Source organism: Phocoena phocoena, chromosome 16 (assembly GCF_963924675.1).
Source record: "Phocoena phocoena chromosome 16, mPhoPho1.1, whole genome shotgun sequence".
Taxonomy (NCBI): Eukaryota; Metazoa; Chordata; class Mammalia; order Artiodactyla; family Phocoenidae; genus Phocoena; species Phocoena phocoena.
The window spans coordinates 36,060,982-36,133,070 of record NC_089234.1 but is presented as its reverse complement, the minus strand read 5'-3'; positions in this window follow the sequence as shown (position 1 = coordinate 36,133,070).

Genomic DNA, 72,089 nt, shown 5'->3' with positions numbered 1-72,089 from the left:
TATTTCAAATGCCCACCTTTTCAACCAATAACATTCAAATGCTTTAAAGATTTAAGTTATTCTATCAGGTGTATACTCATAATACTAATTCTCTTATAACCTAATTAAACCCATTGAATTTGAAGAGTCATACAGTTCTTGCCAATACACAATTCAAGCCATTGTTTCATAATAACTTGTTTAAAACTGCAGGGTCCAGGAGTGCAGTGGCCTCCTGAAACCATCACCTGGGAGGCATCCCAGTATTTCCTATCAGGGACATGCTTGTCCTTACAGGGGATTTATCAGGGTTGCCCAGTACAGACAGTTTGGGATGCTTTCAGTGGTCCTAGGATAGGATGCAGCAAATGCTAATAGAATCATGGTTTGTACAATATCTGGCATGAGGGAGAGTGAGGGGTGGGCATAGTGGCTTCTAGTGCTGTATTTCTTAAAAAAAAAAAAAAATTGTGGTAAAGTATACATAAGTGTACAACTTGGTGGCATTAAATACTTCACAAAATTATGTAACTATCACCAGTGTCCATTTCCAGAACTTTCTAATCATCCCATACAAACACTCTGTACCCATTAAACAATATCTCTATTCCCTCTTCTCCCAGGCCCTAGTACCCTCTATTCTACTTTCTGTTTCTCTGAACTTGCCTATTTTAAGTACCACATATAAGTGGAATCGTGCAATATTTGTCCTTTTGTGTCTGGCTTATTTCACTTAGTATGTTCTCAAGGTTCAGCCATGTCAGAGTATGTATCAGAATTTCATTTCTTTTTATGGCTAAATAATATTCCATTATATGATGTGCTACAGTTTGTTTATCCATTCATCTGTTGACGGACAGTTGGGTCGTTGCCTTTTTCTGTTGTGAATAATGTTGCTATAAACATTGGTGTACAAGTATCTTTTAAGTCCTTGCTTTCAATTCTTCTGGGTATATATCCAGAAGTGGAATTTCTGGATTATACAGTCATTCTATGTTTAACTTTTTGAGGGACTATAAAACTATTTTCCATGAAGTTTGTACCATTTTATATTACCGTCAGATGTGCATGAGGGCTCCAATTTTTCTATATCCTTGCCAACACTTGCTATTTTCTGAGGTTTTTTGTTTTTGATACTAGCCATGATAATTGCATGAAGTGGTATCCCATTGTGGTGGTGCTGTATATTCGATAGAGCAAAGGGAAGCAAGGAATAGGAAGAGTACTTTTGCTTGGAAATTTAGCCATTGACTATATCCTGGAAGAGGCAAGTTCTACATTGCAGTTATGAGGTCCATCTAGAGCAAGTTACTTGGAGAGTTCTCGAGTGGGAAGATCCTGAGCTCACGTCCTCTCACAGGCGCTCCAAACTTACAACTATTTACAGAGAAACTATTGATGAGAAATACTGGACGTTACCAGAAAAGACCTTCTACAACTGAAGCTATAAACAAGGAACCACAACAAGACAGGTTGGAGTGGCAGAGCCGCAGTCTAGTCAAGATCCATACCCCTAGGTGGGCAACCCACAAATGGGAGAATAACTACAATTGAAGAAGTGCTCCCCAAGGAGCGAGGGGTCTGAGCCCCATGCTGTGCTCCCCAGCCTGGGGTTCCTGCACCAGCAGGCAGAGCTCCCAGAACGTGTGGCTTTGATGGCCAATGAGGCTTACTTTCGGGAGGCCCAGAGAGCTGTGGGAAATAGAGACTCCACTCTTAAATGGCTCACAAACAAAATATCACATGCTCTGGGACCCAGGGCAGAAGCAGTGATTTGAAAGGAGCCTGGGTCAGACCCACCTGCCGATCTTGAGCATCTCCCAGAGAGGCAGGAGGCAACTGGGACTCACCCTGGGAACATAGACACTGGTGGCAGCCCTTTTTTGAGTGCTCTTCTAACAGGAGGACCCTGGTGCTAACAACCACCATTTTGGAATCCTCCCTCGAGCTTGTTAGCCTCAGGACCCAGACCCACCCCTGCCCACCAGTCTGTAGGCACCAGTACTGGGACACCTCAGTCCAAGCAACAATCAGTGTTTGCAGATGACATCATACTATACATAGAAAATCCTAAAGATGCTACCAAAAACTACTAGAGCTCATCAATAAGTACTAGAGCTCATCAATGAATTCAGTAAAGTTGCAGGATATAAAATTAATATACAGAAGTCCATTGTATCTCTTTACACTAATAATGAACTGCCAGGAAGAGAAATTTAGGAAACAATCCCATTTATAACCACATCGAAAAGAATAAAATACCTAGGAATAAATCTAATGAGGTAAAAGACCTGTACTTGGAAAACTATAAGACACTGATGAAAGAAATTGAAGTGACACAAACAGATGGAGAGATAGACTGTGTTCATGGATTGGAAGAATTAATGTTTTTAAAATGACCATACTACCCAAGGCAGTCTACAGATTCAATGCAGTATCTATCAAAATACCAATGGCATTTTTCACAGAACTAGAGCAAATAATTTTAAAATTTGTATGGAAACACGAAAGACTCTGAAGAGCCAAAACAGTCTTGAGAAAGAACAGAGCCAGAAAGAACAGAGCCAGAGGTATCATGTTCCCAGACTTCAGAATATACTAAAAAAAACGACAGTAATCAAAAGCCTACGGTACTGGCACAAAAATAGACACACAGGTCAGTGGAACAGAATGGAAGGCCCAGAAATAAGCCGATGAAATTGTGACAAAGGAGGCAAGAATATACAACGGAGAAAAGACAGTCTCTTCGATCAGTGAGGTTGGAAAAACTGGACAGCTACATGTAAAAGAATGAAATTAGAACAATTTCTTATACCATATATAAAAATAAATCTCAAAATGGAGTAAATACTTACATGTTAGACTGGAAAGCATAAAAATCCTAGAGTAAAATATAGGCAGAACCCTCTGACATAAGTCACAGCAGTAATTTTTTGGAACTGCCTCCTAAGGCAAGGAAACAAAAGCAAAAATAAACGAATGGGACCTAATTAAACATAAAAGCTTTTGCACAGCAAAGGAAACCATGGACAAAATGAAAAGACAACCTACTGAATGGGAGAAAATACTTGCAAATGACATGAAAATAGAAACAATCTGATTAAAAAATGGGTTGAAGACCTGAATAGACATTTTTCCAAAGAAGACATACAGATGGCCAATATGCACATGAAAAGGTGCTCAGCATCGCCAATTATCAGAGAAATGCAAATCAAAACCACAATGAGATACGCACCTCACACCTGCAGAATGACTATCATCAAAAAGACCACAAATAACAAATGTTGATGAGGATGTGAAGAAAAAGGAACCCTCGTACACTGGGAAAGAAATTTGGTGCAGCCATTACAGAAAACAGCATGGAGGTTCCTCAAAAAACTAAAAATAGAACTACCCTATGATCTAGCAATTCCACTCCTAGGTGTTTATCCAAAGAAAATAAAAACAAGAATTCAGAAAGATACATGCATCCCAATGTCATAGCAGCATTATTAACAATAGCCAAGATACGGAAGCAACCTAAGTACCCATCAACAGATAACTGGATAAAGAAGATGTGTATACATATGCAATGGAATACTGCATGGCCATAAAAAGTGAAATTTTGCCCTTTGCAACAACATGGATGGACCTGGAGGGTATTATGCTTGGTGAAATAAGTCTGACAGAGAAAGGCAAATACTGGATGTTATTTAATATGTGGGATCTAAAAAATAAAGCAAATGAATGAATATATCAAAACAGAAACAGACTCACCGAGAACAGACTAGCGGTTACCAGTGGAGAGAAAGATGTGGGGACGAGCAAGGTAGTGGTAGACGATTAAGAGGTACAAACTACTATGTATAAAATAAATAAGCTACAAGGATATACTGTACAGCACAGGGAATCGAGCCAATAGTTTAGAGTATTATCTATAAAAACTTTGAATCACTATGTTGAATACCTGAAACTATTATATTGTGAATCAACTATACTGCAATTAAAAAAAAAAAAACCAGGAAAAATAAAGTTACTTAATCGCTGACCCTCTTTTCTTCCCCAGTACCTGTGATCATGAAGCTTAAAGTAAATAAATCACCTAGGGAATACCGCCTGCCCCAGCCTAAGTTCAGAGCACATGCTGAATGGTGGGCCACGTTTCTTGCTGATTTATTTGCCTTTGATAGGTTATAGATATGGCACAATTTGATTACGACCAAAGTATAATAGACTACATTTTTTGAAAAGATAAACATTACAGCTCCTAACTAAAACCTGTTACTTAAAACACATTCTGTTCAAAATACTGGCCACTTTACTTTTTGAAACTATGAGTTTCTCAAGCTAATATTTTAGATGAAGGGCCTGTGGGATTTAGCCACTGCTGCTCTATGGGGATAATAGTCACTTCATACAGGATTCTATCAGGAATAATATAGAATTTTTTTTTTTTTTTGTGGTACGCGGGCCTCTCACTGTTGTGGCCTCTCCCGTTGCAGAGCACAGGCTCCCGACGCGCAGGCTCAGCGGCCATGGCTCACGGGCCCAGCCGCTCTGCGGCATGTGGGGTCTTCCCGGACCGGGACACGAACTCGTGTCCCCTGCATCGGCAGGCGGACTCTCAACCACTGCGCCACCAGGGAAACCCATTTGTCATTTTTATTGACCTTCAGTCAGCTTTCTGTTGTGAACAAAAAACTGATTAAATCAATTCAAAATAACTTTCTCTCTCTCTCCCCCACAGTGCTCACCTACTGATGCTTATAAAGAATCTGAAAATAATATCCCACAAGACTCCAAGTGAGTACGGGTGCCCCTTAATCAAATAGGCAAGCTTTTCCAGTGAGACAAAGCATGGCTATGTCCTGACTTCCCTTCGTTTTAATTAGTTTCTTATCATCTGATAACACACTGGGATGAACTTCCTTTTACGTAAGGCTGCTGTGTTTTCAATATTGTGATCTAGGAGAGATCTTAGTAGACAACCTAACATGCCATCTAATTATTACAGAAGAGAAAAACTACAGACTGTGTATCCTAAAAGGAAAACTGTTTTGCAGAGAATTACTTTTTAATTAATTCATCTTTAATAATTTTGCACAGCAAGTCACCTCAGTGCTCTTGGTACATGTTTCTCATATAAGAAATAGCAGGAAATAACATTCCTTAATATTAGGCATTCCGTGAATGACATTTTAAAATGGTGGAGCAGTCATTTGGCTGTGGAATATTCTGGCTTAAACAAGTTTGGCCATTCTATTTAGAGCCTTCTGGAATGTAGATTGCTTTTTAGTCTGTGAGGTTAAGGTAGAGGGATGCAGACATAAAGATGACTACAAACTCAACTTTCTTACCACATATTGCCTGAATCCCCTCGCAGAATGGAGGTGAGATGTATATCCTTGTTAGGCTTCTCAAATTTCACAAAAGAATGTCAACTGATCCTCTAACTCAGCTTCGAGTTAAAAGTGCCCAAGCCAGGTAATTGTCACGGATTACAAATCTGAATTCTCTTGGGCTCTATTCAAACACTTAGTCAAGAGAAAAATATTTGTAGAGAAGGGCTTGTAGGATACACAATCTATTAAGTCCTCCAAATGAGTGCTTCTCAATTTCTCTTAACAAGGGAGATAATAAAATTAGTATTTATTAAAGACAACGTTGCTCTTTGACACCTGGTACAGCACTTGCACTGACCAGTCGGGATGGATGGTGGCTGTAAAGGACTATACTGTACTGGTTGTGTCTTTGAAGATGGAGTTCGTTTGCATATTGTGAAGTCATGTGGAGCCCCTCACCCACCATTTCCACATGATACTAATTCTACTTCTAGTGTCTCTTGTCAAGTAGAGAATGAGAAAACAAGCCTCCATGAATTCTGTACCAAATTTAAGTGTGTTTTACAATCATAATAATACCTATACATATTTGAACATTGTTCATGTATCAGTGAGTGAGACAATTATTTATGGCATAAATATATGGGCACTACCTTTGCAAAAACTTTAAGTTTCGCCAGGAATTTGTTGTGCAGAAGTTAGAAGTCACAGAGTAACCTAAGTCAATTATGCTGTGTGATCACCAGATAAAAACCAAAAACATCTCTTGGAGGGTGCTGAGGGCCTGGTTTGCTATATCACACGATGGAGGGTGCTGAGGGCCTGGTTTGCTATATCACACAATGCCAGACCCCTTCAGTGAAATTCTTCACTTTATTTATGAAAAACTATTGCTTTTCTTCTTGGCAAATAGTTTGATTTTATCTTTGGGAAGCAGAATCATATGATGGACAGAACAATTTAACCGTTAGAAAATCTGGAGGCAAATGTGCCACTTTCCTATAACGGGCAAATAGTGCTTCCCGAAAGGTATTTTATATCAGCCTCATTTCATTACTATTGTATTCCTGTGCTTTCTCATCATCATCTATCTCTAATTTCTTATCTTGACATCTATGTCTTTGATAGATAACGTAAATCTTCTTCGGAATATAGCTGGATATCAATACACAAGTGGCTGCTGTCTATAGGTTGGCAAGTCGACATAAGCAAAAGGACAGAGGTATGTATTTGTTGATTCCTTGTGTAAGCTCTCTGGCCATTTGAATATGATGTCAAGATTTCTCTGCAAATCCTGTAAGCCCTTGCTTCCCTTACAAGGTGGATAGGTGCGGTATAGCTGGGGAAATCACTGGAGTGAGAGGAAATTCTGGGCTTTAATTGTTAGCTTTGGTGTTAACTAACAGTATTACCTTGATCAGGGCTTTGAGGCATTTGTTCTTTTACAAGTCAAGCGTTGATCAGTTCAGAAATCAGAGCTCAGTGCTTTCAGGGGTCCAAGGAGCTCTGTAAGACAAAGGCAGAGGTGGGTACTTTGGGGCACGGAGAGCCCCTGCCCCACCTGAGGCACACCAACCTTCTCAGTACTCTGTGCCAGCTGAGCAGTGGGGGTCAGATTTGCCCAGAGGCTGTCAAGTGTTTCTTTTTTTCTTTGTATAACCCCTGGTCCCAGTGATCCTGCGGGCTCCCGCTGTTCTGTCCTTCCGCGCTGATAATTCCATTGTTCAGCAGAGTCCACCTCTTTCAGGCTAGGCAAGTGTGAAGACGAAATGACAGCCAGAGTGTGAGCTGAAGTAGGGGATTGCAGGAGGGGAGACAGGAGAACCCTTTTAAGAATTCATTGACAGCTTCCGGCACCAGGGCAGAGCTGCAGCTGGTTGGGGAATGGTAGCAGCTCACAGACATACATGACAGGCTGCTGCGAGGGGCGGGCTGTCCTCGCCGAGCTGGACTTTGGACTGACCGTGAATCTAAGAAGCAGAAGCACAAATAGTGACAGGCGGTAATAAATAACTCTTTCCCAGCTTCCCTTTCTTCCCTCCCCTAGACCCTTAGGCATCCAGCCTACTTTCTCCTCCTTTCAACAGCGTTCTCATTATATTCTACCCATCACTCAAGTGAGTTCAATCGCCCGTTTCTCCTCGAAGCCCTCCTGTCTCTGCTGTTGGAATTCTCTGTGCTCTGTGTTTGGTTTGGATTTCACTGGGTGCAGACTGCATTCTACCAGGCACTGGTATTATTATACATAGTCTGTTTTCCCCTGCTGGAACGTAAGCTGCTTGGGAGGAGGGATCACCTTCTCCCTGCTTTTCTGTCTCCCTCTTGGTGCCTAGAACAGTGTTTTGTCAATCAGGTGTTCAGGAAATAAGGTAAAAAGCCTAGGCTCTGTGTCCAGAAACACAGACTCAGTCTGAGCTGCTAGACCCATTAGCTATGTGACTTTGGATGCATCAGCAACCTCTCCAAATTTCAGAGTTTATTATTAGTTGTTTGTTTTTAGGATTATATGATAAACTCGCACACAGTTCTCAGCATAATAAGACCTGTTGCCTGGATAAATGTTGCTTCGTGTTGCATTCGATGCTCACTGTAGCCAGTCCCTTTCTTCATTATCTGAAAAATGAGTTTATGCGTGTTGATGAAAAATGGGGCTCTGTGAATGAAGGCTTTAAGATGGACCAGAAATGTACTGACAAAAATTGGAAAACAAGGATTTTGCATCTTAGATTTCGAGGAATAGGGAGAAAAGGTGACTGCTATTGGAAGCAGAAATTGCAAACTAATTATGCAGAGGAGGCCTGAGGTAAACAGAGTAAATTTAATTAAGATGAGCAGTTGGTTGGGCTGTCCAGAATGACAAATGTTTTCTCAAAAAAAAAAAAAAAAAAAAAGAGGATAGAGTCAGAAGTAAAAATGAGGTAAAAAGTGAGAAAAATTCAAAGAGAAAATCTCCTTGTGGAATCTGTCCTAGGACTAGGGTGCATAGCTGAGGTGGAGGGACCAGGAATTCCTATGTATGGGATACCTGAGGGTTCAGCAACCCACCTAGAGGCCTAAACCTGTGCCTGGGACAGGAGACTCATACCAGATCTCTCTCACCAGAAAGGACCAGGCATCCTCAAAGCTCAGGGAAGAGGGGTCCTGTCTTCTCTGGGAGTAAAATAGCCTCAAACTGAAAAGTCCTGCTCACCTGTAAAAACATGCTAAGCACAAGTTGGTGACAGCTGTGGACCAGTAATCTCCCTCTTCCCCTAGAGCCAGGATTTCAAAATTCCTTATAATTTTGCAAGTTGATCTTCATTTCTAAAGCACCTGTGAAGTGAGGGAACTAAGGTTGCAATAACGGAAGGATTTGGGAGTGGATGAAGTTTCATATGAAGCCAACTAATCAGAGGTTGCTGGCTGAGCATGGAATTAAACTATCATATTTCATTACTTCTAAGATACATATATTATCACATTTATTATGTTACATATTAGACAATGGTGTCTTATTATCATGCTGGCCAGGCAGCAGTCGAGATGTGGCTTGTTAAAATCTGTATAACTTAACGTCAAAAGCGCCAGCTTCAAAACTTGCATAATGGGTGCATGTGTCTTTTTGAATTAGGGTTTTCTCAGGTATATGCCCGGTAGTGGGAATGCTGGGTAATATGGTAGTTCTAGTTTTAGTTTTTTAAGGAACCTCCATACTGTTCTCCATAGTGGCTGTATCAATTTACATTCCCACTCACAGTGCAAGAGGGTTCCCTTTTCAACATACCGGTATATTAATGGACATATGTGGAATCTAGAAAAATGGTACAGATGAACCTGTTTACAGGGCAGGAATAGAGACACAGATGTAGAGAATGGACATGTGGACACGGTGGAGAGAGGACGGTGGGATGAATTGGGAGATTGGGATTGACATAGGTGCCCTGACATGTGTAAAACAGATAGCTAGTGGGAACCTGCTGTATAGCACAGGGAGCTCAGCTTGGTGGTTTGTGGTGACCTGGATGGGGGGGGGGGGCAGTGAGTCAGGTCCAAGAGGGAGGGAATAGATGTATACATATAGCTGATTCACTTTGTTGTACAGTAGAAACTAACAACATTGGAAAGCAGCTATATCCCAATTAAAAAGAACAAAAAACTTGCAAAATGGGTCAGCACCTTGGGAGAAGATCTGGAGACAAATGCGAATAACTGTTTTAAGAAATATGAACTTGCCATGACATTGATGGCACAGGGGGTGGAAAAGAACATGAGTGGCTCTTACACAGAAAGTGCTTAGGAAGAATCAGGTTTACGTTGTGAAGAAATTTCAAAAAGAGTTTTTATTTCACTTATATTTTTCAATTTATGTGGGTAGAAGATAAAAATGCCTAAATCAGTTTCTATCAGCTAAGACTCAACAAGAGGCTATTTACACATGCGGTAGGGAAACACAGGGGTAGTGGAATAGTACTGTGACCTGGGAATGGTAACAGCAAAGCCTTTGCCACCACTGGGCAAAGGGCTGGGGTGCAAACTAGAGGCCAGAGTGAGAGAGTTGTGAGACAGGGCTTAGGAGGAGGGAGCACAAGTGACCCTGCAGGGAGAGAGTTGGGGGAATAAACATCCCCACCTCTCTCTCCCTCATTCTCTGATCTCTTGCAGGGGCTCCCCATTGGTCGTACCCAGTTGGAAGTCAGAGGTAAGAGGATCCATTTACGTAACCTACCAATTTTCAAGCTTTCTTGTCTCAGAACTCCATTACACTATTGAGAACTTCTGTTTATGTAGCTTATATCCATTGATACTTACCATATTAGAAATGACAGCTAAGAAACTAAAAAGATTAATTAAAAAATAATAAACCCCTTGTATGTTAATACAAGAAAAATTTCAATGAAAAACAGCTCCTTGTTTCAAAAACTAATGAGTAGGTGGCATTGTTTTACATTTTGGAGAAATGCTAATGTTTGGCTTCATGGAGGACACCTGGATTTTCATATTGATTTCTGCATTCAAAAGGTGGTGACATATTATTTTCGTTGAAGTGTATAAAGAAAGTATAGCCTCACACCTACATGCAGTTAGAAAAGGGGTCTTTTAAGTATCTTTTCCAAACGTCATGTATAGTCTTAATAATGCACCAAAGCTCAGCAAGTAGTTTCTTAAAGGTTAGTGCAATGTGGAATCTGAAATTATAACAATGAACTTTTTGTATTTGGTTACATTAAAATCCATTGGTCGATATCGCACTTTGAAAGTACCTTTTACCCATGCGTGATTTTGTAGTTTTATGCCTTGGTCCTTGGTCGTTTGGAAAATATTGGTTTAGTGAATTAGGCAGATCTACTACATACTGACACATTTGAATATACAGTATCCAAAAGAATAACATTTGTTAACATCACCACCAATCTCACCTGAAAAATCTTTAAACTTTGGGAAATTGTCAATCTCATCGTAGCAGATATATTTCAAAAATTCTAATATTTGCTTAAAAACTCAAACTTTATCATTGGCAGCAAATATGTCTTTCTCAAAATGATAGACTCACTTGTGTTATTTTCAAGAAAATACCTGCCAAAAGCCAATTCTGAATAACTACAGTTTATCTGTTAGTCTTATTTCCAAATGGTGTTCCATGAGAAAAGCAGATATTCAGCCTGCAGTTGAAACAGTCCTGTCGATGCTTTTCTTGGAAATAACCATCATGCTTTGGGGTACCACAGAAGTATGCTTTATGCATACTGCCATTTCAGTACACAGAATATTAAAAAGACATGGACACAAAAGATGTGAGACTGAATGCAATTAATACTGTTTTTTTGCTGTTTTGTCATGGGCATTCTTAAATGAAACTGGCATTTCTTAAAAGATTGGGTTAGTGAACACAATGACTACCAGCAGGTTGGTGCCACTGCCTTGATTCCTGCTAAGGCTCCAAAAGTTTTATCCACCTTTGATTTTTGCAAAAGGCAAGTACTGTCTTAGTATTCTTATAAAAATACTTCTGACCTGTATACCTCCTGAAAAAGTCTTGAGGAAACCCGGGGCTTTGGGGACTATACTTTGAGAACTGCTGAGGTAGCCTATCCAGATCAGTCCCCTGGGTCAGAAGGCAGCATGGAGAAAGGTGAGGAGTAGATTTTGGAGTGGTGGTGGGCAATAGGAAGGTATACAAAATAAAGCCTTCATCAGCACGCTGCTTTAGTATAAAATACAAAACAAATCTCCATTATAAGACTACTTAATCTTTGGTTCTTAAGAGCTTGCAGTTTAGGAGAAGGGATGAGTCAAGTGTTCAGGTAACAACAGAAACTCAACAGTGGATGGGATCAAGATGGCAGAGTAGGAGGATGTGGACCTTACCTCCCCCCAAAAAACACATCAAAAATCAATCCACAAGTGGAACAATTTTCACAGAAAATCAGCTGGAAACTGGCAGAAAATCTCTCATACAACCAAAGCTGCAAGAAAGACCACCACCCCCGGCATGTATCCAGGTAGGCAAAAAAGCAAAAAGGCTTCAGGATGGGACTGGCATCCCTAGGAGGGATCTGTGAAGGAGGGAGGGTCCCCACAGGCAGACCTTCCTTGTAGCCTGGGACAGACAGAGGGGTTGTAGGAGCCTGGACTCTGTTCACGAGGAGTGCCTGTGTACTAGCTTGCTAGCAATCAGGGTAGAGAGAGACCAGTGCCGACGGCTGCCACCTAGCTGCACTTCCTAGCCCAAACCATGAGCCCTGCGGGGCTGCTAATACGCACAGCACCTACGTGCTGATAATTGGGCGGACAAACCCTGGGGTCGGGGCTGAACCTCAGAGCCCATTGTCAAGGTGCCTAGAGCAGCGCACGGCTCCTGCGGTGGCAGACTTTGTTAGCACGCACATGGCTGGGGGAGGGCTGACATCTGAGCCCATCATCAGCACTCACAGACTTAGGGCAGAGGGGAGGTCCGAGGGTGAGCCCAACACCTGTGGACTTTGTCGGCATGTACACCGGGTCGTCAACAGCATCACAGATTTGCACAAGTCCAGTGGAAAGCCCCTGGGGAGGGGTATGCAGGGGTTCCTTTCCTGGTGGGAACACTCTGGTTCCACCTACTTCACACTGCAGCTTGGAGACGGATCTGGGGCAGACAAGTCCTGGGAAAGCCCTAACAGAGAGGCAGCCCAGGTCCCAGGCAACAGCGGAACTGCCTTGATTCCTGCAGGCACCAGGCTCTGGTGCCAGCCCAGAACTAGGTCTGGAATGAACACAGTAGAGAAAGGAATGCGACCTTGGGCTGCTTCTGGGCAGAACCGTGGATACCTGCACAGGTTCACTGTGACCACATGGGCATCACTTGCTTCAGCACTAACCTCCTTGGGGACAGAACACACACTTAAGCACAAGGGATCCTTATTGAACCTGACTCTCAGGGCTTCTACTTCAACAACTGGAGAGCAGACTCTGCCACTGTCAGGGCTGTGACAGCCATGGAACAAAGAGGAGGCCCCGCCCAATATCCATTGCAGGCTCTAGACACCACAACATCAATCACATCTCCTATCAAGGGGATAACAGCCAACATACTCTGAGGAAAGATGTGGCAGCATCCATACCAAAAACAGCCCTTGCATAAAAATATTGGACTAACACAGTCTATACAGGGCCACTCCCACATAATAACAACACTTTAAGACCACAGTAGATAACTTTCTCTGTTTCTATGAATTTAGGAAGAATAGTTAAAAAGCAGAGAAACTACTTCCAATTAAAAAAACAGTACCCCAAAAGAATAATGAAAATGACCTTGCCAGTCTACTAGACCCTGAGTTCAGAAAGTAAGTAATAAAATGCTAAAGGAATTAAGACTTATTGATAGAAATTCAGATCAGTGTAACAAGGAACTAGAAACTATCTTTCAAAATTAGACAACTCAATTACTGAGATAAAAACCAAACCAGAAGCAATGACTAGCAGACTAAATAACAGAGAAGAATGAATAAGTGATCTGGAAGATAGGATAATGGAAAGCACCCAATCAGAACAACAGAAAGACAAATGGAAAAAAAAGAAAGCAACATACAAGATTAATGAGATAATATAAAGCATGCCAACCTATGCATAATAGATCTTCCAGAAGGAGAGGAGAGAAAAGGATTAAAAATGGATTTGAAGAAATTAGGTCGGAGAATTTCCTGCACCCAAAGAAGAAAACAGGTATCCAGGTACAGCAAACACAGAGGGTCCCAAACAAGATGAACCCAAACAGACCCACACTGAGACATATCATATATATATATATTTTTTTTTTTGATGTGGACCATTTCCAAACTCTTTACTGAATTTCTTACAATATTGCTTCTGTTTGATTTTTTGGCTGCAAGGCATGTGGAATCTTAGCTCCCTGACCAGGGATCAAACCTGCACCCCCTGCAGTGGAAGGTGAAGTCTTAACCACTGGAAGTCCAGGGAAGTCCCGTGACATATTATATTTAAAAGGCAAAAGTTAAATATTCTAAAGGCAGTAGGAGAAAACAAAGAGTCAGTTACAAGGGAATTCTCATAAGGCTATCAGCTGATTTCTCTGCAGAAATTCTGCAGGGCAGAAGGGAGTTGCATGATATATTCAAAGTCCTGAAAAGGAAAAATCTGCAACCTAGGATACTCTACCCAGCAAGATTATCATTTAGAATAGAAGGAGAGAGAAAGAATTTCTCAGACAAGCATAAAACTAAAAGATTACAGCAGTACTAAACCTAACCTAAAAGAAATATTCTATTTCTTCTCTAAACAGAAAAGGTAAGAATCTATAGGAAAGGAAAAATCACAATAGGAAAGGCAAATAGATAAAAAAGATTGAGTATCAAATAAGTCAGTACAAAGATTAAAAGCCAATACATTTTTTTTTGTAAAAGTGATTGTAACCACAATTAACAGCAGAAGGTAAACATGAAGATGTAAAATAGGACATCAGAATCACAAAATGTGGGGGAAGGGAGTAAAGAAAATGTAGATCTTTTAGAATGTGTTTGAACTTATATGACCAGCAGTCTAAAGAAATAGATATAGTTATGGGTTAATATACATGAAAACCAGGGTAACCAAACACATACAGTAGATTCACAAAGAACAAAAAGAAAGGAATTCAAGCATAATACAAAAGAAAACTATCAAACCATGAAAGGAGAAACAAAAAGAACAAATGAAGAAAGAACTATAAAATCAACTGGACAACAAGGTTTGGCAATAAATACATGTGTAGCAATAATTACCTTCAATGTTAATGGACTAAGTGCTCTGATCAAAACATGAGTGGCAGATTGGATTAAAAAAACAAGAATATACAATATGCTGCCTACTTTAGGGTGAAAAGTACACACATATGTTGAAAGTGAGAGGATGGAAAAAGATATTTCATGCCAAAGAAAATGACAAAAAAGCAGGGGTAGCAATACTCATATCAGACAAAACAGACTTTAAAACAAAGCCCATAAAGAAAGAAAAAGAAGGACACTATGTAATGATAAAGGGATCAATACAAGAGGATGATATTATACCCAATATAGGAGCACCTAAATATATAAAACAAATACTAACAGACATAAAGGGAGAAATTGACAAGAATACAATAACAGTAGGGAATTTTAACACCCCACTGATATCAACAGACAGATCTTCCAGACATAAAGCAAGAGATCCTAAATGACATGATAGAACAGTGAGACTTAGTTGATATCTAAAGGACACTACATTCAAAAAAGCCAGAATACACATTCTTTTCAAGTGTGCATGAACATTCTCTAGAATTGCCCACATACTAGGACACAAAATAAGCCTCAACAAGTTTAAGAGGACAAATTATTTCAAGCATTTTTTCCTAACCACAATGGCATCAAACTAGAATCCACACACACACAAAACAAAATCACATGGAGACTAAACAACATGCTACTAAAAAATTAATGGGTCAAGGATGAAATCGAAAGAAGAAATCAGAAAATACCTCGAGACAAATGATAATGAAAACACAACTTTACAAAATCTATGGGATGCAGCAAAACCACTTCTAAAAGGGAAGTTCATAGCAATACAGGCCTTCCTCAAGAATGAAGAAAAATAAACAACCTAACCTACCACCTGAAAGAATTAGAAAAAGAACAAACAAAACCCCAAGTCAGCGGAAGGAAGGAAATAATAAAGGTCAGAGAGGAAATAAACTATAGATCAAAAAACAATAGAAAAGATAGATAAAACCAAGAGCTATTTTGAAAAGATAAAATCAACAAACTTCTAGCCAGACTCACCAAGAAGAAAAGAGAGAGGAACCAAATAAAGAAAATAAGAAATAAAAGAAGAGGAATAACGACCTATACTGCAGATACAAAAAAATCAGAAAATACTATAAACAGCTATATGTCAACAATTTGGACAGCTTAGAAGAAATGGACAAGTTTCTAGAAACATACAACCTGCCAAAATTGAGTCAAGAAGAAATAGATAATTGGAACAGACCAGTCACTAGATGTGAAATAGAATCTGTAATAAAAAAAAAAAAACTCCCTGCAAACAAAAGTCCAGGACTGGACAGCTTCACTGGGGAATTCTACCAAATATACAAAGAACTTATGCCAATCCTTCTCAAACTATTCCAAAAGATTGAAGAGGAGAGAACACTCCCAAGTTCATTCTATGAAGCCACCAACACCCCGATACCAAAACCAGAAGATACTACAAAAAAAAAAAAGAAAATTATAGGCCAATATCTTTGATGAATACAGATGCAAAAAACCTCAACAAAATATTAGCAAACTGAATCCAACAATACGTGAGAAGGATCATATACCATGATCAAATTGGATTCATTCCAGTGTTGTGAGGATGGTTCTACATACCCAGATCTATCAATGTGATACACCACATTAACAAAAGGCAAAAAACATATGATCATTCTCAGTAGACACAGAAAAAAAAACAATAAAATTCAACATCCATTTGTGATTAAAAACTCTCAACAATATGAGTATAGAGGGAATATATCTCAACGTAATAAAAGCTATTTATGCCAAACCCACAGCCAATATAATACTCAATGGTGAAAAGCTGAAAGCCTTCCCACTAAAATCTAGAACAAGACAAGGATGCCCAGTCTCACCACTTCTATTCAACATAGTGTTGGAAGTCCTAGTCACAGCAATCAGACAAGAAATAAAAGGTATCCAAATCAAAAGGGAAGAGGTAAAACTGTCACTGTTTGAAGATGTCATGATACTCCACATAGAGAACCCTAGAGACTTCACACAAAAACTATTAGAACTAATAAATTCAGCAAGGTCGCAGAATACAAGATTAATATACAGATATCTGTTGCATATCTTTATACTAACAAATATCAGAAAGTTAAAAAAAAATCCCATTTAAAACTGTCAAAAATAATAAAATACCTAGTAACAAGCTTAACGAAATCTTAACCAAGGAGGTGAAAGACCTATACACTGAAAACTCTAAAATATTGATAAAGGAAATTGACTATGATTCTAAGAAATGAAAATAAATCCCATGCTCTTGAATTTTTAAAATGACCATACTACTCAAAGCAATCTACAGATTTACTGTGATCCCTTATCAAAATACCCATGACATTTTTCACAGAATTAGGACAAATAATCCTAAAATTTATATGGAATCACAAAAGACCCAGAATTACCAGAGCAATCCTGAGGGAAAGAATAAAGCTGGAGGCATAACCCTCACAGACTGCAGACAATACCACAAAGCTACAGTAATCAAAACAGTGTGGTATTAGCACAAAAACAGACATATAAATCAATGAAACTTAAGAGCCCAGGAATAAAGCCATACACCTATGGTTAATTAATCTATGACAAAGGAGACAAGAATATACAATGGAGAAAAGACAGTCTCTTCAGCAAATGGTGTTGGGGAAGCTGGACAGCTGCATGTAAATCAATAAAATTAGAACACTCCCTCAAACCATATACAAAAATAAACTGAAAATGGTTTAAAGACCTAAATATAAGACATGGCACCATAAAACTCCTAGAAGAGAACACAGGCAAAACCACAGGCATAAATCATAGCAATATTTTCTTAGATCAGTCTCCCATGGCAAAAGAATTAAAAGCAAAACTAAACAAATGGCAACTAATCAAACTTAAAAGCTTTTGCATCAAAGGAACCCATCAATAAAACAAAAAGACAACCTATGAAATGGGAGAAAATATTTGCAAAGGAGGAGACCAAAAAGGGATTAATTTCCAAAATATACTAATAGCTCATACAGCTCAATACCAAAAAAAAAAACCCAACCCAATTTTAAAAATGGATAGAACTGGTGGGGGACAAAGAAGGATGGACTGGGAGTTTGGGGTTGGTAGAGGCAAACTGTTATATTTAGAATGGATAAACAAGGTCCTACTGTATAGCACAGGGAACTATATACAGTCTCCTGGGATAAACAATAATGAAAAATAACATTAAAAAGTCTCTGTGTAAAACTGAGTCACATTGCTGTACAGCAGAGATTGGCACAACATTGTAAATCAACTCTACTTTAATAAAAAAAAATGGGCAGAAGACCTAAATAGACATCTCTTGAAAGACATACAGATGGCCAACAGGCACATGAAAAGATGCTCAACATCAATAATTATTAGAGAGATGCAAATCCAAACCACAATGAGGTATCACCTCCCACCAGTCAGCATGGCCATCATCAAAACATCTACAAATAATAAACCCTGGAGAGAGTGTGGAGAAAAGGGAACCCTCCCACACTGCTGGTGGGAATGTAAATTGGTGCAGCCACTATGGAAAATGATCTAGCAATCCTACTTCTGGGCATATATTTTGAAAAGATGAAAACTCTAATTTGAAAAGATACATGCACCCCAATATTCATAGCAGCAGTACTCATAATTGCTAAGACATGGAAACAACCCAACTGCTCATCAACAGACAATTGGTTTAAGAAGATGTGGTATATATTTATACAATTGAATATTACTCAGCCATGAAAAAGAATGTAATACTGCCACTGGCAGCAACATGGATGGACCTAGAAAATTCTGTGCTTAGTGAAATGTCAGAGAAAGACAAACATCATGTATCATTTACATGTGGAATCTAAAAAATAATATAAACGAACCTATATACAAAACAGAAACAGACTCACAGACATAGAAACCAAATTTATGGTTACCAAAGGGGAAAGGGTGTGGGGGAGGGAGAAATTAGGAGTATGGGATTAACAGATACAGACTATTACACATGAAACAGATAAGCAACAAGGATTTACTGTATAGTACAGGGGACTATATTCAATATCTTATAATAACCTATAATGGAAAATAATCTGAAAAAAAATAACTGAATCACTTTGCTGTATAACTGAAACTAACACAATATTGTAAATCAACTATATTCGGTTAAAATAAAACTCAAAAAGTATAGCCTAGTGTAATTGTAGCTCTTTTTTTCTTTAGTGGTATATAAAATAAAATACATCTTTGAACTGATTCTTTAAGTCTTACATTCTATGATGTACGATAAGTAGAGAGAATCAAACGAATCACATGTTGGAGTGACCTGATGCATCTCTGTCCACGCTAAGGTGTAACGGCCACTGGGACCAGACTGGTCAGTCTTTGGGACAGGTTTCCTGCTCCCTACGTGGAACACCATGCACACTTATTTTAGAAACACTTGGTTTTCTAGCCTTCCATTGTTTATGAATCTCCTGAGAGATATATTTTATCTTCTAAACTTATGAATGTACAAACGAATGGGTGAATGAATAAATATGAATGGCCTAGAAATCACTGCGCCTCCTTCAAGGGACTTCGCCTCTCCACTCTGGTGGGATGATTTTGTACCTATCATCCCACCAGAGATGATAATTTCTCTGGTGTCCAATTTCCTTTCACCCTTGGATAGGAAGGATCATTTTACTGTCACCCTGTACTCCTTGCTCGCTATACGTATGGACTTAATAAAGAAATGAGGCAGACGGATACACTATACTGCCTTCAGTCGCTCTTCCACGAATGCCCAGCCTTGGCTCAAGAGGAAGGTAATGTTATCTGCAAACTGCAATCACTTGAGTTTACATTTGCAAGGGAAATGGTAACCTAGGAACAATCCTTTACTTCGAGGGGATTAGCGCTTCAGCTGATTTTGGACTCTCTTATTGGTTTCTATAAATTTTTAACAGCTTGAAATGGCATTAAACTCTGCAGAGAGCACAGTATAATGCCACTAATCCTGTTGATCTTACATTGCTTTACAGAGGCAAGAACAGCAATAAATCCTTTTATGTGTAAATCAGGCGAGATGTTAGCCATTTCTCTGCAAGGACATACTTTATTACTAGAGTTGGCTGATATAAGTTAGAACTCAAGTATTAAATTTGAAATGTCTTTTTTTCTTCCCTTTGCTAGTCCACTGATTCTCTTCCTTCTCCCATTTCCCCTTCCCCAAATAACTGAACCTTTCCTATATCTACCCGTCTGTCCATCCATCCATCCATCCATCCATCCATCCATCCATCCATCCATCCATGCATCAACTTGCAAAATCTCTGTGTCTGACCATCCTGCCATTTTAGGACATATTTCTGTAAAGCACTGTGACAGATGCTTTCTGAGGGAACACAGTAAGACCTGGTTTCTAAGATCTTGCTGTCTAGTGGGAGGGATAAGTCAAGTGCACAGGTAACAGAAACTTAAGGTTGGATTTGACAGGATATTGGTTAAGGGCAAGGGCTCAGCAGATAGGCTATGCTTGTCTCTATCATTTCCTACCTGTACATCCCCAGGCAAATCCTTTGATGTATCTGAACCTCAGGTTCCTCATCTGCAGTGTCAACCACATATGACTGTTGTGATGATTAAATAAAGCATAAGTATTTAGCACAATGCTATTTACTGCCCTAAATAATATTAAATATAATTTGTGCTCAGAGATATATAAGCAATAACCAAACGGACCCCTAAATTAACAGTACATTTACCTAACCACCAATAAAATGTATCGAATTTGGTTTTCATTGTATATATCTTTCAGAAATAAAGCTAGCCGAGAGGCCCTGAGCTGTCACCAGCATTATACATATAGTAAAGTTGTTTCTTACACAGATGATATGGCTCTGCCTAAGAAAAGATGCTCCCTGAATTATCTTTCTTATGGTAGACATATCTTGTGGGAAGCCACCTGTTTCAACTAATCCCTACTCTTACAAGCAATGATATCCAAATGTGTCTCAACTAATCCCTACTCTTACAAGCAATGATATCCAAATGTGTTACCTTCCCAGAGCTGGATTTATCCAGACCAAAGATTGTCATGTCCAACATAGGTCATCATATTTGCTGTGCTTGGTCCTGTACAAACCAATCCCACTGCCTTCAGCCAGTTTGGCTGACCCCTGTGCTTGGTTTCTGCCCATCTCACCTTATACTAGTTTGAATCCCATCAGTTTCTACTCTTGAAACACCTCCCCCGCCCCACCCCATGCCAACACAGCCATCACTGATTCATATAGGTTCTGGGGGAAGAAAGGACCACAGTCTCCAGAACTTCAGAGGACCAGAGGAGACCAATCTACTTCAAGACATTGGCAGTGTGGAGTTCCCACTGGAAGAGAGGAACAATGGGGAAAAAGGTAAAGGGCCTAGAATCAGAACCTCAGAGGGACTTCTGACCCCAGTTCTGATTTACTCTGTCATGCTGAACAAATTACTGAGACTCTGGGGGCCTCAGTTGACCCATCTACATAGTAAATGTATTGTGCTAAATAATCTCAGCTTATTGCATTCACCAGTTCATCCATTTAATATTTATAAAGTGCACAATTCTGCACTGTGCAGAAGACATTTCTATAAGGGCTACACACACACACACCATGGCTCAGAATGTTATATGAGCCGCAAAGAAAGATACAAAATGTGAGGGGTTGCAGCTGTTCTGTTGTGGGTCTTTAAGCTACTTCTCAGTTCTAACCATTAGGCAAGACCTATCCTTTATCTCTTCAAGTTCACTAAAATGCCACGGAGCATCATCTCTCTGAGGCTTTTGTCTCCTCTGGAAAATGAAGCAAACGAATTTAACAGCTATTTCCAAGAATTGTTTTTGAGAGGGGAGGTGAAGAGGGGAAGATGCATAGGGATATATAATTCAGTGGTCACATAACTTTATCACATTTGTCTCCGAACCTCATTGTGAATTGGCCCGTGAAGATATCCTTATATTATTCTGATATAGCAGGAAACTGAGGCTCATAGAAGCTGCAGCACTTACTGGAGGAAAAATCAGGGTGAGGAGAGGATGCTCAGTATAGTACTGTAAATGCACAGAGAAGTAACGGCTAGATTAATTCTCCAAACCCAAAACTCACTTTTGCCATCAATATTTTCTTCTCCTGATCGATAACACACCCAGGGGAGGGGATGATGTAGGGTGACACCAGTTTCTTGGTTAATAATCTTCATCCGAGTTGAGGTTTGTGTGTTTAGCATGAGCTCAGCCAGACGATGTTTCCTCCTGCCAGTAGGTGCCAGGGGAGGCAAATTTGTCTGAGAGTGGAAATAAAATCCGAAAGGAGGGAGCTTGGGTTGGGATCTCCTGTTTGGTCACCCGACATTTAGCAAGCACCCACACTGCAAAGCCCACTGCAAAGCAGTAAAGACTTGAAAAAGACAGGGTCTCTACATCTTTTGGAGTTCCTGGTTAGCAGATCCATTACAAAAACAAACAAAACACCTTTCCCCTTTTCAAACAGGAAACATTATGCAAATAGTTTCAACTAGAGTAAAAGAGACAAAAAACAAAATGCAACTTTGTTAAAGAAACTCCACATTTCTTACCCTCTCTCAATTTGGCACATTCCTTAGTCTTAACTCTATAGACAACTACTCTGACATAAAGGACACCAGGCTTTACTAATAATGAACCCTAGACGAACAAACAAAACGAAACAGAGACTTCCCTGGTGGCGCAGTGGTTAAGAATCTGCGTGCCAATGCAGGGGACACGGGTTCGAACCCTGGTCTGGGAAGATCCCACATGCCGCGGAGCAACTAAGCCCGTGCACCACAACTACTGAGCCCACGTGCTACAACTACTGAAGCTCATGCACCTAGAGCCCTGTGCTCCGCAACAAGAGAAGCCACCGCAATGAGAAGCCCGCACACCGCAACGAAGAGTAGCCCCTGCTCACCGCAACTAGGGAAAGCCCGCGCCCAGCAATGAAGACCCAATGCAGCCAAAAATAAATTAATTAATTAAATTTAAAACAAAACATACATCAGCAATAAACCCCCCAAACTTCAGCTCAAACCGAGGGCCCTCAGCCTTCTCTGAAAGAAAGAAATGCCCTTTTCTTTTACTATCAACAGATACTGCCTAAAGAACTCTAATATTTTCTCTAGAACAAGCTGTCTTCCATTCATTTGAATGACCGAAGGAAACCCACTGAAACTATGATTTAAAGCTTACATAAAGAAGACACCACTTGTGAAGGATATTCTGAATTTGTCCAATTACATACTGAATTAAGTAAAAGGCAAGGAATGGAGGTTGAAAATACCAAGAGACTCTTATTTATGGTCTAAAACTCAGCAAAATCAGTGTCTCCTTGGTTAAGGCCTTCCTGTCTTTTAAATTTATTCCTCCTCTTCTCTGGGTTCTCATAGTACCTTCTACCATAACATACACTTATCCTAGGCTCTTTTAACTAATTTTTTTTAATCTGTATATTTTGCTCACCAAACTGAGATCTTGGAGGTCATGACCATAAAATTAGTCATCTTGTTTCTACAGTGCCAAATACAGTAATCATTAATTATCTGTTGAAGAAATGAATTTATAACTAGACAGATAAGTGAGAAGGAAGGACTGGGATGTTATCTAAACTGCATCACCATTTTTAGAGGAAGGCTGAGGTGACCATGGAAAAACTGAGACATGACAAGAAGTTTGGTGACATAGCCTTTGTGACACATTAGCTGTAACACATTTCAGAGCCATATCTTAATTCATATATGACTGTCATGTATTAGCAAATAATTTAGCATCTCTGAGCTTGTTTACTCATGTAAAATGGGAAACATAATGCTTCAAAGAACTGTTACCAGCTTAAGTAGCTAATAAGCAGGTTTAAGTTACACATTTTAACATAACACACATATAAAGGATGGTGACTACTACTATTATCTCTGCAACAAACCATTTTCTCTTTGAAATGATATCTTTAGAGTCAGCAAAATAACTAGCAAATCAAAAGTAGTTTATTCTTTTTGTTGTATCACCTGACTTTGCTCCCAAGGAAGTAAAGGCAATTTTGCAGGTAAAAAATGGTTGATGCATTGAAGGAAAAAATGTACTTGCATTTGTGATTTATTTGTACGACTTCCTCTTATGAACAATTTAGAAATGAAAAGGATTTACTCTGGGGTGTTGATTTTTACGCTGGATTTTAAAAGCGTTTTTGTAAAGACACTGAATTGTGTTATCTATTTGATAGCTCTTAGATGCTTTTTTTCTGGAAGACATAAATTAAAATTTAATTTGGTGGAATATAATTAAAACTAGGACTTTAAGTTGAAATTGAGGTCTGTGAAAGTTTGAAAATAGAGAACCTTTTTGGCAAAGAGAAAATGCTTGAAATATGTTTATGGTTCATCAAGCTGCTTATAGAATGATTCAAGAACTGTCGCTGGAAAATCAGAGGACTGACAATCCTGTTAAATTGGCTGTGTTACCAGTGGTTGTACAGTCTCCTCCTTCCAGCTCAATCCTGGGTCATGGTACCTGCATCCGTAGCTGTTGGGTCAGAATGCATATGAGGATAAAATGTCTCATCAAACAGTAGAACCTATGCATTCTAGGGCCAGACACCAGATCCTACCATAATTAAAGGACCATAGAACAATAGTAGGAAGTGACACAATCTCCACATGCTGAATTCACCTCAATTCCTTAAAGTTATTTTTTTCTTGAGGACATGCAGCTTGCAAAGCCCATGCTTTAAAAATGTACTGTAATTTTATCACCCCCACCTCCTGTCTTAAGCTCTGTCCAGAAGGATTTGTTCTTATTTATGTCTGTGGAATGAGATTTTCTTTTCTAGTGCTTGGGAGCTTTCCATGGTGTCCTGTGGATGCTTCAAAATGAAGCCTTCTCTTTTTTAATCCTTTCCTTTTCTTAGACAGAATTGCCTTTTGTAATTTCTTCTTTCTTGTTAAAAAAAAAATCAAAAGAAAAGAATAAAAAGCAGCAGAAGGAATCTAGTTCGAGACTGCAGCCCAGGTGTTCTAGAAGACAATTCCTATAATTAGTTGTTAAAAGTGGCATTGCCATCATTTTCCCCACAGATTGAAACTGACTTTTCCTCTCAACATTTCATTCTGGGGCTAGGGAAATTAACCAATTAATTGATTTTAATGAAATAAGTGTTTAAAACATGTTCAAGTACTGGCCTCAAAGAGAAACAAAAGTGTTTTCAAGCATCTCTCTCCTGAACCAAAATTTTGCATAATCTACATGGTACAGTGTGTGAGTGCTGGTGTTCAAATGCTAAATCATTCAAGATCTGTTCTCAGTATACATTTTTCTCATTGAGAAATCTCACACATGATTTAGCATAAATTGTAGCCTATTGTAATGATCATCCATAAGTGAAATACTCTCATTTGTGTTAAACTGTTGTTAACTGATTGGGGCAATCTGAAAAAGATCATGTGATAGCCATGTATAACTACTCGGGAAAAAGAAAGAGGTTTCCAAGGAAATGAACCTTACTCTCAACTGCTGTGGTGAGCTTTGGAGTGTCCAAGATCCCTTCAGTCATTATTGGAATATTGTGGCACTATGAGTGACACAAGTTAGTACAAGAGAATAGCATCCATGAATACAAATAACCAGCCTACAGGTAGGAGCAGTCTCCTACTTTGCGGATACCAACTTTCTGTAGGAAAATTTGGAAATACTTTGAGAAAATATAAAAATGTGCCCATCCCTTGGCTCCTCAATTCCATTTCTAAAAATGTATCCTAATGGAATTTAGGATGTGTGTAAAGATTCATTTACAAAGATTTTCATTGTAAAATTATTTATGATAGAAATCAGAAGCAATCAAACTAACCAACAATAGGGTACTTATAGTACTGGTTAAATAAATCATGGTATAAGTTTCAACAGTGCTATACCACTCAGCTTGAAATGTATTGTGAAGTCAGTGGAAACAGGTTACAAAAGTATTATATATGGGTATAATTCCTTTTTTTTTTTTTTGCAACTAAAGCATATGAAAAAATTCTAGAAAGTATACTTTAAAAGCTTACTAATATGGTTATCTAATAAGTTGTGGGGTTATAGGGTTTTTTTTTTAATCCTTTTGCTTCCTAGTATTCTCTACTTTTTCTACAATGAATGTGTGTTGCTTGTATCAATATAATAAAGTTGCCCACTGACCCCCACTCCTCCACTTTGACATGGCTCAGAGCCTCCCAGTTCACCTCAAAATAGCCACAGTAACCATCCTGGGCAAAACCAGAATCTTTATTCTAGAACTTGGAATTGGAATCTCTTTAGAATCTAAAGATTTCGCCATTGTAACATCTTAACACTTTCTCATTTCACATTATCTTTTATATGTCTTAAATATGTACTTCCTAAAAATACGATATTATACATGTTAATGTTTTAAAGCAATATATTTATTCTTATAAATTTATTTGAATATCTCTTGTGATAACTGTTTGCATAATTGGGAACATCTAGGGCTTGGAATCACTCCTTCAGAAAGTAAATTTGTTTTAGGCTCTACTTCATAGATTTGAATCATTTTAGTAAGGATGCTAGGTAGTGATCTTTAGAATTCTTTTCAGTAGATGGTGAAACAAAGAACCGTATTATGGTCAGAAACAAAAAGGAAGGGTAAGTAAGGAGAAAGCCCCTCCATCTTCATTCCTATACAGTTATCCCTGGTAACTACAAAATGTCTTTCAGTTCCGTGAACGGGACCAGTGTACTCTCTCCCTATCTCCATTATGTCTGGAGTTCAATAGTCATGATCTAGGTCAAAGAAGAGAACACAGGCTAAACACTCTCCAACATAAATCATAGCAATATTTTCTTGGATCGGTCTCCCAAGGCAAAGGAAATAAAAGCAAAAATAAACAAATGGGACCTGACCAAACTTAAAAGCTTTTGCACTTCAAAGGAAACCATCAACAGAATGAAAAGACAAACTACAGAATGGGAGAAAATATTTGCAAACAATGTGACCGACAAGGGGTTAATTTCCAAAATACACTAACAACTCATACAACTCAATATCAATAAAACAAACAACCCAATCAAAAAATGGGCAGAAGACCTAAATAGACAGCTCTTGAAAGAAAATACACAGATGACCAACAGGCACATGAAAAGATGTTCACCATCACTAATTATTAGAGAAATGCAAATCAAAACCACAATGAGGTAATACCTCACACCATCAAAAAGTCTACAAACACATGTTGGAGAGGATGTGGAGAAAAGGATACACTTGTACACTGTTGGTGGGAATGCAAATTGGTGCAGCCACTATGGAAAACAGTATAACATTTCCTTAGAAATTTAAAAATAGAACTACCATATGATCCAGCAATTCCACTCCTGGGTATTATCTGGAAAAAATGAAAACACTAATTGAAAAAGATACATGTACCCCGATGTTCATAGCAGCACTATTTACAATAGCCAAGACAAAGAAGCAACCCAAGTGCCCATCAATAGATGATTAGATTAGGAAGATGTGGCACATATATACAATTGAATATTACTTAGCCATAAAAAGTAATGTAATACTGTCATTGGCAGCAACATGGCTGGACCTAGAGAATATTATGCTTAGTGAAATAAGTCAAACAGAGAAAGCCAAATACTATATATGGACTCAAAAATAATACAAATGAATCTGTATACAAAACAGAAACAGACTCACAGATACAGAAAACAAACTTGCAGTTACCAAAGGAGGGGCAAATTAGGAGTATGGGATTAACAGATACAAACTACTATATATAAAATAGATAAGGAACAAGGATTTACTGTATAGCACAGGGAATTATACCCATTATCTTATAATAATCTATAAAGGAATACAGTCTGCACAAATACTGAATCACTATGCTGTACGCCTGAAATGAACACAATCTTGAAAATCAGCTATATTTCAATTAAAAAATTAATCAGCCATGTATTTTTGGGCTCTAATGGAAAACAAACCATATCATTCATCCTTCAGGTGCACCATTTTTATAATTTTCTAAAGAGCGTTATTCTCAACCATTGCTATGCCTGATATCCCAAGGTGTATATCCAGGTTTTCTACTACCATTATATCCTAATGCTAATCAGCTTTAACTCCATCAGTGTGTACACCCTTGTTAGTAAGCTTGTATTGCCTTTTTGACTAGGTCCTTAGAGGGGAGTGAACCTAGAATTAAGGTTAATGGCGGGAGAAACAATTTCCATGAAAATTGGGTTAAGGGACCTTGCTTTTGTGTGAATCGAATTAATAATTCGTTTATTTGGCTTGCTTTTTTCAGACTGTGGGTACAGTTCATGCTAAATGAGCAAATTCTAGATCTGCATTTCACCCAGAATTAAGAAGATTTTGCATTCAACTAACTCTCTCACTATTTTACCATTTGGATAGAAAACTACTGAGCTTAGCAGACACCAAAGTAATAGTATCTCCAAAATTCCCATGTATTGCAGTAAATTTCCCATGACATCTCCTTGTAAACATATCCAACTCTCCCAAATACCCATCCTCCCAGATGGTTAGTTAGAGGTTTTTTCCTCCCCAATAATACATTACCTTGTAAAATCTTTATCATAGCACTTAGGCTATTATATGGTAACTGTTTGTTTTGTTTGTTTCATAGTAGATTTTGAGCACCTTGAAGGCCAGAACTGTGACTAATTCACCTTTCCATATCCAAATCCTACTTATGCCATAAAATAGGCAGTCGATGCATTAGATACATGTGGAATGAATGAGGAGATAACTAAGAATTTTTGTTTTTTGGATTTAAACTTTAACATCTCTATTGAAGTATAATTGCTTTACAATGTACTAGTTTCTGCTGTATAACAAAGTGAATCAGCTATATGTATACATATAACCACATATCACCTCCCTCTTGTGTCTCCCTCCCACCCTCCCTATCCCACCGCTCTGTGTGGTCACAAAGCACTGAGCCGATCACCCTGTGCTATGCAGCTGCTTCCCACTAGCTATCTGTTTTACATTTGGGATTGTATATATGTCCATGCCACTCTCTCACTTTGTCCCAGCTTACCCTTCCCCATCCCAGTGTCCTCAAGTCCATTCTCTATGTCTGTGTCTTTATGCCTGTCCTGCTCCTAAGTTCTTCAGAACCTTTTTTTTTTTTTTTTTTAGATTCCATATATATGTGTTAGCATACGGTATGTGTTTTTCTCTTCTGACTTACTTCACTCTGTATGACAGACTCTAGGTCCATCCACCTCACTACAAATAACTCAATTTCATTCCTTTTTATGGCTGAGTAATATTCCATTGTATATATGTGCCACATCTTCTTTATCCATTCATCTGTCGACGGACACTTAGGTTGTTCCGTGTCCTGGCTATTGTAAATATTGCTGCAATAAACATTGGGGTGCATGTGTCTTTTTGAATTATAGGTTTCTCAGGGTATATGCCCAGTAGTGGGATTGCTGGGTCGTATGGTAATTCTATTTTTAGTTTTTTAAGGAACCTCCGTACTGTTCCCCATTGTGGTTGTATCAGTTTACATTCCCACCAACAGTGCAAGAGGGTTCCCTTTTCTCCACATCCTGTCCAGTGTTTATTGTTTGTAGATTTTTTGATGATGGCCATTCTGACCTGTGTGAGGTGATACCTCATTGTAGTTTTGATTTGCATTTCTCTAATGATTAGTGATGTTGAGCATCCTTTCATGTGTTGGTTGGCATCTGTATATCTTCTTTGGAGAAATGTCTATTTAGATCTTCTGCCCATTTTTGGATTCGGTTGTTTGTTTTTTCGATATTGAGCTACATGAGCTGCTTACATATTTAGGAGATAAATCCTTCGTCTGTTGCTTCAGTTGCAAATATTTCTCCCATTCTGAGGGTTGTCTTTTCGTCTTGATTATGGTTTCCTTTGCTGTGCAAACTCTTTTCAGTTTCATTAGGTCCCATTTGTTTATTTTAGTTTTTATTTCCATTTCTCTAGGAGGTGGGTCAAAAAGGATCTTGCTGTGATTTAAGTCATACAGTATTCTGCCTGTGGTTTCCTCTAAGAGTTTTTTATAGTGTCTGGCTTTACATTTAGGTCTTTAATCCATTTTGATTTTATTTTTGTGTATGGTATTAGGGAGTGTTAATTTATTTATTTTAGTTTTGGCTGGATTGGGTCTTTGTTGCTGTGCAGGGATTTTCTCTAGTTGCAGCGAGTGGGGGTTATTCTTTGCTGTGGTGCATGGGTTTCTCATTGTGGTGGCTTCTCTTCTTGTGGAGCATGGGCTCTAGGTTCACGGGCTTCAGTAGTTGTGGCACATGGGATCAGTAGTTGTGGCACACAGACTCAGTTGCCCCATGGCATGTGGGATCTTCCTGAACCAGGGCTCAAACCCGTGTCCCTGCATTGAAAGGCGGATTCTTAACCACTGCACCACCAGGGAAGCCCTAGAGAGTGTTCTAATTTCATTCTTTTACATGTAGCTGTCCAGTTTTCCCAACACCACTTATGGAAGAGGCTGTCTTTTCTCCATTGTATATTTTTGCCTCCTTTATCAAAAATAAGGTGACCATATGAGCGTGGGTTTATCTCTGGGCTTTCTATCCTGTTCCACTGATCTATATTTCTGTTTTTGTGCCAGTACCATACTGTCTTGATTACTGTAGCTTCGTAATATAGTCTGAAGTAAGGGAGCCTGATTCCTCCAGCTCCGTTTTTCTTTCTCAAGATTGCTTTGGTTATTTGGAGTCTTTTGTGTTTCCATACATATTGTGAAATTCTTTGTTCTAGTTCTGTGAAAAATGCCATTGGTAGCTTGATAGGGATTGCACTGAATCTGTAGATCGCTTTGGGTAGTATAGTCATTTTCATAATATTGATTCTTCCAATCCAAGAACATGGGATATCTCTCCATCTGTTTGTATCATCTTTAATTTCTTCCATCAGTGTCTTATAGTTTTCTGCATACAGGTCTTTTGTCTCCTTAGATAGGTTTATTCCTAGGTATTTTATTCTTTTTGTTGCAATGGTAAATGGGAGTGTTTCCTTAATTTCTCTTTCAGATTTTCCATCATTAATGTATAGGAATGCAAGAGATTTCTGTGCCTTAATTTTGTATCCTGCTGCTTTACCAGATTCATTGATTAGCTCTAGTAGTTCTCTGGTAGCATCTTTAGGATTCTCTATGTATGGTATCATGTCACATGCAAACAGTGGCAGTTTTACTTCTTCTTTCCTGATTTGTATTTCTTTTATTTCTTTTTCTTCTCTGATTGCCATGGCTAAAACTTCCAAAACTATGTTGAAAACTAGTGGTGAGAGTGGTCAACCTTGTCTTGTTCCTGATCTTAGTGGAAATGGTTTCAGTTTTTCACCATTGAGAACGAAGTTGACTGTGGGTTTTTTATATATGGCCTTTATTATGTTGAGGTAAGTTCCCTCTGTGCCTAATTTTGGAGGGTTTTTATCATAAATGGGTGTTGAATTTGATCAAATGCTTTTTCTGCATCTATTGAGATGATCATATGGTTTTTATCCTTCAATTTGTTAATATGCTTTATCACATTGATTGATTTGCATATATTGAAGAATCCTTGCATCCCTGGGATAAATCCCACTTGATCATGGTGTGTGATCCTTTTAGTGTGCTGTTGGATTCTGTTTGCCAGTATTTTGTTGACGATTTTTGCATCTATATTCATCAGTGATATTGGCCTGTAGTTTTCTTTTTTTGTGACATCTTCTCCTGGTTTTGGTATCAGGGTGATGGTAGCCTCAAAGAATGAGTTTGGGAGTGTTCCTCCCTCTGCTACATTTTGAAAGAATTTGATAAGAATAGGTGTTAGCTCTTCTCTAAATGTTTGATAGAATTCACCTGTGAAGCCATCTGGTCCTGGGCTTTTGTTTGTTGGAAGATTTTTAATCACAGTTTCAATTTCAGTGCTTGTGATTGGTCTGTTTATATTTTCTATTTCTTCCTGGTTCAGTCTCAGAAAGTTGTGCTTTTCTAAGAATTTGTCCATTTCTTGCAGGTTGTACATTTTATAGGAATATACTTGCCTGTGGTAATCTCTCATGATCCTTTGTATTTCTTCAGTGTCAGTTGTTACTTCTCATCTTTCATTTCTAATTCTGTTGATTTGAGTCTTCTCTCTTTTTTTCTTGATGAGTCTAGCTAATGGTTTATCAATTTTGTTTATCTTCTCAAAGAACCAGCTTTCAGTTTTACTGATCTTCACTATTGTTTCCTTCTTTTTCATTTATTTCTGATCTGATTTATAGGATTTCTTTCCTTCTGCTAACATTGGGATTTTTTTTGGTTCTTCTTTCTCTCATTGCTTTAGGTGTAAGCTTAGGTTGTTTATTTGAGATTTTTCTTGTTTGTTGAGGTAGGATTGTATTGCTATAAACTTCCCTCTTAGAGCTGCTTTTACTGCATCTCATAGGTTTTGGTTCGTCATGTTTTCATTGTCATTTGTTTCTAGGTATTTTTTGATTTCCTCTTTGATTTCTTCAGTGATCTCTCTTGGTTATCTTGTAGTGTATGGTTTACCCTCCACGTGTTTGTATTTTTTACAGTTTTTTTCCTGAAATTGATATCTAGTCTCATAGTGCTGTGGTCAGAAAAGATACTTGATAGGATTTCAATTTTCTTAATTTTACCAAGGCTTGACTTGTGACCCAAGATATGATCTATCCTGCAGAATGTTCCAGGAGCACTTGAGAAGAAAGTGTGTTCTGTTGTTTTTGGAATGAATTTCCTATAAATATCAATTAAGTCCATCTTGTCTGATGTGTCATTTAAAGGTTGTATTTCCTTATTTATTTTCATTTTGCATGATCTGTCCATCGGTGAAAGTGGTGTGTTAAAGTCCCCTAGTATGAATGTGTTACTGTCGATTTCCCCTTTTATGGCTCTTAGCATTTACCTTATGTATCGAGGTGCTCCTATGTTGGGTGCATAAATATTTACAATTGTTATATCTTCTTCTTGGATTGATCCCTTGATCATTATGCAGTGTCCTTCTTTGTCTCTTGTAATAGTCTTTATTTGAAAGTCTATTTTGTCTGATATGAGAATTGCTACTACAGCTTTCTTATGATTTCCATTTGCATGGAATATCTTTTTCCATCCCCTCTCTTTCAGTCTATATGTGTCCCTAGGTCTGAAGTGGGTCTCTTGTAGAGAGCATATATATGGGTCTTGTTTTCATATCCATTCAGCCAGTCTATGTCTTTTGGTAGGAGCATTTAATCCATTTACATTTAAGGTAATTATTGATATGTATGTTCCTATTCCCATTTTCTTAATTGTTTTGGGTTTGTTATTGTAGGTCTTTTCCTTCTTTTGTGTTTCCTGCCTAGAGAAGTTCCTTCAGCATTTGTTGTCAAGCTGTTTTCGTGGTGCTGAACTCTCTTAGCTTTTGCTTGTCCGTAAAGGTTTTGATTTCTCCGTCGAATCTGAATGAGACCCTTGCTGGGTTGAGTAATCTTGGTTGTAGGATTTTTCCTTTCATCACTTTAAATATGTCCTGCCACTCCCTTTGGGCTTCCAGAGTTTCTGCTGAAAGATCAGCTGTTAACCTTATGGGGATTCCCTTGTATGTTATTTGTTGCTTTTCCTTTGCTGCTTTTTAAATTTTTTCTTTGGATTTAACTTTTGATAATTTGATTAATGTGTTCTGGCATGTTTCTCCTTGGATTTATGCTGTATGGGACTCTCTGTGCTTCCTGGACTTGATTATATCCTTTCCCATATTAGGGAAGTTTTCAACTATAATCTCTTCAAATATTTTCTCAGTCCCTTTTTCTCTTCTTCTTCAGGGACCCGTAAAATTTGAATGTTGGTGTGTTTAATGTTGTCCCAGAGGTCTCTGAGACTGTCCTCAATTCTTTTCCTTCTTTTTTCTTTATTCTGCTCTGCAGTAGTTATTTTCACTATTTCATATTCCAGGTCACTTATCCGTCTTCTGCCTCTGTTATTCTGCTATTCTGATCCCTTCTAGAGAATTTTTTATTTCATTTATTGTGTTGTTCATCATTGTTTATTTGCTCTTTACTTCTTCTAGGTCCTTGTTAAACGTTTCTTGTATTTTTTCCGTTCTATTTCCAAGATTTTGGATCATCTTTACTATTATTACTCTGAATCCTATTTCAGGTAGACTGCCTATTTCCTCTTCATTTGTTTGGTCTGGTGGGTTTTTACCTTCTTCATCTGCTGTGTATTTCTCTGTCTTCTCAACTTACTGTGTTTGGGGTCTCCTTTTCACAGGCTGCAGGTTTGGAGTTCCCATTTTTTTTGTTGTCTCCCTCCAGTGGGTAAGGTTGGTTCAGTGGCTTGTGTAAACTTACTGGTGGAGGGGACTGGTGCCTGTGTTCTGGTGGATGAAGCTGGATCGTGGAGATCCCAGAGGGAGTCACTGCATGCCATGCAGGGCCACAGAGGAAGCTCCAGTTTTTGGTCGGGTGGCAAAGACAGGACAAGAGAAAACTCTAGGCATTTAAAGGGGTTTCTGAACTTGAGTTTATTTGGGAATAGCAGGGGAACTGCAATTCTAGAAGGCACAGTGTTGCAAGTTACAGGCCAGTCTGTGGAGAGTTCAGGATGCGCTGTATTTCAATAACTGTAAAAATTTGACATTCTCCTTGTGAAGAAAGCATAGGAAAGAATGTTCATTTACCGTTAAACTAACCTTATGTCTGGACTTGTACTGATAAAAATCAAGAAAGGAAAGCAATGTTTTATAGTGCCCATTTGATGATGTATAAGGCCTGAGGAAACGTAGGAGTTTTTCTCTCTTGCACAAGTCAGTTTGAAAAAGTGGTTACTTTACAGCTCTTTAACTGCTGGGGCATATATATGCATATTCAGTTACTGCTCAATCTCCTCAGACAACTTTTTTTCCAATAAAATTACAGCTAACTTCTGCAAAAAGCTGATATCATTCTGTCACTCAGAAATCTTACACTGTATCACAGTTGCTGCACCAAATATCAGGCACACACCCAAGCTTGTATGGAGCAACGAACAGTCAGTACAGTGGCAGGTTTCATTTCAAAACTGCAGTGGAATTAAAGAAGATTTTACTTTCTCAGGCACTAGGAATGTTTGAGTGTATCATTACTAAGAAAAAGTACATTCTTTCTGTGTATTTTTCCTCTTCTGCTCATATCTGTTTATTTCTATAACGTATGAAATTCTAGTCATCACATGTAATTTAGGGGGAAAATGTCTCATAATGACAGAATCAAGGAACTGCCGAAGTAGCCTGAAATTCATATAGTAAAACACATTGGGTTAACATCTTGTCTTTAGCTGTAGGACTTGGAGGGTGTAAGTTAGACTCTCCATTCTTAGAGGTCAGTTCAACAGCAAAATATGTTAGGTGTAAATTAAGTGTCAGACAATATGCTGGGTTCCTAGTGGGTGTTGGGAACAGAAAGAGGAATAGGTTGAAATGGCTTTTCTTGAGAGGCTCACAGTCTGGTAGGGCAGTAAGACAATAGGATACATTGTAAGGACAACCAGAGAGGGCTTTGAGGTCCTAGTGCAGGGACATATCTTCTTTTGCAGTTACATTCATTTTCTGATTTTTATCACTTGTGACTCTAGGGTCCTGGCTATTGATAGTCTTTTAGTTCTAGTAAACCAGGATCATCATTCCCTAGTCCCTGTAACCTACACAGTCTCTCTTGGGATCCATAGCTATGTCCCTGGTCTTTGATCTCTGTCCTCCTCTTGGTCTGGGACAGTTCTCAATACCTACTGCCAGAATACAGCTGATATTCCTGGGTTTTCAAACTGCTCATTTGTCTCACTTGGTTACACACTCCTGGATTTTTCACTCCAGGTTTTTCCTCTATCTATCTCTTCCTGGGTCCAAACCACAGCAACCTCGTCACAGAATTCTGTTGGCAAGTTGCTGAATGCAGCTGCCAGACAGGGACTTCTATTGTTTCAAAAGGCCAGTGGATTTACTGTTGTGTCATGGAACCCTAGGGGACACCTAGCCCTTTCTAGTTGCCACTTTAAGAGACAATTAGGTCAGATTAGGTCCAGTAGAATGGAAATTTAATTAAGCAAATTATTTCATATTTATTCAGTGAGCATTTACTGAGCACGTTTTGGGTGTCTGGCACTGTGCTAGGAACTGGAAATTCAGAAATGCTCTCATGTAATTGATAGCCAAACAGGGGACACTGACATCAAACCAGATAGTTACACTGTCATGGAAGCTAAATAGAGACTTTGAGGGGGCAGAGGACAGACCTGGAGAACTGAAGAAACCTCCACAGAAACGGTAACATTTCAGCTGGTCTTAAGAGACCAGGACTTCATCAAGGAGTACAGAACAATCTGTTCCGAGGCATCGGAGTGGGAGAGAACGCAGTGTGATTGGGGAACGATTTTAGTGCAGCTGTGGGAAGAAGAAAGAGGATTCAAGGGATTGACAAGTTCTGCCTGAGATCTAAGTGGATTGTTCTCCTGCCTGTGCATTTCCCGTTATGTTCTTCCTCTCCTTATGTGGAGGAGAATCTCCATTTCCTCTCTTCCTGCTAGAGACCAGATATTTAATAGCTCACTGTTCTCAAAATATTGATTTCAACATGTTTTGGGGGAAAATGTTACATTTTGACCGTGACCAGGGATGCTAAACTTCATTAGGTGGTATCCAGCTGATCTGAAAGAATGAATACAATTCTTTAAAAGTGAAATTTACCCAGCAATTTACGTTTAAGGAGTAGTTAAAACACTTGCTGTATCCGGTTCAAAGTTTTACCATCATACAAAATGGGGCCCTGCAACTTATAAACAACTGCTCTCAGGGTATATGCCCAGTAGTGGGATTGCTGGGTCATATGGTAGTTCTATGTTTAGTTTTTTAAGGAAACTCCATACTGTTTTCCATAGTGGCTGTATCAATTGACATTCCCACCAACAGTGCAAGGGGGTTCCCTTTTCTCCACACCCTCTCCAGCATTTATTGTTTGTAGATTTTTTGATGATGGCCATTCTGACCTGTGTGAGGTGATACCTCATTGTGGTTTTGATTTGCATTTCTCTGATGATTAGTGATGTTGAGCATCCTTTCATGTGTTTGTTGGCCATTTGTATATCTTCTTTGGAGAAATGTCTATTTAGGTCTCCTGCCCATTTTTGGACTGGGTTGTTTTTTTTTTTTTTTTTTATATTGAGCTGCATGAGCTACTTAAATATTTTGGAGATTAATCCTTTGTCAGTTGCTTCATTTGCAAATATTCTCTCCCATTCTGAGGGTTGTCTTTTCATCTTGTTTATGGTTTCCTTTGCTGTGCAAAAGCTTTTCAGTTTCATTAGGTCCCATTTGTTTATTTTTGTTTTTATTTCCATTTCTCTAGGAGGTGGGTCCAAAAGGATCTTGCTGAGATTTAAGTCATAGAGTGTTCTGCCTATGTTTTCCTCTAAGAGTTTTATAGTGTTTGGCCTTACATTTAGGTCTTTAACCCATTCTGAGTTTATTTTTGTATATGGTGTTAGGGAATGTTCTAATTTCAAAAAGAGTCATGTACCACAATGTTCATTGCAGCTCTATTTACAACAGCCAGGACATGGAAGCAACCTAAGTGTCCATTGACAGATGAATGGATAAAGAAGATGTGGCACATATATACAATGGAATATTACTCAGCCATAAAAAGAAATGAAATTGAGTTATTTGTAGTGAGGTGGATGGATCTAGAGTCTGTCATACAGTGAAGTAAGTCAGAGAAAAACAAACACCATATGCTAACATATGTATATGGAATCAAAAAAAAAAGTTTGTGAAGAACCTAGGGGCTGGACAGGAATAAAGACGCAGATGTAGAAAATGGACTTAAGGACACGGGGAGGGGGAAGGGTAAGCTGGGATGAAGTGAGGGAGTGGCATGGACATATATACACTACCAAATGTAAAATAGATAGCTAGTGGGAAGCAGCCACATAGCACAGGGAGATCAGCTCAGTGCTTTGTGACCACCTAGAGGGGTGGGATAGGGAGGGTGGAAGGGAGACTCAAGAGAGGGGAGATATGGGATTATAAGTGTACATATAGCTGATTCACTTTGTTATACATCAGAAACTGACACAACAATGTAAAGCAATTATACTCCAATGAAGATGTTTTAAAAAATGATAAACAACTGCTCTAGTAAAGTACTTTACACCCATAAAATGATCTAGACAGCTTGCAGTCATCAAGGAGAGCCTTTGTGTTCTTAAACTGAAATACTAATATGAGTAAGAAGATGATTCATACTATAAGCATTCACACTTTGGGAATTTTAATTTTTCAAGACTGAAGATGAACAATTTGGAGAGAGATAGACCAAACTAGTGATTCTCAAGCTGGATGTACATCAGAGTCACACATGGAACTCGTTAAAAATAAATGGGGAAGGATCTGGAAGTCAAAAATTAAAAAAATTCCACGGGTGGCTGTTGTGCACAGTCAGGTTTGTGAATTCCAGGGTCTGATGACCTTTTGTGATACATACAGTCATAAGACTGTTAGGCAGTTTTCTCGGTGAATAACTAAATGATGTAAAAATAATCCACCTGAATCCAAAAACACAATACAGATGAATGTATATGTAAAACAGACACAGACTCACAGACATAGAAAATAAATTTGTGGTTACCAAATGGGAGGTGGGGGGGAGGGATAAATTACGAATATGGGATTAAAGTATATAAACTACTATATCTAAAATAGATAAGCAACAAGGATTTACTCATAGTACAGAGAATTATATCCATTACCTTGCAATAACCTATAATGGAACATAATCTGCAAAAATACCGAATCACTATGCTCTATACCTGAAACTAACACAATCCTGTAAACCAACTATATTTCAATGAAAAAAACCCCACCTCTTCTAGATTGAATTGTATATATAAAGAATTTGTTGGAGTAGAATGCCCAAGTGTTTTTTTGAATTGTGTAAGATTGTGTTAAAATCCGTATTTGACCTCAAACCATTCTGTGGGTCCAGTATAGCAATAGATACACAATATATACACTATATATAGTTCAATATAACCAAGAGGAATCTAGAGTTTACCTGTTCTTTGTGTTCTTCTCATTCCTATTAACAATACTTCTCTCACTTTTGGTCATTGATTCATAAGTGTCTTCACCCCCAGGCAAACACAGGTGGGAATGTGCTGTTACTTCTCTTGGTGAAAGCAGGTAACCACTTCTTCTCTTTTTCCTCTTTCTCCTTGTCCCTCTTTCCTCCAAGTTACTTCCCTGTTTCTTGTCAAGATGAATGTAAAGTTGGAGAACTGTACAGAAAAAAGGTTTAGGGAAAATGAAAAAAGTGTTGTGAGAGAGAAAATAAAATAAAAAAGAAATGAAAGCCTTAAAGACAGTCTGTTACTCTGCTATAGGAATAGACACTAATGCAGGCCTTGCAGACTGAGATAAATTAGATGGAAAGAGTCATGGTCACTAACAATTGGCAAAGATTTTAAACTATTCTTTTGGACTTTTAAGACTCCTTTCTGAAGACGCGTGAAGTGCAAGAGGATTCTTCCAGGTGTCTAAAGGGATGGAAACTGTCCTGCTTCCTCTTCCACGGCTTGGAAAGCAGCCTTTAATACAAAGCTTCCTAAAGTGGGATGTGGGAGGAACAGGGAAACAGAAAATCAGCTTTGACACAAGAAAAGAACTTGAAAATGGGAAAATCGAAAAGACAAGCACTTTTGCTTATAATTGCTTAGATGTCACCTGTGGTTCTGTGTGGACGAAATTTTCACTAAAGGCATAATGTAAGGAGGTCACGGTTTTGAAGACTCTTTGGTGAAAGGGTAAAGGTTTAGGCAGCTGTATATGGAGTTCATTCCATAATTTTTTGAGGTTCACTTTTAATTTTAATAATGGAAGCAAATATAAGTTACCATCTAAATTTAGACTTGCTAATGGATTTGAGGCATGGACATCATAAACTCACAGGATTTTGCAACTCTGACCCATCTGAAGGCCATTGTGGGAGGAAGGGAGATTTAATGAGCCACAGGAAATAAGATTTAAGTTTTAATTTCAGATGCAATACACACTAGTCTTAGCGACTTGCACAAGTGGTGGTTTCTAAAGCAATCTCACAACTGTGAAATGGGGAGGAGATAATGAGCAGTCATTTTAATGACCCAACATAGTAAATGCCTACTTGTCATTCACAGTACGTATCCATCTCAAGTCAGCAGGCGTGTCCTGCTCATGGTAGCCACATAGGGACACAGGGTGATGGAGGCTCTATCTTGATACATGTTTTTATAATCACCAAAGCAAGGAAAGATGATGCGGTAAATCATCTTTCTTAAAGCTTCTGCCAGAAAGTGACACACGTTAGTTCTGCTCATAATTGAAAAGCAAGTCATGGGACCACATCTAACCTCAAAGCAGGAAGAGAAGGGCGATCCTCACACCCGGTTATAGAATAGGAATATATGCAAACAATTCCATTGCCGACTACACATAGCGAAGGCCATTTAATACAACCTAAATGAATGCATGTGAAGAGCATAAGTACAGGGCTGAGAATAACTTATCCTGTCATATTAAATGGTTACTTTAAGTAGTCACTGACCCTAAACTCTAGAGCCTTAGCTCTTGACAGGATCCCATGTATTAGAGCAGCGGTCCCCAACCTTTTTGGCACCAGGGACTGGTTTCATGGAAGACGATTTTTCCATGGACTGGCGGGGTGTGGGGGGATACGGTTTCAGGATGATTCAAGCGCAATACGTTTATTCTGCACTTTATTTCTATTATTATTACATTGTAAGATATAATGAAGTAATCATACTATTCACCATAATGCAGAGTCAGTGGGAGCCCTGAACTTGTTTTCCTACAACTAGGTGGTCCCATCTGGGGGTGATGGGAGACAGTGACACCGAAGCCTGTTGCTTATGTCCAGTCTGCTCCGTAAGATACGGCTTAATTGTCACTTGCCACTCACAGGTAGGGTTTTGATATGTCTGCAAACAATTGATTTATCGTGGTCTCTGTGCAGTCAAACCTCTCTGCTAAGGATAATCTGTATTTGCAGCCGCTCCCCAGCGCTAGCATCACCTCCAAACATCAAGCGTTAGATTCTCATAAGGAGTGCTCAACCTAGACCCCTTGCATGCACAGTTCACATTAGGGTTTGCGCTCCGATGGGAATCTAATGCCGCCGCTGATCTGGCAGGAGGTGGAGCTCAGGCGGTGACGCGAGTGATGGGGAGCGGCTGTAAATACAGAAGAAGCTACTCTCACTCACCTGCCGCTCACCTCCTCCTGTGCGGCCTGGTTCCTAACAGGCCACAGACCAGTACCAGAGGTTGGGGACCCCTGTATTAGAGTGTTGTTTCTCCTTCTGATGACATACTTCCACACTTTTTTATCTTGCAGTCAGAGGGTACCATCCTTTGGCTTCCAGAGTTTAATGATTCTTTTCCTTTTTCCCAGGATAAAGACAACCCATTTTCACCTCAGCCTTACTGACACTGGCATTACCCATTTCTCTTAAGATAAATCTTCTGCCACTGCTGCACCATACGTGACATGGTCTTCATGACCCAGGTAAATACAGTATTCAACAGACTAGTTCCTAGTGGGCTGTTCAATCTGAATGTGGGAACTTTCTCCCCCCTCACTCTCTTTTTTCTTCTACTGCATCTCACTCCTTCCTTGATTGAGGTATTGGGTAAAAATGAAAAATGGTTGACGATCTGTTGGCATAATACTGGAAGTTCTGTTATGAGAAGTGGTCAGATCAAGGTATTGGGTCTCCTAGCTACAGCAAACCCTGGAGTGGTAGAAGGCACATCATTCTTTGCCCCTGTGAGGTAGTCATATTGATTTGCATGAATTTGTCCCCTCTTGAAACACTGGGGAAAAGTTTCTCTGCTTCCTTGTTTCTCCAATTGCAATGCTATAGGATTTGCTTTTCCTTAGCCTCAGGCTTGGGGTATAGTTTTTGGCTCAAATGCATAACTTCCCTGATGCCTTGGAGTTCCCAAGGGGTCAAAAAACCTGCTCGCTCTCTCTCTCTCTCTCTCTCTCTCTCTCTCTCTCACACACACACACACACACACACACACACACACACAAAACCACACAAATTCCCAGGGATATTTCTTTGATGGCCAACCCTCTCAGAGAACTTCAACCTTCAAATGCTTGCCCTAGGCCTCTCCACTTCTGGGAGAAGTGCATTAGCTCTGCATTAGCTCCTGCCTAATGCAAAGGTAAACTAAGTTCTGTTCTGGCCTTTAACTTTATAGCAGGTGTGTCATAAAGGCTATTCCAGGGTGCCCATTTTAGTTGTCGTTTTGCTTTGGAGATAATGCAGAATGGGACTTGGAAAGAATAAGACATCAGTGACACACACTCAAGTACCAGTTCCCAAAATATCTACTCACAGAAGCATTTGCTTACCCCATCTGAAAGGATAATTCTTGATGGGAGGATACATTTCTGTATATTCCTAGGCTTATTTATGGCTTCTACAATATTGTTTCCTTGGGCTACTTCCTGCCCAAATTCTCTCCCTTTGGTGATAATATAATTATTTTAAGTGACATTTCTGAGCCTTTATGGCGTGCCAGATTCTGCATTAAGCACTTTGTGTATATTATTTCATTCACTTCTCTTCACAGGCCCACGTGCAGGTGCTGTTGTTTCGGTCTCACAGATTCCAATTCCAAGATTACCAAGGAATTAGAAGAAGAGTCTGATTTTTTTTTTTTTTTTGAAGAGTCTGATTTTGAATCTAGGTGTTTATCACGCAGTTCATATGCTCCATGTATATAGATAGATGATTCTTCTTCTAACTGTGGCTCATAATTCTTTACATTTCCTTACATAATAATAGTATTGAATGATACTTAAGTGATCTCTATGTGCTCAGCCCCCCTTTAAGAGAAAAAAAATAGAAAAAGAAAACAACAAACAAAAGGAAAAAACAACAAACAAATGAAAATCCAATAACCCGATGTCAAATAGCAATTTTATACTATAGTTTTATCTGCCAGACACTCCACTGAGGTTGTGACTGTTATATAGAGAAATGAATCAATTGCCCCTTTTGCTAGTCTCAGTTTCCAGGCTGAGCACGTCTCTATGTTGAATGTAGTTCAGACGGACCCTTAACCCTTAGCTGAAGTCATTGACTTCATCTAGGGCTCATCAGAGGAAACCCCAACAGGAAAAAACACAGGGAAGAAAGCTGCTCTTAAAGAGTGGTGTGTATCAGTTTCCAGTATGGCACCCTACTTAGGGATTTTTAAGGATAATTTCGATCAGGCTCATTCTTACCTTCTGCTGGCATCAGAGCACACCGTGACACTTTCAACATGACATATGCAATATCAGAGAAGGGACCTTAAAAGCCATTTGGAACAACCCCCTCAAAGTATAAAGACAAGGAAACTCAGGCAGAAGAAGTTAAATGGCACATCTAACAAGACTAGAGTGAGTTACCCCAACCCCACCCTGTGGGTAGTAGGCAGTGCTCAGGACTAGGATTCAATGCCTGAGTTACAGACCCAGCTCTGTCGTTACCATCTGTGTGCCTATGAGATTTATTTCTGTCCGTTCACAGATGAATAAAATAATATCTCGGGCTTCCCTGGTGGCGCAGTGGTTGAGAGTCTGCCTGCTGATGCAGGGGACACGGGTTCATGCCCCGGTCCGGGAAGATCCTACATGCTGCGGAGCGGCTGGGCCCGTGAGCCATGGCCGCTGAGCCTGCGCGTCCGGAGCCTGTGCTCCGCGACGGGAGAGGCCACTACGGTGAGAGGCCCGCGTACCGCAAAAAAATAAAATAAAATAAGATAAAAAATAATATCTCCTCTTTTTTCTTTTCATTGCTGGTAAGTGAAATAATCCATGTAAACCTGACTTCTAAAATACTAGTATAAATAGAAGGAATTATATTGTTATAATTTTATCTATAATAGGCTGCCTCTTTTTTACCTTTGCCCTGTCTCTTCTGCTTCCTCTGTCTCTAAATTCATAACTGTCTACTGTTTGATGCTTCTCTATCTGTAGTAAACCAGTAGTTTTGTAATTCTGACCCCCGTGCAGATGTTTCCCGCATGCTTATAGGGCATAAGCTTGGGTTAAGAGTCCAAAAAGAATCAGACTGTGTGGGTAGGAGATATGTGAGCCTCTCTGTTAGAAGGAAGAAAGAATTCTCAAGTTTGATGCCTCACAGCTTTCTTCTTCATCTTTCCAGGAAACTAACAATTTTTATGACACCGGAGTACAAACAGCCTTGTGAGGAAGGTCCAGAAAAAGGGCTTGATTAGCTATTTATGTGTCCATTAGTATATACAGCGTTCCGTGTGGGAGTGACAGTTGCTTTTTTCTCAACTCAGAGGTTTTTGTGCTCACTCAATGTGATGGTCATGAAACCTAGATGTGATGAGTGAGATTAGTAGTATCACATGTAGGTTAAAAGTATCTTTGGGTAAAAACATCCTGGGTGGAGTGAAAGCTCTGAGAATGTCCAGTTTTGTGACTTTCAGCAAATTATTTAATCTTTCTGAGTCAGGATTTCCTCATGTTAAAAATGGATACACGGATGTGTCAATCTCCATTCATCAGTTGTAACAAAGGTACCACTGTGGTAGGAGATGTTGATAATGAGGGTGTCTGTGCATGTGTGGGGGTAGGGGATTTATGGGGAGTCTCTACCTTTCTCTCAATTTTGCTGTGAACCAAGAGCTGTGTAAAAATAAGTCTTCAAATAGTAGAAGATATAGATATACTGTTTTTACTAACCTTATTAGTGTTGCTGTGAGAAGGATCTAATTATGGATGTATGATACTATACATAGAAAATCCTACAGATGCCACCAGAAAACTACAAGAGCTAATCAATGAATTTAGTAAAGTCACAGTATACAAAATTAATACACAGAAATCTCTTGCATTCCTATACACTAACAATGAAAGATCAGAAAGGGAAATTAAGGAAACACTCCCATTTATCACTGCAACAAAAAGAATAAAATACCTAGGAATAAACCTACCTAAGGAGGCAACAGACCTGTATGCAGAAAATTATAAGATACTGATGAAAGAAGTCAAAGATGACACAAACAAATGGAGAGATATACCATGTTCTCGGATTGGAAGAATCAACTGTGAAAATGACTATACTACAGAAAGCAATCTACAGATTCAATGCAATCCCTGTCAAACTACCAATGGCATTTTTCAAAGAACTAGAACAAAGAATTTCACAAATTGTATGGAAACACAAAAGACCTCAAATAGCAAAAGCAATCTTGAGGGCAAAAAATAAAAACAACAAACGGAGCTGGAGGAATCAGGCTCCCTGACTTCAGACTGTACTACAGGGCTGCAGTAATCAAGTATGGTACTCGCACAAAAACAGAAATATAGATCAATGGAACAGGACAGAAAGCCCAGAGATAAACCCACGCACCTATGGTCGCCTAATCTATGACAAAGGAGGCAAGAATATACAATGGAGCAAAGACAGCCTCTTCAATAAGTGGTGCTGGGAAAAATGGACAGATACATGTAAAAGAATGAAATTAGAACACTACCTAAAACCATACACAAAAATAAACTCCAAATGGATTAAAGACCTAAATGTAAGGCCAGATACTGTAAAACTCTTAGAGGAAAACAGGCAGGACACTCTTTGATATAAATCGCAGCAAGATCTTTTTTGACCCACCTCCTAGGGTAATGAGAATAAAATAAACGAATGGGACCTAATTAAATTAAAAGCTTTTTCACAGCAGAGGAAACCATAAAAAAGATGAAAAGACAACCCTCAGAATGGGAGAAAATATTTGCCAATGAAGCAACTGACAAAGGATTAATCTCCAAAATATACAAACAGCTCATACAGCTCAATATCAAAAAAACAAACAACCCAATCAAAAAATAGGTGGAGGATCTAAATAGACATTTCTCCAAAAACATACAGATGACCAACAAACACATGAAAAGAAATTATTAAGAGAAATGCAAATCAAAACTACAATTAGATATCACCTCACGCTGGTCAGAATGGCCATCATCACAAAATCTACAAACATTAAATGCTGGAGAGGGTGTGGAGAAAAGGGAACCCTCCTGCACCGTTGGTGGGAATGTAAATTGATACAGCCACTATGCAGAACAGTATGGAGGGTCCTTAAAAAACTAAAAATAAAACTACCATATGACCCAGCAATCCCACTCCTGGGCATATACCCAGAGAAAACCATAATTCAAAAAGACACATGCACCCCAATGTTCACTGCAGCACTATTTACAGTAGCCAGGACATGGAAACAACCTAAATGTCCATCAGCAGAGGAATGGATAAAGAAGATGTGGTACATATATACAATGGTATATTACTCAGCCATAAAAAGGAATGAAATTGGGTAATTTGTAGAGACATAGATGGAGCTAGAGACTGTCATACAGAGTGAAGTAAGTCCGAAAGAGAAAAACATATATTGTATATTAACGCATATATGTGGAATCTGAAAAAAAATTGATATAGACGACCTTATTTACAAAGCAGAAATAGAGACACAGACGTAAAGAACAAATGTATGGATCCCAAGGGGGAAGGGAGGTGGGGAGGGATGAATTGGGAGATTGGGATTGACGTATATACACTATTGATACTATGTATAAAATAGTATCAATGTATAAAATATAACTATGTATAAAATATAACTAGTGAGAACCAACTGTATAGCACAGGGAACTCTACTCGATGCTCTGTGGTGACCTAAATGGGAAGGAAATCCAAAAGAGAGAGAATATATGTATACGTATAGTTGATTCAGTTTGTTGTACAGTAGAAACTAACACAACATAGTAAAGCAACTCTACTCCAGTAAAGATTTAAAAAAAAAAAAAATCATGGTGTTTTTAAAACATAATTGCAAATTCACAATTCCCATCCAGACTTGGCGTGTATGTCCCTTCTCCTCAAACTTGGACAAAACTTTGTGATGACCTGGATGAAGAGAATGCAGTAAAAGGACACGGCATAGCTTTTGAGTTTAGTTTGGAAAAGACCATGCAACTTCTGCCTGTCTTCTCCTGGGATTCCGGCAATCTTCACCTGCCAAGTAAGAAGTCTAACTAATGCAAGTTCACTATTTGGACAGATCCCAAAGAGAGAGGGAGAAAGAAAAAGACAGAAAGATAGAGAGAGAAAGAGGTGTCTGAGCTCCAGTTGGTCCAGTGCCCAATTTCTGAGCCTTCTAGCCCAGGTTCCATGTGAATGAAGAAGCTTTCAAGACGATCCCAGCCCTAACCATTGTCTACCTGCGTCTGTCTGAGACCCCCAGCGTGAACCACCAAACTGAGTCCAGTCAACCCTCAGAACCTTGAGAAATAGTAATAATAATAAATAAATTATTGGTGTCTAAGGCATTATTTTTGTTATACCAGAACAGAGCTTAACACCTAAGGTATTCTAAGTTTCTCTCTCTGTGCTCAACTCATTTAAACCTCCTAGCTCTATTATTCTTCCTATTTTACATATTGGATAATTGATGTACAGAGAAGTTAAATGCATCAGGTGGTTTTTTTTGTGTAACAAATAACCCCCGATCTAGTAGCATAAAATAATAATTCTGCTGATCTGGGTGTGGCTGAGATGATCTTAGCTGGCCTCGTTCATGCATCTGTAAGTAGCTGTTGGCTCACTGAGGGGTGGGGAGTCTGCAGTGGCCTCACTCACTCACACTTCTGGCCATCGATGAGTTGTTATCTGGGGATACTGGGGTGACTGGGCCATGTCATCTTTCATCACCTAGCAGGCCAGTCTGGGCTTGTTCACATGGTGGTGGCAGCGTTCCAGGAGAACGAGTGAAGCATTGAAGGGCTCCTGAGGTCTAACCTTGGGACTAGTACCATGTCATTTCTGCCATGTTTTGTTCATTAGAGCCAGTCACAAGGCCAGCCCAGAGCCACGAGGTGAGGAAAATAGAATCTGCCTCTTGATGCAAAATCATGTTACAAAGGGTGAGGATACAAGATGGAGATTCCTTGGGCCGTTTTGCAACAACTGGCCATATTATGTAGCTCGCCCATTCCTATACAGGTTATAAGTGACAGAGCCAGGATCTGAACCCAGGCAGCAGGGCTCCAAAAAGCATATTTTACTGCACTGCCTCTGAGTAGATTATAGCTATTATTCTTGGTGAAAACCACCTTAGAAGACAGGCTGGCTCTTATATCAAATCAGGATCCCAAGGCTTTCAGAGTATGTTAGAGCAGATCGTTTGAATCTTTGCTTAACTACTTGTCAGCTCTTTGTTCTTGGGTAGTTTACTCAAACTCCTCAAATCTCAGTGTCCTCCTATGAAAAATGATAATTGTTGTAAGAATTAAACAATAAGGTACAGTCAGTTCTACTGTAACACGACGTATGCATTCCCTAAGATACTGTACTATGCAAAATTACAAAATAAAACCCACAAGCTTAAGGGCTTCCCTGGTGGCGCAGTGGTTGAGAGTCCACCTGCCGATGCAGGGGACACGGGTTCGTGCCCCGGTCCGGGAAGATCCCACATGCCGCGGAGCGGTCGGGCCCGTGAGCCATGGCCGCTGAGCCTGTGCTCCGCAACGGGAGAACCACAAGCTTACAGGCAAGATGAGGTTCACTAAAACAAAGGTGAAACACAACAAAAAAAGAGAAGAGGACACTTTAATGAAAATGGTAGTGCAATTTTACATGATAAGTGGTTAAGAAATATATAGCTACTACAATAAATATGTCCCTTTATGGGGAAAAAGACCTGGAGTTTTCTGTGGAACTGAGTGTCCAAAGCGTTGCAGCTTGTGGGTTATCGTGGAGCGGTGGATGCAGGGTTATCTGAAATTGGAAGGAAAGTTGTGACACTGGATATGGCTGAGTTGACTCATAACATGTGGGGAACTGAGGCAGCTGGTAGGTGTTATATGTATGTATATGTATGTGCTTTGTGTGTTCATAACAGTTGGATTCAGCAGAATAAAGTTTTTGTTTTGGCCTAGAGGTTCCTGCAGTCAAAATAGTGTATAAGCAAACGAATTCTCATTATGTTCCAATCGTTCCCTTATATATCAATTGTTTCGGAACAAGTTTGTGTTTTCAAAACAAGCATTTAAGCAGAACTGACTGCGGAGTGAGCATACATCCGCCACTTATTACCACTCAATAAATATTAGCTCATGACTATTAATAATGAGGACTCATTGAACGTAGAAAAAAGACAGACGCTATTCAATGGCATTAATGCATGTGAAGACAGAATATGTAGGTGTCCAAGAAGGAATCTAGAAAAAGGAAGGCCAGTGAGCAAGAATTGTTCATCTGTTTCCAGCACTGGCCAGAGAATCCAAGTGTCCTGCCTTCCTGGCAGGTCGATCTCAATTTGGAGATGGATGTGTCAGACTTAATGACACCAGTTCTTAAGGCCATCCAACTTCTCCTGCCCCAAGTCCATGCTCACCTAGCAAACTTCCGATTATGATTTACCTCCTCATGCCCTTAGCAGGCTTCATTCTCCTGCAGACATAAACATTTGGACCCACTTGGCAGTTACATTTCTTAGTATAAATTGCTAAATTGGCACTCTGTACATCAGTCTCTTGTAAATTCCCAGGGATTAATCAACTACAAGCACACTGACACATTCCACTTTCTGGAGCTGCAAAGCTGACGAACAGATGCTGGAATGCTGTGACCCTGAGACATGACTGCGCCCTGCCAGGCCCAACAGCTGCCTCTCCAGGTGACACATTTACCCCTTCTCCAACCGCAAGTGTACTGGCATGTAACTGCATCAGATCTGGACACACATGCATGTGAGCAGATAGAAGGCAGGATGCATCTAAGGTTCCATTTCTTGTGGAATTCGGACCAGTTTCTTTTTTCATTAGCAATTCATTTCAATAGCTGGAATCTGAGCCTCAGTCAGAGAATCTTTAGTTACAACACTTGGATTTTGGATAGCTGACTTTGAATGAATTTGCACCTGCAAAAACGGATTTTTCTTCAGGGGGTAAATTACCTTAGAAAGAAAAAGAGTATGACATTCAGCTGTCTATTCTATTCCCTATTCATTTTGAACCAAACCTGAACTAACAAAAAGCATGCATGATTAGCGTCATCAAAGACAGAACTTGGAGAGAAATAGACTCTTTACTTATTTTTCTTCATTGCAATACTGTCAGACATCTAACTCCATGATTGGGTCTGAAATGCACCACTTTTGAAGATGCCAGGTTTGCAATCTTTTCTATTACCAGTTGAGAGAATTTGTCGGCTTTACCTATGGATGAGCACATACCAGTGCAAACAAACCAAAAATCTGCAAAAAGATGTTTTCAGCTATTTGTTGTAGTTTAAAGGCAAAAATAATTGGCCAGTTAGGTAAATTGGAACCATTACCATTCTCTGAAATTTTTCAAAACTTGTAAAGTTCAATAGATCAATACCTGTCATTTTATAAGAATACCTTAATATTCAACTCAATTGTAGTTTGTATATTTCAAGGATGAAACACCAATTTTCTATGGCTGCGTGCATTTTCATTGTCCTTAAGTATTCACTCGATAAGTTAATGATTTGTTCAACAAACATTTATTAAATGCATTAAATCAATTCCCGGCAGCATATGTGCTGAAGGTGTCACAATTGTATGATCCCTGGCCTCTAAGAGCTTGATGTTGGCTTGATGCAAAACACAAATAAATGAATGCTTCTGCAAATCACTCATTCGTGTATTCAACACATCTTTATTGAGCAGGTAGATGTCAGGAATTATTCTAAACATTGGGAATGCAACAGTGAACCCAAGGTACAAGGTTCCTGCTTTGGTAAGCTTGCATTGTAGGAAACAGTCAATGAATAAGTAAACAAACAAGATAATTGCAGATGGCCATGAGAGCTATGAATAAAGTAAAGTGGGTGAATTGATACAGATGATGCACTAGGGAGCCCAGTACTTTTCTGGGATCGTGAGAACAGCTTCTCTAGTGTAGGTGACATCTATGCTGAGATCTGAATATGAGGAAGTGGCCAGCTGTGAGCATCTGAAAGAGGAGATTTCCAGGCAGGGGAGCAAAAATTTCAAAAGAAACAAGTTTGGCATGTTGGAGACACCATAAGCAAGCCAGCGTGGCTAGAGCAGGACATGGGGTCATAGATGTCCATAGGCAGGGACCTCGAGACCACGGTAAAGCATTGAAATTTTATCCTCAGTGTGATAGGAGCTGCTGTGGTGGGGAGTTGCTGAACATTGAAATAGCCTGACTCATGTTTTTAAAAGATTATTCCGGCAGTTTGTGCAGGGGCTAGACAGATTTGGGTCAAGAAGTTGGCTTTTGCTCTAACCCATGGGGAGATGTGTGACGGCAAACACAATGTCAGCAGTGACTCGAGTTACAACGTGACTGGTGTTATGACACTGTATATAAAAAGAGCCATGAAGGCACAGATGCAAGTGGGTTTAATTCTGCTTTGGAAGGTTGGGACTTCATCAGGAAGGGCTTGTAGACTGCTACATGTGAGACTAAAGCAGAGATTGGCAGATTTCTGTGGAGGATCAAAGGGAAACATTTTAAGCTCTGAGAGATACATAGTTTACCTGTTGCAACTATTCGATTTTCTTGTTAAAGCTCAAAAGCAGCTATAGATAATGTGTAAATAAATGGGTATGGCTGTGTTCCAGTAAAACTTTATTGACAAAAACAGGCAGCTGGGCTTCCCTGGTGGCGCAGTGGTTGAGAGTCCGCCTGCCGATGCAGGGGACACAGGTTCGTGCCCCGGTCCGGGAGGATCCCACATGCCGCGGAGCGGCTGGGCCCGTGAGCCATGGCCGCTGAGCCTGCGCGTCCGGAGCCTGTGCTCCGCAGCGGGAGAGGCCACGGCAGTGAGAGGCCCGCGTACCGTAAAAAAAAATAAAACAAAAACAACAACAACAAAGAAACAGGCAGCCAGTGGATTTGGCCTGTGGGCTGTGGTTTGGCCACCTCTGGTCTAAAGGTTATTGTTTCTAGCACTGCTGAGTTTCTTCTTTTCCTCCCTTATGTCTTATGCCATTTCTCTTCACTCTCACTCTTCTGATTTCATTTATATTAACTTTGAGAACCCAGTTATTTTACATTTATTGAACTAATTTACAGCAGCATCAACCATGATGTCCCTCACCCCCCAAAATTTTGCTCAACGGATTGGTCTGATGGCCTGTGATAGGTCTGAAACCTGCCCTAGAGTCACAGCAACTTCTTTTTTTAAATATATCTTTTTAAAAAAAAATTTTATTGGAGTGTAGTTGATTTACAATGTTGTTTTAGTTTCAGGTGTACAGCAAAGTGATTCAGTTACACATGTATATATATTCATTCTTTTTTTTTAACATCTTCATTGGAGTATAATTGCTTTACAATGTTGTGTTAGTTTCTGATGTATAACAAAGTGAATCAGCTATATGTACACTTATAATCCCATATACCCCCTCTCTTGAGTATCCCTCCCAGCCTCCCTATCCTACCCCTCTAGGTGGTCACAAAGCACTGAGCTGATCTCCCTGTGCTATGTGGCTGCTTCCCACTAGCCATCTATTTTACGTTTGGTAGTGTCTATATGTCAATGCCACTCTCTCACTTCATCCCAGCTTACCCTTCCCCCTCCCCGTGCCCTCAAGTCCATTCACTACGTCTGCGTCTTTATTCCTGTCCTGCCCCTAGGTTTGTCAGAACAATTTTTTTTTTTTAGATCCCATATATATGTGTTAGCATACAATATTTGTTTTTCTCTTTCGGACTTACTTCACTCTGTATGACAGACTCTAGGTCCATCCACCTCTCACACCAACTTCTTAGTGGAAAACCTACAGCAGTCTTCATTTCGTAATCACTGCTCTATCTCTCAAGTTCATTTTCTGGCACTAAAATTGATTGGTTACAAAGATATTGGAGTCATATTTTATTAGTCACTGTCTTCAGCTACTATATGCAATAAAATAGAAAGTTCTATTGACTCTTCCTTCTAAAGTTTTCCATCCATCTGTTACCGTTGACATAAGTCATGATCCAACCAGAAAACAAAATACTCTAAGTATTTAAGATTTAACAGAGTGACTGGGTATCACCAGTGGTGAATCTAAAGAGATATATAGGGAGCAGTAAGATAACTCAGATATAAGCAATAAGAAGCTGCTAACAACCCTAGGCGGGGGTGGGGTGGGGGCAGAGAAAGGAGCTGGGGTTACTGTAGCCCAAGGACTAGAGTCACCAGGCAGAAAGTAGAATTCCTGCTTTTTGGCAGGAGCTGGAGCCATGGAAGAGACACTGCTATCGCTGAGACAATGCCTGACATAGCGAAAGGAGAAGGGAAAATCTGTTCCTTCCTTCCTCCCTCCCTCCCTTCCTTCCTTTCCACAATCACCTGCCTGTCCTTCCACAGGCCACACTTAGCCAGAAGCCAGCTGACACAAGAGCCTGCAAAACGAAGTGAGACACGGCAGAGCAGAGAAAGGGCAAGGAGCAGATCCGAGAGAAATAGAGATCAAAGTCAGGAAGGGGCTTGATATCCTTTCCTAGATGGAAAGTTGAATGGGAAACACACACACACACACACACACACACACAGCCAAAGGCTACCATCAGGTGGGCAGAGAGAAGAGCAAGGCCTGGAATCAGCAGGTACTCTGTGCTCTGATACAGGGTGAAATGTGCTTATCGCAGGCAGTTAGAACAACAAAAATGTGCAGTAGTTGGTCTTACAAATCTAAATATTTTCAAATGTACTTAGAGGGACAGTTAGCAGAGAAGCCTCCTGTTTCCCCCAGAGGGACTCACTACCAAGTTTGTTTGTCGGAAGGAGGACTGCCTCCCAGTCAGCTTCCCCAGGCCCTTACTGCCCATCTGTGATGTGAGTTGTTTCAAGGAAAAGAGTTCGGAGTTTGTCCAACCAGGCACTAGGGACAGACTGCCTCAGAGCCAGAGGTGATCCGAAACTTCTTTGTCATTCACAGCTGATTGCACAGCCTCAGCTGAGCTCACCCTGGCTGGCCTGGGATATCCTCCTTGGGTGATGGAGCTTCTCCACAAATCAGCAGCTTCAGCTTTCACAATTTGTAATTTTGTGCAAACATAAACCTGACACATCTTGGATAGATAACAGGGTGATGTAACGTGCAACCCAGGCAATTTCATTCCATAACATCTACTAACAAACAGCTCTTCCTCAACCCATAGGGATGTCCCTTGTAGTTATGCCAGAAAGAAATCCTTGCTGGCTTCTTTCACTGCCTAATGTCCTTCAATACCAGGATCTAGCCCTCCAACCCTTGGGGTAATGGCATAAAAGAGCTAAATCAGTAAGATTTCAATGGCTCTACTGAAGGAAATCCCTCTGAAAGAGGTACTCTTTAAGAAGCCACTATGGAGAACAGTATGGAGGTTCCTTAAAAAACTACAAATAGAACTACCATACGACCCAGCAATCCCACTACTGGGCATATACCCTGAGAAAACCATAATTCAAAAAGAGTCATGTGGGCTTCCCTGGTGGCGCAGTGGTTGGGAGTCCGCCTGCCGATGCAGGGGACGCGGGTTCGTGCCCCGATCCGGGAAGATCCCACATGCCGCGGAGCGGCTGGGCCCGTGAGCCATAGCTGCTGAGCCTGTGCTCCGCAACGGGAGAGGCCACAACAGTGAGAGGCCCGCGTACCGCAAAAAAAAAAAAAAAAAAAAAAAAGAGTCATGTACCACGATGTTCACTGCAGCTCTATTTACAATAGCCAGAACATGGAAGCAACCTAAGTGTCCATCATCGGATGAATGGATAAAGAAGATGTGGCACATATATACAATGGAATATTACTCAGCCATAGAAAGGAACGAAACTGAGTTATTTGTAGTGAGGTGGATGGACCTAGAGTCTGTCATACAGAGTGAAGTAAGTCAGAAAGAGAAAGACAAATACCGTATGCTAACATACATATATATGGAATCTAAGAAAAAGAAAAAAGGTCATGAAGAACCTAGGGGTAAGATGGGAATAGAGAAACAGACCTACTAGAGAATGGACCTGAGGATATGGGGAGGGGGAAGGGTAAGCTGGGACAAAGAGAGAGAGCGGCATGGACATGTATACACTACCAAACGTAAAATAGATAGCTAGTGGGAAGCAGCCGCATAGCACAGGGAAATCAGCTCGGTGCTTTGTGACCACCTAGAGGGGTGGGATAGGGAGGGTGGGAGGGAGGGAGATGCAAGAGGGAAGAGATATGGGAACATATGTATATGTATAACTGATTCACTTTGTTATAAAGCAGAAACTAACACACCATTGTAAAGCAATTATACTCCAATAAAGATGTTAAAAAAGAAAAAAAAAAAGAAAAAAAGAAGCAAAGTCATGTTTCTCCTTCCCAGACCCAGAGAAAATAGCTTAGTGATCTGGAAGAGGTCATCAATGACTCGAGGTGACCTGGAACATGACAGAAGCAGTTGCAGTAGTTTGGTTTATATGCTGAGATATCACTGCCTCCTTCAACCTGATGATGTGGAGACTTCAAAAGGGAAAGTGGTCGTATCTAGGACCCACAATTTCTGAGACCTAGGAAACGTTTGAATTATGTGTCTTGGAGGAATCTCAGAACTATTTGGGGAAGGTCAACCCTCCTCTCTGGCTAAGAGTATTTCTAACTAAAGAGCAAATGGGGAGTGTTCAGAGCAGGAGTTTTACGGAATTAATGTAAATGCATTTCATTTGTACTCTCAGTTGGCTGGCGATGCCCAGAACATCCGGGTTTCATGAATAGGTTCCTAATAGTGAGAAAGGTCTCAAGACTGCATTATCTCTAGTGAAAGTGAGTTCTTGAGTGACTCAAGCCTGGACACTTCTAGTAAGCAGGGATTATTGAGGGGATTTGGGTTTCCTTTTCCAGGTGACCATATGGCTCTTGAAGTCCCTTCTAATCCTCACAGTCAAAGGTAAGAGAATTTCTGTATACCATTCATAATGAGCAGCCCCGAAGAATACTCTTATCTGTCCCTTGGACTCTTCTGTGTTGTCATGAGCCTGCATATGTCTTTATCACTTTAGTCAGAAGTTCTTATTTTCATAGTCAAGAATGTGGGAGAACATGAGGACAGAGTGGCAACAGAAAAGAATCACGAGAGGCCGCTCTGGAAAAACAGATCTTCTGTAGGCTTATAGGTCTTATAGGAATTTAGTTCACAGTTGCTTTGAAGATCCTGGATGGCTGCTGAAAATCTGTGCAGTAGGATGTGAGGCACTTCAAGTGCCAAATTATGCACTCCATCCTTCCCACTTGCCCGTATGGCCACATCAGAGTTATACAACTGACGAGAGATTTTTATAGGTTTTCTCAGCAGGATAGCACATTGATCATTTGGGGGCCTACTGAGGAAAACTGTCAAGCAGTCAATGGACGCTTCCACCTTGGCAAGCTGGCCCCGTTACTAACCTGGTTTAAATAACTTGACAGCACAGACTGTCAACAGTTCAGGCTCTGATGGATCACTTTAGACAGGGGAGAAACTAAATTACCCTTCCAGTGGGTCGATACGGTTGAAATGTGTATAGAGAAGCAGTTTTCTCCTTAGAAAAAGTCCACTATAACGCTTGAATCATAATGTAGTAGAGCCTTACAGCAGGAAGATTAATGATAATCTACTAGAGTAAAATTAAGAATTGGGGCAATTTTATGGATGTGATAACCCGGAAGTCTCCCGCTTTGCTCTGTCAGTACGGGCATAGAATGGGACTGACGTCCTACCTGGTGCTACCAGGGGGAAATGACATTTTGCAAAAACAAACGCACCAACCAAACCAACAACCAGTTCAAGATTATTGTGCTATTTGTGAGCTTCATTTTATGTAACCTCGTCCTTGTACGTTAATGGGTCAAGACAGAAGTCCATTGCTAGAGCTGTTATTTTCTATAGTTTATTTAAATTGCTTTGTCAGGAGAACTTCAGCCTCTTTAATTTTCTGTGTGTGCAAAAGCTTTTGTTTATAATATTAAATTTTCTACTGGACATTTTATGGTGTAGATAACCTTTATCAACTTCTGTTTTATTTTTGTAAAAATATTGCTGTACGCTTCTTGTGTAAATATTAAAATCCTCAAGCCATTCCTGCATGAAATTCATTCTTCTTTTGCAAAGAAATTGGAGAAGCCAGCTGATTGCAGTTAACATATTAAATATAAAAGTTATTAATGCCTCCATATACTTAACCCACTTTTGCCTTTTGCTTTTACCTAAAAAAAAAATCTTTTTATCCCATTATTTAGAATCAGTGCAGAGACTCAAAACTGCCTTGGGGCTCATCAAGCCTGAGTAACAAAATAAATCAGAGAAATGAAAAAAGGAGCAGAAAATACAGGACAAAATATTATAGTCTCCTCAAAATAGTGGCAGAATTGAGGTATGAGGTGTGGGTCTTTATTTTTCAGATATCACTTTAATTCTCTATTTCACACTGAATGTTTTGACTTGGTCGCTGTTAAGTGCTTTTAATCAGTTGTGGTAAAATATTTTTGGCTTTCAACTTGAGTTAAAAAATATATTATGCATATACATATGACTATGAAAGTTACCTCTATATACAGAGATGGAACATGATGTTAACGTTTTTTGGATTAAGTAAATAGAGGAGTCTGCGTTATGTCTGAAATCTTTATACAGCAAATATATTCCGAGCATACGCTATGTGATAAGTCTTCTGCTAGGTGTAAGTTATGCAGATATCATGGGGTCAACATTTTTTTATACAATGTACTCAGGTGTCTAAAAAAGAGTTGATATATATATTAATCAGAAAGAGTTCCTTCCAAAGGGGCTGGGAGTTGTTGGAAGAACCATCTTGACAATTCAATGCATCTCAGTCTCTGCTAGGATTAAATAGTTTCCTCTTGTTTAGTTCAGTCTCTTTGGGGTTCAAGGTTCATCTCCCTACCAGGCTGTGTTTCCCTTTCAAGTGTTCATCTCATACTGTCTCCCTCACTGCCTCCCCAAGATGGAATCTGTAAGGATGGCAAATCACTCACGTCCTTTGGAGGACAGAGGCAGCTGTTGGGTGTATGGGTCCTTGCGTCATCCTGTAGTTCTTTTCTTTTTTTTTAAATTTTATTGAAGTATAGTTGATTTACAATGTTGTGCTTAATTTCTGCTGTATAGCAAGGTGACTCAGTTATACATATATACATTCTTTTTCATATTCTTTTCCATTATGGTTTATCACAGGATACTGTATATAGTTCCCTGTGCTATACAGTAGGACTTTGTTATTTATCCATTCTCTATATAATAGTTTGTTTGCATCTGTTAATCCCAAACTCCCAGTCCTTCCCTGCCCGACCCCCTTTTCCCCTTGGCAACCCTAAGTCTGTTCTCTATATCTGTGAGTCTGTTTCTGTTTCATAGATAAGTTCATTTGTGTAGTATTTTAGATTCTGTATATAAGTGATATCATATGGCATTTATCATTCTCTCTCTGACTTATTTTGCTTAGTATGATAATCTCTAGGTCCATCCACATTGCTGCGAATGGCGTTATTTCATTCTTTTTCATGGCTGAGTTACTGACCTCTGGTTGAGATGTCCTTGTCCGTGTCCACTGAGTCACCGGCTCTTATCTGAGGTACGTGGCTGGTGAAACTCATGTCCTATTCTCTCAATCCAGGCAACATTCCCTGGGAGTTCCGCCATCTCCATGCTGACCAGCAGAGGCCTGGCCCATCTGCCTCGAAGCCCTCATTCAGTGCACTTATTGGACCAGAATCGTCAGCTACCTGACTGTCTCCTGTGAGGCCACGGGAGCTTCTGGTGCCCTATCTGCAGCCCTTTCTCTACCCAATACCCCTGCGCCTCCACCACCACCATTTAACTCTGTGTGGCTGCATCCTCTGAGGCTGGATTCTCTCAGGAAGAGGGACACGGATTCTTACTGGCTCAGCTTCTCCCTCTGCTGCAACACATCTGGGCCTGCTATGTATCGTCTCCTCTCTCTCAAAAGCGTATATAGAAAGGAGGAGGACTTGCATAAGGCTCCCCAGGCTCTAGAACCAGAAAGCTTTTCATCTGTTTTCTGTGAGGTGGCGGTTCCCTCACACCACATCACAGCTTGTTTACACTACAACTCCTAGCCAAGCTTTGCTCTTGTGATATGTGGAGATGAATTAGGTGAACTCTGAAAATCCCTTTTCTCTCTTGAGAAAATTTCCTTTTCCAGACGAATGTTGGCTACCCCAGGTTTTACAGGTGAGTACACCTCTCTTGTGAGGCGGGAATTTAACGTACTCTCTTGAGGTGGGAGATACCAAGATACCACAGTTGTCTGCAGCTGATGAGAAAGAAAAAGAGGCTCATTGGGGTCCTCAGTCCCCCACCTGCCTCCGTGTGACCTCCCCCAGGGCAGCTTGCCGTCCCCTCCCCAATGGGGTGCACTCCCAGGCTTCAGCCTGTTCACATCTCCAAGTCAAGTCTATCCTTTTGTCTTATCACATCTTCCCCCATTGCCTCCCATTTTCTCTTCTACCTCTAGACTGTAAGTCAGTCTAGGACTGTAAGTTACTTACATGCAATGCCCTGAGATTTTGGATTGTCATCTTATTCCTTTCTTCATGACAGCTGTCCACTTTTAGACAAAAGGAAGAACCACTCTCCCTACAATAGGAAGCTCTGGGCAGAGCTTTCTCTTTGAGAGAAGAGGAAAAGAGGAGGCAACCTCTCATGTCTGAAATCTGTTGTAAGACTACATTATCAAAGGAAGAGAAGAAATACTTAAAAGGAGAAAAGGAGACTGCTAAAATTTATGATCTATGTTTTTCAACAATTATTTCCCTCAAACCTTTCCGCTTACAAGGATGATGGATGCTCATCTGTGTGTGTGTGTGTGTGTGTGTGTGTGTGTGTGTAAGTGATGATGGAAACGTCATTTGCTTGAAATCTCATGTTTTAGTTTAAAAGTGTAAGAGAAAATTTTATTCGAGTCTAGAATATATCTTTGTTTTAATAGAAAAAAAATGACCTCATAAAGTAAATTTTCCATGTTTATCTTTTGGTAGAACTCCAACCCCTGGTTGAAAATCACAGCCTTATTCTCTTTAGTGACGAGGGTGTGTGGAAGAAATGGCTAGCTGTCCACCAAGATTCATGCTCCCCTTACACAGTGTAGAGTCATTTTGGGGGGAAGAGCTGAAGCCAGGGACTACATTTCTCACCAATCACCTCTGACTCCACCTTCTCCACCAGCATCTCAGTATGAACTTGTGTGACTTGTTCTTGCCAATGAACTGTGAGCAGAAGAAATGTTTGTTCCCCATGTTCCAGAGCACTGGGATTAAGAAGCCAGTTTGCACCTCACACTAGTCAGAATGACCATCATTAAAAAGTCTACAAACAGTAAGTGCTGGAGAGGGTGTGGAGAAAAGGAAACCCTCCTACACTGTTGGTGGGAATGTACATTGGTACAACCACTATGGAGAACAGTATGGAGGTTCCTTAAAAAACTAAAAATAGAACTATCGTATAAGCCAGCAATCCCACTCCTGACCGTATATCCCAAGAAAACCATAATTCGGCAAGATACATGCACCCCTATGTTCACTGCAGCACTATTTACAATAGCCGGGACATGGAAACAACCTAAATGTCCATCAACAGATGAATGGATAAAGAAGATGTGGTACATATATGCAATGGAGTATTACTCAGCCATAAAGAAATGAAATAATGCCATTTGCAGCAACACGGATGCAACTAGAGATTATCACAATAAAGAAGTAAGTCAGAGAAAGACAAATATCATATAATATCACTTACATGTGGAATCTAAAAATTGATACAAATGAACTTATTTACAAAACAGAAACAGACTCACAGACTTCGAAAACAAATTTATGGTTAACAAAAGGGAAAGGTGGTGGGCAGAGGGATAAATTAGGAGTTTGGGATTAATGTAAATACACTACTATATATAAAGTACATAATCAACAAGGACATACTGGAGAGCACAGGGAACTCAATATTCTGTAATAACCTATATGGTAAAAGAATCTGAAAAAGAGTGGTTATATTTATATGTATAACTGAATCACTTTGCTGTACACCTGAAACTAACACAACGTTGTAAATCGACTATAGTCCAATATAAAATAAAGACTAAATAAAAGAAGAAGCCCATTTGCCTTCTCCACTTTCCCCTTCTGCAGTGTGCTTGGAAACATTGTGCTGAAGATGATAGAGCCATAAAAGGGAATGAGCAAGGGCTTCCCTGGTGGTGCAGTGGTTGGGAGTCCGCCTGCCGATGCAGGGACACGGGTTCGTGCCCCGGTCCGGGAGGATCCCACGTGCCGCGGAGCGGCTGGGCCCGTGAGCCTGCGCATCCGGAGCCTGTGCTCCGCAGCGGAAGGGGCCGCAGTAATGGGAGGCCCGCGTACCGCAAAAAAAAAAAAAAAAGGGAATGAGCAAATGTTCATCCGTCACCTGTTGGAAGGTATCCACCCAATACCCACACTGGACTGCTGCATGAGAAAGAAGTACCTCTTATATTGTGTTCATCCACTGAGGTTTTGGTATTTATTTTTTTACAGCAGCTAGAGTTGCCTTAAATAATACGAGGTATGTACAGAGTTTAGAATCCAAGCATCGTAAATCTGTCTAGATTAAAATAGGTCACTGTGCAAATCAACTTGGGAGACAGCCACCACTAAGAAGGCAGGGGGTGTACAGTGGGCAGTTGTACCTTCTGACCATTTCTCCCACAGTGCACGGAGTGAAGAGAGTGGAAACCTCTGCTTCAATGAGGTATGCATGACAACCCCTAGCGCAATACCTGACACACAGGATATTATCAGGAATATTTGTTGAATGTTAGCCTACAGTGAATTTGTGGGCATGATACCATTTATTCCTCTTATGCAAATATTTTGTAGCATTCAATAAGCATTCATTTAATGCCTATTGTATGCCAAGTGCTTTGCCTGTCAGGACTTGGCTAAGAAGCAGGGGCTCACCTTTGAGGCAGGGCTAACTATTGGAGGTCTAGCCAAGAGCTGCCAGGTTCCCATGGCCTCTTGCAAATCCACTTCAGAGCCCAAGGATCTAGGGCCTTGATTGTAGGGCCATAGATTCCTCCCAAATCAATTTCTTCTCCCTCCTCACCTGTTTTATCTCTCAATTTCCTTTCCCATCTTTTCTCCTCTTCTTGTTCTCTCTCTCTCCATCCTCCCCTTCCTCTTCCTTCTCTCCTTCTCCCTCCTTTTTCCTCCTTTTACCCCCTCCGACTTTATTCCTTTTGGTTCCTCTTCTTTCCTCTCCTGTTCTTTTTCAACCTCACCTTGATTTCTGTCTTCCCAGCTCTGGTTGGTGTTTCAGATGCTGGAAGCTTCTAGTTCTACATCAGAGCCTCAATCTTAATAAATTCTGCTGCAGGTTCCTAGAAGAAAGGGTCAGTTCTGTCTCCACTGGTCCTAGTTGTAAGTACTAACACATACAAAATACCAACTTGAGCCTTTCAAGGAGCTTTTACTTTGATGAGTATTATTCTGGAAAAGATACCCAAGAACCACAGAGTATTAAACATTGAAAGGACATTGGAGGTCATATAATTCACCTGTCTCTTCCCTTGACAAATGACAAAATTGATACCAAGAGAGGAAAAGTGGTTTTCCCCACAAAGCCAGCTTGGGTCAGAACGAGGAGGAGAACCCCGATCTCTCTACCCCAAGTGCTCTTTCCATTACGCAGTGATTCTCATTTGATTGATCCCATACCACCGAGAAGTGTGGAAATATTTTAGGTGGAACTTGAGGCTTTCATAATGGAAATTACAGCAACTTTATTCCCCATAAGCCCTCTGCAATTAAAAATCTACCATGAGCTAGCGTATGATCTGGCAATCCCACTCCTGGGTATATATCTGGAAAAGACAGAATCTAATTCAAAAGATACATGCACCCCAATGTTCATAGCAGCACTATTTATAATAGCTGGAAATGGAAACAACCCAAGTTCCCATCCACAGATGATTGGCTTAAGAACAGCCATAAAAAAGAATGAAATATTGCCTTTTGCAGCAACATGGATGGACCCAGAGAACATTATACTAAGTGAAGTATAGAGAAAGACAAATATTATGTATCACTTATATGTGGTCATATTACTAAAAAGTAATTACTAATTAGTAATTTTAGTAATTACTAATTTTAGTAATTAATTACTAAAAAGTAATTCAAATGAATCTATATACACAACAGAAACAGACTCACAGACACAGAAAACAAACTTACAGTTACCAAAAGAGAAAGGGAGGGGGTGAGGATAGGTTTGGAGTGTGGGATTGGCAGATACAAACTACTATACATAAAAGAGATAAGCAACAGGGATTTGCTGTGTAGCCCAGGGAACTATATTCGACATCTTGTAGTAAACTATAGTGGAAAATAATCTGAAATATACATATATGGCTGGATCACTTTGCTGTACACTTGAAACTAACACAATATAAGGAGAAAGAAAAAATTTTTAAAAATCTACCATGAAAGTGGAATATGAGAGAGGATACTATACACAGTTAAATATTCTCTTCAGAAAAAAATATTCATGTTTCTTTCAAGAGGAGACTAAGCTCTTTGATAATGAGTAGACAAGAGATTTCGAGAGTCACTGTACTTCACTAATTAGATTATTCTTGGTCCATGCTTGACATTCTTAGGGAAGTTGATCACCTCTTCACAGGTTTGCTACCACCCCCTCTCCACAGCTATAGTTTCCAGTCATGATGATACCAGGCAATTTTACATCACATTTTTAGAAATCCATCCAAGTTGTTGATCTGAGTGGGTGGCGTCTTGATTTATGAACACTGTTCTGTGAAATGTGATCCAGCTGACATTTATACTCCACTCATCCATACAGCATGAACCCATTTTTGCTCAGTGCATACTCTACTCATAGGAAATCCTAATAGTGCAGGCAACTCGCTACTGATGCTCTGGCTAGCTCCAAATCATCATCAGCACCTCCAGATGAGGCTGGTGACCATCCTGCACTTAAGGAGGCAGGCAGCATAGCCTCCTGGCACAAAAATTTGTCTCTGTGTTCATTCGGTTCTATTTGAATCCCTGCTCTGACACTTTCTATCTGTGTTATTTTGGGAAAGTTGCTTGGCCTCTCTGATCCTCAGATTTCTTGTCCTTAAATTGAATATCATAATAGTATCTACTTAAGGTGTGTGTGCGTGTTGTGTATGTGTGGTATTGGGAATAGAGAAAAAATACCATGGGATGTGTGATTAGCATGTAGCAGTTAGTGCTCAGTAAATTTTAAGTTATTAATTACTGTAGTAAACACTGCCGTTATCATCTCCTCCTCCTATTCTCTTCCCAAGTTTAAAAGAAGGTTATCTATGTGAACACACCTAGTACAGCTCAGGTCTGCTTACTTTATATCCGAAAAAAAATAAAAGTAGGTCTATTCAAGACATTCTGAATAACCTCTTCATTTGCCACAGTAATATTGAAAAGTCCATCTTTACTGGGTTGGTTGAGCAGAGTAAGTCAACTACATTAACATATATATTTATTGAGTTCAAAACACTTATTATTCTGCTAAGAGCTTTATGTTTCTCTCATTTAATCTTTATAGAAACTCTCAGAGAACTCAAGTAATTTGCTCACCGTCATACAACTGGGAATGGACAAAGGTGCAATTTGAACTCTGACCTGTTTGAATTCTGAAGACCATGCCCTTTCTATAAGCAATGTCATCCACCCTGCACCACCCTGCACAGAAGGAGAGATAGCCACTAGATTTCACTCACCACTGACATCACAGCCATTTCTCCTCAACTACAATCAAAATGGCAAGGACACTGGCTCTCCTAAGTGGACAGAGACTCCTAGAGTGCTCCCTGAGGATTCAAGACCTTGGTTTCCTCCAAACCAGTCCCCCATCCCTTGTTCATACTGTCCATCCTGACTCTGGAGGATGTCACTAGCCCCTTGTGTCATCATTCAGCTCAACTGCCTGTTTATAAGAAGAGAGTAAGACTAGGATGGTCAAGCCAAGGTCATACCCAGCCATTTCCAGCCCCAAGAGAAGATCTGGAAGTTTGCCTGCACCGTAAAGAAAAATGGTCAAATCACATGCCTCATCGATCGTGTGTGATGTGAAAGATTGAGGTAAGCCAGAAAAATGACCAATTCTCAAATGCTTGTTTTCTATCATTTGTTTTGAACCCCATCACAGAAGGCAAGGCCACTTGACCATTGTAATTTGGTCTTGGGATAACTTTTCTGAAATATAAAGTTTTTATCTTTTCAAAAGGGAACGTTATTCCTTACTGCTTGTATCACAATTTAAATACAATTTTATGTTCATAAACCTTTCTTTTCTAATGTTCTTTGTCAACAGCTGAAGGTAAATAAAAATAACATTTGAATAATGTATGCTGATAAAATTCATAAAGGGAAGAATGTTTATAATAGAATTGAAAAATCAATGCCGTCAAACCCCTACACAGTCTAAAAACCCATATTCAAAACACATTATTATTTTAAGGACAGTGACATTTCAAAGCTGTTAGGATGTCTTAAGCCCTTCCGAAGATTAAATATTAAATCTTAAGCCCTGAGAATATTAAATAATTATTTCTTTTAATTTTTGTCCATAGCTATTCCAGGAATAAAGGGAAAGACAATTATGCAAACAAGCCTGGGCAACTTGCTAAAAGGATCACGAACCACAAGTGTTATTTCAGATGCCCATATTTTATGTTAGATGCATCTCCTCAAAGAGTAGAAAACGGATCTCTAATTTTTCCCCCAAGAAAGTTCTCAGTTCAGAGTGTATTTCCGCTCCCAGGGTTTGAAGCTCAAAACATAAGCCAAGTATAAAAATATAGGAGGGTTTTTTGCTATTCCCCAAAACAAAGGGTCTCTGGGTATCAAAGACCGTATTATACAAATATTTTTTCAAAAGGCACAGTCCATGCAAGTAAGGAGCTAGAGAAAACTAAAGAGAAATTCAGCACGTTAGCTCTTCTTGGTCTTGAATTTCCCAGATAATTGTCCAAATATTTGTTGCATTTTGTGTAAGGAAATACAGCCATCATTTTGTTGAGACAAAAGCACCTTTTGGATTTCTTTAGTTCATTTATTAACTTATTTTATGGTTCAGGATGAGCTGGGTGATGAGGCCATTCATATAATCCAGCCGCACGTTGGGGGTCAAAGCCACCAGCCTGTGACTATAGAATCCTGTCTTCTACTCAGGTCGGCTAAACACCATGAATAAACAAGGGAACAAGAGCTGAGTAACTCGGGAAAAAGATATACAAATTCTGTGCAGTCAATATGAATCTAGCACACCAGCTGGTGAAGAGCAGAGGGAAACTAAAAATGATACCGTCGATTTTAAAATAGTGGAAGCCAAGACTTGCCAGTAAATAGTCACATTCAACTAACATTTATTGAGTGCCAGCTGCACACTAAGGCCCATGCTACCCACTTCCCATGTATCACCTCCTTTCTCTTCACAAGAACCCAGCAAAACAAGAGCTATGGAATATTTTTTTAGAGGTGGAAACTGACATACCTCTAGGTTAAATGACAGGTTTCAAGGCCTTGCAGCTGGTAAGTCAGGGTTTCCTGACTCTATTTGAAGTAGTTCCTCCCAGAAGCAGACTCTGAGCCAAGTCTGAGTACAAGTGATTAAGAAGAGAGTGTTCCCAGGAGCAGGGAAACAGGATAGGGATGGGCAAGGAAACAGACAAGGGTGCAATTTTAGATGAAGCCTCAGATTGAGATTTTGCTTTGAGGCAAATGAACTAAGACTTTGTGGCCCCTCATCAGGTCATCTGTGGCTGGCCCGGCCACTTCCCTTCCTGCAGAGCAACCTTTTAGTTAGGAGCATTTATCAGCAAAGCAATCAGAGGCAAGCAGAAGTTGGATGCAAAGAGAAGGTGAAAGAATGTCATAGGAGCCTACTCTAGTCTCCAAGAACTGTGCTTCCTGCTGGGTTCTGTGTGTGTGTGTGTGTGTAACTTTGGAATACATTTTTTCCCCCAAAATTATGGAACCAAAAGTGTAACATAATAAAAGCACCCAAAGCAAGACAAACATAAGGAAGAGACAGATATTCCAAAGGGCGTCTTCAAAGATTGCACAGTTACACGGTTGGGCAATTTCTTTAGTTCCAACAGAAAAAAAAAAAAAAAAAAATCATCTGTGTAAGACCTATGGCTTCACAGAGTCTGTGTGACATGCAATATTTTCCCTTGAGCTTTCCTGGAACTGGAGGGAAAAGGAGACCATTTTTGTTATTGTTTTGTTTCCTCCCTCCCTTAATTTCACGTTTTTGAAAGCCTATAGTTGGATGAATCCGCAGTTTGTTGGTGTAATGAGTCAAGAAGGACAAATTCTATTACTGTTTCTCAATAAAAAATGAATTATTAGTACTCACATCTTGCTACATTTTTTAAAAGGCCCCTCTCCTTTTTTTCCTTCTGCAGCTTCTCTTCACATCTTTATTTCTACTGGGTATATAACTGTTCTGATTAATGGTGGAAACAATGACATTTATTTGAATGAGCTGTGTTAACATTTCTTCAGTGCTGACCATCACTTTACCAATCACTCCTGCGAGCATACCTGCCCCAGGACTCTCTTGTAACCAGGGGCGTCTAGTCATCTCTACCTCTTTTCTCCTGTTCCAGGTGCCATTATGGGCTATGAACTTGTGTGCCACCCCCAGGCAGGAAACAGTCTATTTTTAACACCGTGATTGACCTTCATTGGGAACCAGAACCACAGTCAGCTGTGAATCTTCCACTGAGAACAATAAAAGTATTTGCTAAGAGGGACTAAACCCTCTCTATGGTATGAGTTACATGCTGCGTTCCATTTAACGAACCTAGCAAATTACATGGAATGCATAATATGGTTTTAGTGCTAACTTTCCATCCCTCTTCCCAAAGATGGGGAGAAATGCCTCTGACCCTGCCTCATTTGTGTCCTCACCTTTCCATGTCATCCGTGTTCTGCATCCTTCATTGATCCTCGACCCGGCTCATTCCATTTCCCATGCTTGTCTTTGTCAAAATGGGTACTTCATTTTGATTAGTCTTTGTTCTCCAGAGAATTCTGTCCTTCCAGAGTTGCTCAAAGTGCATGCTTTCCACAGAGGGCTGAATCTGGCTCTCCCAAATTCAACTTACACCATTCCTTGGTAAAAGAACAGGAGGAAGTTGGGTCCTCTTGCAACACACACTCTATAACCAGCCAGCTGTAACCACCAGTTACACCAGAAATAGCTTCCTTCTCCTGCACTGTCCATCCTCTGGCTTAGGCCCGCTGAGTGATGTTATCCACGTGTGAGTGTGCACTCACTCTGTCACAGTTGTGCACATGCATCAGGAAGCACTCCATGCTCTTATGTCCCCCCACACGTGGGCTTCACAGAGGTGCTCTGTATGTGGGCAGGGCCCATGCTCGTGCATAGCTACCCAAGTTATTGCTCCACGTGGAAATGTAGACTGGGGATTATAATCACATCTTGGGCCAGTTCTCAAAATCTCTGCCCCATAAAGAAGAGAAATAGGGAGATTGACTGATTTCTTTCTTTTCTTTTTTTTTTTTTTTTTTTTGCGGTACGCGGGCCTCTCACTGTTGTGGCCTCTCCCGTCGCGGAGCACAGGCTCCGGATGCGCAGGCCCAGCGGCCACGGCTCACGGGCACAGCCGCTCCACGGCATGCGGGACCCTCCCGGACCAGGGCACGAACCCGCGTCCCCCGCATCGGCAGGCGGACTCTCAACCACTGCGCCACCAGGGAAGGGAAGCCCTTGACTGATTTCTTTTAATCATCAGGACAGCTAGTGAAATATAACCTGTCACTTACCACTAATCAAACATGAGAGTTTCAAAGTTTCCGTGACTTCAGAAAAGGCACTTATGCCTAATTTATAATCAGTTCCAGAAAAGTAAGTGACATTCCATAGATCAAATACAAGAGTCAAACTAGGATACATTAACATCACATTTAACTATATTTTTTAACTCATATGAAGCAATACATTGAGATGGATTAGTAACTGGAGAGAAGCTGAGAAATGTTAGGCGTCTGAAAAGACACTTATCATCACACATGCAGTGTACTATCAGATAATACTGATTGCTTCCATTATAGAAGCCAGATTCTGATAAAGGCGAGAAATATTTCATAAGCATTTTTAAAAAGATGCTAAAATATTGCAAACCTCTTTCTACTTTCACGTGGATGAAGAACTGAACTCTTATTCTCATATTAAAAGCTCTTTGTCACTCTCCTATAAATCACTTCTCATTGCTCGAAATGTGGACCAATTCTGTAGTCATATCCTCAGATTTTTTTTATTGCTGTGGACTAAAATCCACCACAGGCTTTCAAAGAAGGTTCCGGTATGATGCATTTAAAAAACTACAGAGGTAGAGTTCCTTAGCATAGAGAAAGTTTGTAATTCAGAGGTAATTTCATAAAAAGGAATCATGATACTAAAATATCATTACCACTGTGTTGTTTTTAATGTAGCATCTAAAATGATTTAACTTGGATTTTGGAAGGAACCCATGCAAAAGACAGAACTAAAACTTTGTTTTTCCCTGAAAATAATATAGAGTAGATGCTGATTTAAAGGGGTAGAGTAGAGAAGTCTATTGGTCACTGTCATCCATTTTGAATGTAGACATGATCAGACGTGAACTGGCGCCAGGCAAAGCCAGATCTTTCTGTGACTGGTTCATAATTTCTGTGCTTCTCCTCATTGCTCAGCCTTTAGATGAATCTCTGGTTATTACTATCATTTTAGTTTTCAGGACTAACTAAGGTTTCTGAGCTTCACTCTCTTTTTCCTAATTATAACTTCTCAAACATATGACCAGTTTCGGATTTTACAACCAAATGAAACAAAAATGCTCACTGTCTTAGCTTACCAAGGACACAAATCTCAAGGCTTCTAAGAGATGGTGAAAGGAATGAGTATATGATGAGGTTCCTAAAGGATGTGGAAATCAATGTCTTTGATTCTCCTTGGAAAAAGAAAAATAAAAAAGCATCCTCAAGATGAGAGAGCACTGAGCCTCGGTCAGGGGCAGGACTTATGTAGAGTTCTTATTGCTGGCACAGATGTTTGAGACCTGACTTTAAGATTGAAGTGACTTCATTCTCATCAACAGTTGAAGGTAAAATTCTATCAGCAATCCCTGAGTTAAAAAAAATAAACAACTCTGTCCGTCTGTCTATCTATCTATCATCTACCTATTTTTGTTCATTATTCTGTAAGGAAAAATTTAAGACTTTAGAAAGGGAAAAAGGATTACTAGATATCTATTCAGCAGAATGCCAGAGTCCCCGGAGAGTCTGCTCTTACAGGGATGTGAACCGTTGTCTTTCACTAGGCTGTTACTTAACTAGTAGAAAATGGATGGTAACGCAAAGCTCTGCAATCGATTCCTGTTCATGGCAATGCAAATGAATTTTGTTCAGTAGAGAATATAAATCTCTGTAAATCAAAACCTCATTTGGACCACTTCTGACACCTTACCTGTTCCCTTCTTAACGTGTCAAAAGTATTTTTGACACGTGTTCATTCTATATCTATGTGAGAGTCAGAATTTTATTTTGTTGGAAGACTATCCTTTAACAATACTCAATAAGGGACTTCTTTTCCTTTTTAGAGCTAAAATGATTCTGGAGGAAGGGCAATGGTGCCAGTAGGAGCAGAATCATTTAGTACCACTTGTGGAATACTTTTGCAGAATACCAGAAATAGTTGGGATATGGTTAGGGATGGAGCAGGGCTGAAAGCACTGGGATATTGGGAGCAAAGACCCAGTTTTGTGCTACACGCACACACACCTTTATAGGTGTACACTACACAAATATGCTTATGGGGGAAAGGGAGAGAGGAGAGAGACATTTCTTTTCCTGAAACTTTCCTCTTACCCTTTGTTTGTTTCTTGACTTAATATTTCTTACACACATCATTATTTGTTTTGCTTTCTTCCTGAAGAACTTTCACAGAATGCTTGCAATTTATACAGCAGATATATTTATTTTGGCATGCTGTCACTTTCATTTCTTTCAAGAGAAAATAATTTCAAAATACTTTGTCAGTAAAAATTGTTTACATCTGTCTTTCTAGACTATATATCATTTTCGTGTGCTTGTTTGGGGGCACCTTACAGAGCTATCCACTATTCTTTCACACACCCAACCCCTATAATTAACTAAAAACATCAGTTGATCTTTTAAATTTTTAATTAAATGTTATAGTGCTTTCCTGTAAGCTACCAGGGCAGATCCTGGGCAAGCCTGTGAACCATGAATAAGATGCAGCCTATGATTAGGGAACAAAAGCAGAAAAGCTCAACTGAAAGCTGTAGGATTAGTGATGGAGGCTGGCTCAGTGATTCCCAAGTAGAGTTTGCAGTTGTAGACGGAGGAAAAAGGCAGGCTCACAATAGAGAGTGTGTGTTGAATACGCCTATTCAACTCAGCCTGGTACTGAAACCTGAAACACTGTTCAACTGTTTCCTTCTCTTGAAGTTGTCATCAACTGATGCTGTGTCCCCACAGATGGCCATGAGCCTGGCCAGGGAAGGCCTTGGCAGGGTACCCAAACATGTTTCTTTCTCTAAACACAAGAGCTCTAAAACTTCATAGCCATCTTGAAGGGACTTACTGCTATAGAAGTAAAATGTCCAAGAAAGGGGAGTAGAGAGAACATCAAGGAAGAGGCATTTGCCCAGTGAAAGTTTGTTCATACTTCTTTGCCCTTGCCTTAGGTTGAAGGAGAATTCCTCTGCAGACCTGTGAATGTCTGGGGCTGCACTTAGCTCAGGCTGCAAACACAAAGCTGGATTATCAGAGGAGACCAGTGTCCCCTCCATAGCAGGGAGGCATCTGGTCTCAGGCTTGGACTCAGAGCATCTACTTGGTTCTGCCTATCTTGCATAATTTAGTGTCCAGACCACTGTATGACTCTCTACTTCCAAGCTTGGTAGTTCTTGCTTTGCTGGAGCTGAAATATCGTGCCATCTTCCTTGACTTATTATATGAAAATCAGGTGAAAGCCAGTTTATTTCAGTCACACACTTTCAGGGTCAGTGCTTGAAGATGAAAGAAGTGGCAGGTTTGACAGTACAAGAGAGTCTAAGAAATGAAGAAGAAAATACCTATCTTTAATCTAAAATTGCTCAGACCTAACTAGGTTTTATTACAAAGCTATTTATTAAAAAAAACTTCAAACCCACAGAAAAGTTTGTACGTATAATTTTCGCTGAATCATTTGAGAGAATGTTGTAGTGTCACAATCCTTCACCCCTAGGAATAAGGACATTCCCTTACAGAATTACAATGCAATGATCAAATCAAGAAGTTCAACACAAATTTGATACTATTCTTCAATATATAGTCCATGTTCAAGTTTCACCACTTGTCCCAGTAATGGCCT